The 72,089-nt window shown below is 36.9% G+C and overlaps 1 protein-coding gene across 1 annotated transcript; it reads left to right on the plus strand.

Moving 5' to 3' along the window:
- Nucleotides 1–21,561: 21,561 nt before the first annotated feature.
- On the plus strand, nucleotides 21,562–23,453 carry LOC131678240 (fork head domain transcription factor slp2-like). The gene has a single exon (XM_058958237.1). It carries the CDS (start codon nucleotides 21,840–21,842, stop codon nucleotides 22,965–22,967), a length of 1,128 nt encoding a protein of 375 aa, XP_058814220.1. The 5' UTR covers nucleotides 21,562–21,839; the 3' UTR covers nucleotides 22,968–23,453.
- Nucleotides 23,454–72,089: the final 48,636 nt, after the last annotated feature.

Here is a 72,089-nt window from a genome sequence, read left to right on the forward strand (position 1 = left end):
GGGTTTTCGGGGGGAGGCAAGCCATCATTTGCATATTGTTCCCTTCTGCAAGGGTTCACCTACACAGGTTGGTTAGCAAAAGGCCGGCAGAGGTAGCTCTAAATCCAATTTATTGCCCATGGAAACCTCAGGAATAAATTTCCAGCTAAGTCGCACAGACATGGGTTCATTTTAAGGCCATAAAGTCATCTCGCTTGCAATTTGTTTGCGGTTTCGGGCAATGATCTGATCGGATGATTTGCAAGCTTGAGTTGAATTGAACGTGAAAAATTGGCTGTCACGTAATTGTTAATTTGTATGGGTGTTCTGGAAACTGAGAATGATACGATTATTACAAGAAATTTGCAATATTGTATAAATTGAATCATTGAATACACAAAACTCAAGTAACAAGAAACAAGAAACAAGTAACAAGTAACAAGTAACAAGTAACAAGTAACAAGTAACAAGTAACAAGTAACAAGTAACAAGTAACAAGTAACAAGTAACAAGTAACAAGTAACAAGTAACAAGTAACAAGTAACAAGTAACAAGTAACAAGTAACAAGTAACAAGTAACAAGTAACAAGTAACAAGTAACAAGTAACAAGTAACAAGTAACAAGTAACAAGTAACAAGTAACAAGTAACAAGTAACAAGTAACAAGTAACAAGTAACAAGTAACAAGTAACAAGTAACAAGTAACAAGTAACAAGTAACAAGTAACAAGTAACAAGTAACAAGTAACAAGTAACAAGTAACAAGTAACAAGTAACAAGTAACAAGTAACAAGTAACAAGTAACAAGTAACAAGTAACAAGTAACAAGTAACAAGTAACAAGTAACAAGTAACAAGTAACAAGTAACAAGTAACAAGTAACAAGTAACAAGTAACAAGTAACAAGTAACAAGTAACAAGTAACAAGTAACAAGTAACAAGTAACAAGTAACAAGTAACAAGTAACAAGTAACAAGTAACAAGTAACAAGTAACAAGTAACAAGTAACAAGTAACAAGTAACAAGTAACAAGTAACAAGTAACAAGTAACAAGTAACAAGTAACAAGTAACAAGTAACAAGTAACAAGTAACAAGTAACAAGTAACAAGTAACAAGTAACAAGTAACAAGTAACAAGTAACAAGTAACAAGTAACAAGTAACAAGTAACAAGTAACAAGTAACAAGTAACAAGTAACAAGTAACAAGTAACAAGTAACAAGTAACAAGTAACAAGTAACAAGTAACAAGTAACAAGTAACAAGTAACAAGTAACAAGTAACAAGTAACAAGTAACAAGTAACAAGTAACAAGTAACAAGTAACAAGTAACAAGTAACAAGTAACAAGTAACAAGTAACAAGTAACAAGTAACAAGTAACAAGTAACAAGTAACAAGTAACAAGTAACAAGTAACAAGTAACAAGTAACAAGTAACAAGTAACAAGTAACAAGTAACAAGTAACAAGTAACAAGTAACAAGTAACAAGTAACAAGTAACAAGTAACAAGTAACAAGTAACAAGTAACAAGTAACAAGTAACAAGTAACAAGTAACAAGTAACAAGTAACAAGTAACAAGTAACAAGTAACAAGTAACAAGTAACAAGTAACAAGTAACAAGTAACAAGTAACAAGTAACAAGTAACAAGTAACAAGTAACAAGTAACAAGTAACAAGTAACAAGTAACAAGTAACAAGTAACAAGTAACAAGTAACAAGTAACAAGTAACAAGTAACAAGTAACAAGTAACAAGTAACAAGTAACAAGTAACAAGTAACAAGTAACAAGTAACAAGTAACAAGTAACAAGTAACAAGTAACAAGTAACAAGTAACAAGTAACAAGTAACAAGTAACAAGTAACAAGTAACAAGTAACAAGTAACAAGTAACAAGTAACAAGTAACAAGTAACAAGTAACAAGTAACAAGTAACAAGTAACAAGTAACAAGTAACAAGTAACAAGTAACAAGTAACAAGTAACAAGTAACAAGTAACAAGTAACAAGTAACAAGTAACAAGTAACAAGTAACAAGTAACAAGTAACAAGTAACAAGTAACAAGTAACAAGTAACAAGTAACAAGTAACAAGTAACAAGTAACAAGTAACAAGTAACAAGTAACAAGTAACAAGTAACAAGTAACAAGTAACAAGTAACAAGTAACAAGTAACAAGTAACAAGTAACAAGTAACAAGTAACAAGTAACAAGTAACAAGTAACAAGTAACAAGTAACAAGTAACAAGTAACAAGTAACAAGTAACAAGTAACAAGTAACAAGTAACAAGTAACAAGTAACAAGTAACAAGTAACAAGTAACAAGTAACAAGTAACAAGTAACAAGTAACAAGTAACAAGTAACAAGTAACAAGTAACAAGTAACAAGTAACAAGTAACAAGTAACAAGTAACAAGTAACAAGTAACAAGTAACAAGTAACAAGTAACAAGTAACAAGTAACAAGTAACAAGTAACAAGTAACAAGTAACAAGTAACAAGTAACAAGTAGCAGGTAATATACGTAGCAAAACCGATAATTTTTTTCTACGAACACAATGCTGCTGACCATCTGCCGAGGGTCCAATGCCCACAGCTTTAGCGGTGGGCGATGATTTGTAGTTTGCTATTATTTATTGTATATTCGGTTACGTTTCTTTTCCTCCCCCGGGTAGCAAGATGATTTTTGTCTATTTAGGTCTACAAGGGCGATGCTTTGTACGTTTCCATTATGTGGATTCTGCAGCCATTTTTTTACTTCATACGAAAGTCATCGTTTAGTAATTAATCATGTAGATAAAAACATGTTTCGACACTCAGGCCTGACTGAATCGACGACGCTGCTGCTTGCCTTGAACGGAGTAGGAGAAGCAATTCTCATATTTACAGATAAATTAATTGGGATGTTCGTTTCAATAAAACAAACATGAATCAGACATTTTAGGGTAGGGAAGCAGCTGAATGTTATACTTTTGAAATAATTAATTAATTGACAACTCCCACCCGGGGAATCGGTCCTGTTCGTTCTTGTTTTCTGATGTTTCATAACATTTTGAATTTATTCCACACGAGTATCTTCCTAGATATTTTAGCACGTCTTTATCCCATTCAAGACACATATCAGAAAAAGGTGCTCTGACATTTCTTATTCAAAGAAACCCTAGTTTGTTCCACTCCGTAAGTGGTCTACACCAGCCTAAGCTTCCACTACCGACAAGAAAGACATTTCATCAATTATCGCAAATTACTACCCAAGTAGGAACCCATCAGCACCATTTCACCCACCCAGCAGCCCGTCTTCTTTTTGTGGACAATGATCCAGTCAGTAGTCAGTAAATTGATTCGTCCAAATCTGACTTCGGGACAGATTCTTTTAAGCCGCAGGAAAAAAAATCCTGAGGAAACAAAATACCAACTATTCACCATTCCTACCCTCGATTGTCGTTCTTTTTTGTTCGATGCTGTGATAATATTGTCATAAAACCTAATTAGACACGGTGTCCTTTTTTCCTCTCCTCCATTTCGGATCACATCGTTTCCTTGCAGGGATCATTGTTGCCTCCATCTTCGACTCGGTGCAAGGATTTGTAGTGATTAAAATGAAAATGTTTTCCGTACGGAATCACACGATGTTGACATTGTTCAAAATATTCTCAAACCGTAAGTTTCGCTGAGTTTCACCAGTGTGGTGAAGTAAAAAACAAATTACAAAAAGAAACTTCGTTGAAACTCACCTATTCCATTTCGTCAGTACCTAGTAGCCTACCACTGAAAAAATGGCACCCAAACAGCCACCATACTCCGAAGCATCCAGCGAAGACCGTCTACTCCAAGGGAAGACATATTTTCACAAAAATTGAAATGTTTTAATAAAATAAAGTCAAAAAATCAATCCCAATAATCAGCATGTCGAAACGGTTTGGCGGAGTCCCTTCATGTAGACTTACGTATTGAGCGGTCTTCCTTTTTTTCGGGATTGATTTTTGCTCTACCCCGTGTCGACCGGGGCATTTGCCGTCTGTTTCTCTGAAGCGCTTTGTTCGATGATCCTTTGCTGGCCCGATCCGGAACATAATCACCGCAAACGTTCGTCTGCTTTGATGTTAAATATTTGTATCGAATTGAGGGTTGTTTACCGGCTGACAGAGCCGTCTCGGAAACGCAAAGGGCGATCACCGACCGGCAGCGATTGAGCGAGAGGATTCGTTCGATTTGTTCGGATCTGTGGAGTTAATTGATTTGTTTGGTAGTTTTGTCTCACACGGCTAGAACGGGCGGACTTGCACAGGATCAATACGAGAGTAAAGAGTGGAACTAACGTGAAAAGGATCGTCAAACGGCAAGAGACTGGGAAAGGACAGAGATAAAATAGTTTCTGGCACCTATCCCGGAGGTCCTTCGGTGGTCGGGAGCCTGACTGTCGAATATGGGGAAGGGATTTTTTTGTGCTTGGAAATTTTCTACGGTTATGAGTGACAATTATTGCATTCATTACAGGGATTGAAACACTCTTGGTGTGTGGGTGGTAACTGTGAAGACTGCAGATGGAACAATTAGGTAGCCATTGAACGAATTATTGACAGTTCCCTTGTAACAACGTTTCAATTTTGTTGTAGATGGTATCTGATATAATACACTGAAGACAAATGTCTTAATTTTAATTCCCAAAAAGTCCCAATCTTCAAAATTACAGTTATTAAAATTAACGGTAAACAGTTCTACTCATTTTTATTGCTGCAATATTGTACGCAGGCAAAGAACCACAATTCCTATTCCTGCTGTGGAAATCATATGCAACGAAATCAAAATCAAACAAAATCTTGCTTTGGAGTAACATCGTGGCGAATTGCTGTGATTGACGAGCCTATTTATCGATTCGTAAGGCGGAACATTTATTAAAGATGAAAATGGAACTTAGTCATATGTTCCCATTTTCCAAGGTATTTAGTGATCGTTTGAAAGTAAGGCCAAGATGGCATGCGCACTATGCGTATCCTGGACGCGTCTCTGAATATAGAGATATTAGGATTAAGATCCTACATGTCCGATATCAAAATCGAAGTATTACTACCCGTTCTATCACCAGATATAAAAGCGGAGTCTATTAAACGTTGCGTGGCCCCTATAAAATCTTCCCACCGGTATTCTAGTGGTTGTAGGGCAGTGTATTTGACCTATCCTTTCCAACCTAACCTAATGAGCTCAAATACAAAGTATTAGCGTTGTACGGACCGCATATAGTATCAATGGCAGATCACCATATGCTAATACTACCCAGCAAACCACAAATCGTATAGCAATGTGGAAAAAGACTCGTAATGATGCCTACAAAGAGTCAAAATCGTTACGACAGTCGAATTTAGCCTGCAGAAATTGATTTGTAATGGCATATTACTAGAAACATGTTTTAAATACGACATTTGGTTCAGAATCGCATTGACATACTAATTAAATCGTGTTCGATCGGAGTTGTGGGTAGAACGCTGACAAGCTATATACAGGGTGTTTGGTTCATGGTTAAGAAGGGTGATTGCCTGTCATATTTGGAGAAAAAAACCTGCTTTTATCCACCTTGTGGTGCAATTGTGCCTTTCTCATTTATCGTAGCTATGATTTAATAGCTGGGTACGTTCAATGTAACATTGTGGAACTGTCTATTACATTATTATTAAACTTGGTAGGTATATATAAGTGCATGTATGCCACGAGCCTGATTAGCAACATGTCGACGCTGACACACTTCAAACAAACAAAAATATAATATTTAATTAGCTTAATCAGTGTGAGTTCAATGTGGTCTTCATGTTAACATATTTTGAAATGCGGGGTGCTAAGAAAGTGGGGGATAATTAGTCTGAGGGGGAGGATACGGCGGGAACAACCTAACGTATTTTGGTATATAGGTCGATGAAGCGAATGCGGGTGTGAGGTTGGTCTGAGTGGGAGGGATGAAAGAGTTGGAGAGGGGTGTGAGAGGAATTGGGTGCAACACCTAACTTTATATTATACCTTCCATTAGAGACTAGGTTAGTGATAATTGATTCAGTCATCACAGAAGTGGCTTTAGTTCTGGAATATGCCCGGAACCCAGGAATGGACAATATATTCCAAGAATCTTTAATTCACCACCAGTGGCCTAGGCTAGTTTGTAAAAATCGGTAAAGAGTTCGGTGGAAAATAGGACAGTAACTTAGGAATTTGTCGAGTTCCCGGGTGCCAATGTGGTCAAAGCTACTTTGATTGGTCATTAATGATCTAGACCCGGTAATTCAAGTAATGTTGAATCCATTTATATATGTTTTACATCATTCGGACACCATGGTGTTACCAGCTTATATGGGTATTTGCTATGTGACCGTACCTTTCAACCCGTAGCTCCGAATCCAGAAGTCGGATCAACTAAAAAATCAATAGCAGCTTATGGGAGCGGTATACCTACCATTTGAAACTGTGCAAAGCGGTTCAGCAATCTCTGAGAAAATTGAGCGACATTATTTGACACACGTATGCGCACACACATACATACATACACACACACATTTTGCGATCTCGACGACGTGAATCGAATAATATAAGCGAATCGGCCTTGCGGGCCTCGATTAAGTCAAGTCGAAATTTCGACCAATTGCACAACCTTTTCAAAAAGTCCCAAAAAATTTTCTCAAATTATTTTTTCGAGATAACATAAAATCTCGACGTTTCATGCATTTAAAAGAAATTTGGCATCAAAAATACGAATTCGATTTCTGCATTTTCATGTTTTGAAAGTTTTAGTCCCGGCTTATATGAGGATTTCTTATATGACCGGACGAAAGGGTTCAAAGGGTATGATCCGTTTCAAGGTTCAAAACAATTCGCAGATTAAATAAATAATTTGATTGCCGTATAATTTTTAATCATCTTCATTTTGTACGCTGCACAGTTGGCCTGGCTGGTTTAATGAATGTATCACATACCACATGTGCCACAAACATTAATATTGACAAGAAGATTTGTAGGCGAACGTTTGCAATTTTCCAAGGCCTCTACATGTATTGTCTGTGTAGGTGTTGACTAGTCTAGACTAGACAACCCGAAAGAAATTTTGTTTTACAATTTCGAAAGTAAGGCTACAATGAACCTCTTGTGTAATGTAAGGGTTTATTTATACATTCAGTATATACGAAAAAAGAATTTTTCAGTCACTCAGAACCACACATGCGAGCGTGCCAAGAGTTAAACAATTTCCACGTCGAAGAGCGCCACGGCGGACATGAAAACTCTTGATACAATTGTCTGAAATAGGAAATTCAGTAAGATTTTTAAAGTTTAGACTTGTAGTTACTCGATGAACCAAAAAAAATAGAAAAAAGTCTGAATTTCGGAAAATGACTTCATAAAAACCGAAAAATCTCATATCTTAGTGTAGAATTCGCTCCCAATAAAGGGGAGAAATTTTTTTTATTCTGTTTTCCGTGGTTCATCGGTTGGCTACACATATTTAGCAGTTGTTAAAAAATCAAGTCAATCAAGTTGAATAGTTATTGAGTAATCGTGTCCGACAATTTATGTTTTTTAATGTTGCCGATAGATTGAATTCTGCATGTACGCGCGAGGAACGCATGGTCGTTTGAAACAAAGGTTCAGTGTGGCAACAGAGATTGAGGAAGACATATTCTAGAGGTTCAATACTAACAATTAAGCGAATAAAAAAGAAGTTTCCTTACCCTCAACACCAGACGCCGCCCCTAATTTTGAAAGATGGTCTCTTTTCCCGGGCACGTCTATGGTGTGGCAACACGACTTCGATGGAGCGTCAGTAACCTAGAACTACAAATGCAAAATTTTTGGCTCCCATTTTAGCAGAAAAAATCTTTTTTATGTTCATCGCGGTATCGGTTTGAATAGGAGTTTTCTATGTGACCACACTCCACAACCCTTAATTCCGCAGCCGGAAGTCGGATCGAAATGGCCTTTAATAACAGTTTTTGGGAACGCAACACCGTTCATTTGAGACTGATTTTGGTCAAATCGGTCCAGTCATTACTGAGAAATCGATATAACTGTTATTCTGAATTTGAATACTTTCACCGGGGCTTCCGGAACCGTCGATGGTGGCCAATGTGACCAAAGAGACTGAATGACTATAAATAACCTAGAACTACAAATCCAAGCAGTTGTGTTCAATTTTCGAAAAAAAATCACTTTTTTACATTCATGGCAATATACGTTGAAATCGAGATTTGTTGTGTGTTCGTATTCATCTCCGGAACCGGAAGTAGGATCAATTATAAATTAAATATCATTGTATTGCATCATTTGGACATCATGGTGGTACCAGTTCAGATGGGAATTTGCTGTGTGATGGAACTCTTCAACCTGTAACTCCGGAACCAGAAGTCCGATCAATAAAAAAAAATCAATAGCGACCTAAGGGAAGGTTGTACCTTTCATTTAAGACTAGGTTTGTGCAAGTCGGTCCAGTTATCTCTGAGAAAAATCGGTGAGATTTCTTGACACATACATACATACATACACACACACATACACACACATACAGACTTTTTCCGATCTCGACGAACTGAGTCGAACAATATAAGAAATTCGGCCCTGCGGGCCTCGGTAAAAATGTCGAAATTTTGACCGATTACATAACCTTTCTAGATGAGAAAGGCAAAATTATTATTTGTCTTAAAATACCTCCAACTCAAACATTTCACATTGAGTGATGCCCTCACGTGTTTCAACTAATGAGTGTAAGTGACTTTTTTACAGTAATTTATTTAAAATTTAACAATTTTGATCGGTTTTTCGTTAATTTCTCGAAAATCTTAATAGTTAGCATCATCAATTTAATATTTCAGATTGTTAGTCTTAAAGAGCTGCATAATTTATTCTTTGACGTGATACACTTATCTTTTTTTGTTTTTTGTTTTCATGTGTTTGGGTTATTGAATCGGGATATTTTTATCTCATTTTCACTAATACTAGCTCTAATTGAAAAAGTATGGCACTCATTGTACTTTTTTTCTTTTCATTCGAAAGCCAAGAAAATTTTACGGAGAAAAATGAATTAATACCTTTCAGTTAAGTGCAAATAGTATTATTTTATAAGTAAATTCGTTTAAGGTTAGTGTTATTAGTAGCATTTTCTAAAAATAGTAAATAATAAACATCACCATTATTATTATGAAAATAGTGCATCTCAGCAAGTTCTACAATTCTTTCTTTGACGTCATTCAATTATCTCTTTTCGTTTCTCTGGCAAAATCATTTCTATCACATCGTTTCATATGCAAAAACAATGATTTCAAACTCACTACATTTGTGATGAGGTCATGCTGTGTTAACTATTAAATAGCAGTAAAAGTAAAGAGATGGAAAAAAAGTCAAACAACAAGTAATAGAGAATGTTATGGGGCATCAAAAAAACAATTTTAACAATAAATTTTGCTAATTGTGAGCTAATTTACTAGTAAAAAGTCATTTAATAGCCTTAACTAAGAGATATTTGTACATAAACCGATAGAAAATTTTCTCAGATTTCCAATGAAACCTTGGAAATAACGATATAAAGCATATTATTTAGATTAGAGTCTTTTAAGCACTTGACAGTCGATAACAGGAAAAGTTTAGTAACGAAATTACAAAGGTACAAGGAAAGACAGAAATATGATGTGGAAGAACAAATTATGGATCGTCCTAACATCCAACTTTTGGATAATAGATATTGCTATAATCATAATTCATTATTTTGAGAAAATTAACAAAAAAAGGTAATTAATACTAACTAACTGAAAGATGGGAGAACACCATTCGATAGGAAATTTTCTTACCTTTCGAATGAAATTAAACTATTTAAAATACAATGTGTTCTTTTTGAGTTAGAGGTATTTTAAGACAAATAAGTTTTTTAAACAAAAAGCTCAATAACTTTTTATCGGTTGAAATTTGATGGTATGTGTAGAACATTTTTTTTATCCTCTTCTTGACAGTCAATCACCCTTTGAGAGATTCTTAACTATGAATCAAACACCCTATACATATAGCTATAAATATTTAAATTATTAAAAATCTATTTTTGTTCACATTTGATCGTATTTTACTTCGATCAATGTCGGATTTACAACTTCATAAAGTCATTGTAGTCGTTCCAATGTGTGAGAATAGCCAGTTAGCAACATAAACATATGTACGATATCGATATACATCACAATGACTTCAAAAAGTTGGATACGACTTGATATATCACAACATATAAAACAAACGATATCGCGAATTTACTTACGACTTATCTCATAACTCTGAAATGAAAATATGATGAATGTTTACCGGAATAGAGTTGCTCTACTTGAAGATGAGATATGATTACGAAATATTGTCACCCTTATAATAGTTAAAATGGTTCTGTGTAGTAAGTCCTGCTCTACAAGTTCGAATCCCATTTAAAATGAGAGATCTCTCTATGAGTTGAGTTTTTGGCAATCAGTTCACAATCCAACATGCGTTTTTTCTCCCCAAATCCCGCTGTTTACGTATGTTGTTATACAGGAGATGATTGATGTGCCCGATTACTGTTAATTTGATCTTCGAATGAGAGTTAATCGTATATAGTTTCCTGGATCGTGTACTAGTTATGTATATCGTATATAATCTCAGATTGTTTCGCATATCCAATCGTAAATACATTCTCTAGAATCGCTTTCACACCAGAAATTATCGCGCTTAACGTGTATATTGTTGTCAGAAATCGTCAATTTCAATAGCTATGCACGTATATCGCCTCCAGTTTGGTACGCATAAGCCGATTTTGTGAATTTTGTGCGACTTTTTTAGTGGGATATAAACACGTATTATTCAGTTGCAACTTGGATATATTATAAAAAAAGGCTGGCTGCGTATAAACAGACAGAACTCCATGGAAAGCTCTGCACATCTGTTTGGACGGCTAGTTTCTATTTGCACTCGGTTTCCAAAGATTTTTTTATTTGGTTTCCGGAGGAGATCGTGCCCATCGGGCCATATAGCTGGGTACGTCCTTGATTAAATCAACATAACTTAACAAAAAATCTTCCTTTCCATATTATTCCTGATACTATGAGTCTAATTTCAAACAAATAGCTGGTTAATTTTAAAACAACAAGAGAATCATTATTTGCTCATATCTTATCAAGAGTAGTAAAAGCTATTCTCGACGTGACCCAAACCCCTTCATTCGCTGCCAAAATGAGCCAAAGTTTAAAACCTATAGTTTTGTTTTTTTCTTTCATTGCAGAAATGCTTTCAGGAATATCTCGGGTAATTTAATAGTGTGTACCACCACAACCCTTTTCCAAGGAGTAAAAATTCTCCTTCTGATTACTAATTTAGCCCGCATCACAAAAGCTACGGATCAATGCAGCATTTGTCCCCGAAGTCGTAAATATTTCCTCGCTCCATAATGACTTCTTCGGCCCCAAAAGGCGTGGCCAGCATTGGCTTAAGAAAGTGTAAAAGCGAACCTTTTTCCCTCCCAGAAGAACGGGTGAGTGTGTGCATGTTTCTTTCGTGACAATTCGACTTCGACAATAAGCAGTCATTAGCTAGACAGCTGATGACAGGCTTTGTTGCGGTACAAGCGAAATAAGCGAACACCGATTTGCGCCCGGGCCGGACGACGAGGGCAAATCTAGGGCGGTTTTATGGCCTTTCTGTTCTGCCCGGTTTGGCTTGGGGTTTTCGGGTGATCGGTTCGTTTCGACTTTTACCGTTGTGGATGGATGGAAATTTTGGGCTCCGAGAAACGGTACCCTAATTTGGGCGGACGAAGAAGAATCAGCTAGCGATTGTGTGAAGGGACGGAGTACAATGGTTGGAAATTAGCGGCGAATTATTGATGTCAACCCACAAAACGGTGATGGTGTGATTTGAGATGCATTGTTTTTTATTTAACTTCACATGTTTGTCTTACCTGATTGTTTGTCAGCCACGGCTACACAAATAACCACTGACAAAGGCAATTAAATATTGGAAATGATAGAGTAACGTGATTACAATGTATTACCAATAAATTTATCAAAAAATAATAGACGATTGAATTGCGATACCCAATCTTCTCAAATAAAACGTACGTGCACGTTATCTACAATTTACTTCAAAGTAATTTACCAAAGCAATTTACAAAACGAGCCCCTAATATTATACTGTACTGAAGCAAGCTCACATACTCCATAACAGTCAGGTACATCTCGTTAGAGCGCGTTAATTAACATCCTCTGAGGGGGTGGAACTTTGGTAGGATTATTGCCTTCGGAGTGAGCAGAGGCTATAAAACTAATAAACTTTTTCTATTGAACCCAAATGAACCCCAATAAACGCTTCAAAAAGAGTCATGCCACATCGGACCGTCCCCCACGAGGTTAGTGTGTATGAGTGTTCCTTTTCTGAAATGTAGTTAGTACTGATAGCCTGCCTGCGTGGTCGTGGCTAAAAATAGTCAGGCGATTCTTTTTTTTCCGCAATTATCTATTATATTCATGTGAAAACTACATTGGGACATAATTATGAGTATTGCCTTACATACTCAATAAAATTGATTAGTTTCGTCAAGCTTGATTTTGTAGGGTAAACTTAAGCATGGGCCTCGATTTCCCGTCCACTTCCTTTTTTAGCTGCAAGGTCGATTTTACATCGAAATTTGCGGGTGCGCGATGTTTGGCATAATTACGTTAGGAATAAGTACGTTAGGCATATATATGTTAGGCATAAGTACGATAGGCATAATAGGCGTTAGGCATAATGGACGATTGGCATAATGTACGTTGGGCATAATGGATGATTGGCATAATGTACGTTGGATATAATTCACAAAAATATAAAAATAATCGCAAAACTTTCGTTATTACAGAGATTTAAACTTTACGCTTGTTTTTTTCGGGTTAGAAAAAAGAGAGACTCCAAAATGAAAAATACCATTTGAGATAGTTATCCCTTGCAAGTGTAGAGTTTTTTTTCTATTTTTCCGTGGACGAAATGAAGAAAGTATCCCTTCATTTAAGTGAACAGTTTTGGTACAAGCACATTTCAAGCCTCTTATGACCGATTTCTTCACTCTCGCTTGACGCTTAAGCCAGGTTTACTGGTACTGGTGATACTGGTTTAACAGTTAAGTGAGGGTGAAGAAACCGGCCCTTAGATGTATTACCAATCCAGTTGTATCTGAATATTTATAAAAGAAAATTAATGAACAAACATTATGTTTTGAAATCAATGAAAATTGCAGCGTTATGAATAACATCAGCATTAGGGTATAGATTTTATGTTTGTGACGATACCTTTTTCGTCACAGTACACGAAAAACTCTCCCTCATAGTATTCAGTCTCCGTAGTTCCATTTTTGATGACCTCGATAATCAATATAGCAGCAGCAATATTCATATACTCGTTAAATAAATAATAAAATGCATTATTCTTTCTTTCATGACTTGTTCATCAAGGTTATATATTTTTTTCTTGGACAATTACACCATGCGTGCATGTAAGATCTAATCTAACTTAATCCATTCATTTCCAACTTGTTTCTAGCGTTCATAGGGTTCAAGAAACATCAAAAACCCGTTTTGATAGACACTTCTTTCGAAGTGCTGGAAGCTGCTCATTATTTACCTTCCGATGCTCAATACAATTCTTCTAGAAAATTTTCAATATACTATATGCTAGGAAAAGATAGTCGAAGACGGTCAAAATTGATACGTTTTAGCAGTTTTCAATAACAATGAAAAATAACGAAGATATATCCAAATTTCATTTATCAACGCTAACTAAAAATATCTCTGGTAGCACTGCTCCAGCGGAAAATTTCATCGAGATTCATAAACATTTTCAAAAGTTATCAAAAGTGGAACGCAAAAGACGTGAATAATTTTGGTCGTTCATATTGAAAACCAACGAGGTCAACAGAAGAGATCGCAACAGGTTCAAAAAGCGATTGCGAATACCACGGTTAAACGTTACCGGGTCTATGACGTTTGATCATGCAAAGCAAAACAAATCTAGAGGTGGTATATATGACTGGATTCCACGAGCGAACATCAGTAGTGATTTGGCTAAAAATCTCACTTTGGCGTACACTCCAGCTTGGCGAATTTGTTTGTGAGAAGGTTGTCAGTCGTAGTATGTCAGCAAGCATGACAACAAAACGTGGTTGCTCAAAACTATACCAGGAAGCAGTACAAGCATGTGCTGACCAAGTGTAACGCATGCATTTAAATGGAAGCTTCATCGTAATACTGAACTTTGGACAAATCCTCGGTCTAACAATTTAAATAAAACTAAGACTCTTAGTTAGTGAGTACTTGTTTTCGTATTTTTGTCATATACATTCTTAGTTACTACAATTTGCATGCAAACTTGTTGTCAATTTTTTTTTCAATGTATTTGGATTATGGAGAAGCTTTAAATAAAAAAAAATCTTAACAACAACTTTTGACTTATTTTTATAAATCATACAATTTGCAATCAAAAATACAATTTTATTTTTGAATATGATTCTAAACGCCATTTTAAATCAATTTTATTTATTTATTTATTTACTGGTCTTCGAGTTACTCGTACAGACAGTTTCTTAATTAATATTTATTCTATGTTTAAAGGTAGTCTTAGTAATGCTAAAATCATATTTGTCACCTACATTATTAAAATTACGACAGTATACATTGAACGGATTGTTTTGAGAAAAAAGAATACGATACATTGGTAACCGAAAGAAATCAGTTCGTCTGGTGGGTCTAGGCGGTACGTTGAATCGGAGCTGGTTCAGCAACTCCGGACTATTTATATTGTTTCCCAGAAGATCAAACACGAAGAGCCGTTGCAGCATTATCCTCCGACTTGCAAGAGTCGGCAAACGTAGAAGATTGCATCGATGATCATAGGGCGGTAAATAAAAATTTTCTGAAATTATGTAGTTTCCGAGATATTTTAAATTTTGTTTTAACAACAAAATTGTTTTGTTTTGTTATGACCTTTTCATACGTTATTCGCTTTTCTCCATTAACAACAATAGGTTTTTCAAAAGGTCTATTGTAATTGATGGAGAAAAACGAATAGCTTATGAAAAGGTCATGTTAAAACAAAATAATTGTGCTGTTGAAACAAAATTTAATTTGTTATGAGCATTTTGATTTGAAACGGCGTTTAGAATCATATTCAAAAATAAAATTGTATTTTTAATTGCAGATAGCATGAATTATAAAAATATTTCAAAAGTTTTTGTTAGCAAAATATTTTTTTTTATTTCGATTATAGAGGTTTAAACCTTAAGGTCATTCGCCTCTTCGGGTTAGAAAAATCTCTTATGAGAAATTTCTAACCCTATGTGCGGGGTCGAGACTCGAAAACATTTTTATTGAAAGCTTCTCAATAGTCCAAATACACTGAAGTTTCTTTTACGTCTTTAGAACAATAAATATTAGATTGTTGCCATGTTATGATGGGATACAGTTAAAAAGGGTCAAATTATGCGAATTAATTGTTTTTGTTGGAGCAAAATTCCAAACATCTCGAAAACTATCGCATTTTGGAAGATTTATGCGTTTTGATTTAAAATTATACTTCGAATTATATTCTATAATAAAATTATAGTTTTGTATGTCAATTTGTATGAAATTTAAAAACATGTGTAAAGTTATTGTTAGAAAACCTTTTATACCGATAAGTTCTCCATCATGTAAGGGAACATGAGGAGACAAGGTTTTCAGCTAAACCTGCATAAATCTCTAAAAAAGCATTCAATCCCTCAAAAATCATTGTGATATAATGTGCAATGTTAAAGTTATTGTGCGTGTTTATGATTTTTTGCAAAATTTTTAATTTAATTTTTCAAAAGTTATAAAAGTTTTTCTGCGATCATTTTTTTGGTCAAGTCTCCCACTGCGGGGAGACTGGACTAAGGCCTGGGGAGACTTGACCAAGAAAATTTCGAAAAATCAAAAGAAAAAATAATTACATAAAACATACTGTAATTCTTTTTTCCATATTGTCGAGATTCTTAGGTAGCAGTAAAAAATATAGAAGGGATGCATTTCATAAATTTCTATTGTAATGTAATTGATTGTAATTGTAATGCATTTCTTTTCAAGGATTAAATGTACTACTTACATTGCATGTTCACACGTTAAGAAATCAGTCATATTACTGCTAGCTTTGTTGACTAATACTAAAATATATAGACTGATGTTTGAGGTGGGATTTTTTGTGGACTCATTAACATTAACAGCAGATACCATTAACAGTAGAATCTTGGTCAAGTCTCCTCAACGTTAGTTATTGCATTCAATGTCGTGAAAATTTTAGTAACACTATTCCAATGTTCCGATTTATGTTAAATTATTTCATTGCTCCATAAGGCATAAGATGACATATGAGTACTTTAATGGTAATTAGTAGTCGAGTAGGTATGTCCAAACAACGTTTGATAAAAAATTACATCATTTAATTCAAATTTATTAGTTGCGGAATATTTTCTATAAGGAAAGGATTTTTCATTCCAAACTTTTAAAATTACCTTAAGGGATCGAAACAAGTATAAAAATATTTTTGAAATAATTTAATGAACTGAATAGAAGGCGTCTTAGCTAGAAATAGAATCTTGCACTTGGTCAAGTCTCCCCATGTATCCCCAATCACATTCAAAATGTTTCTTAATTCTCTTTAGGTTTTTGATGACGACATACAGGGTGTTTGGTTCATGAGTAAGAATCTCTCGAGGGGTGATTTACTGTCATATTTGGAGCAAAAAATCGTTCTACACATACCATCAAATCTCAATCGTTACAGAGTTATTGAACTTTTTGTGTTAAAAACTTAGTTGTCTTAAAATAGCTCTAACTCGAAAAATATACTTTGTATTTCAAATCTTTTAGATCCATTGGATAGGTGAGAAAATTTTCCACTGAAAAATGTCCTCAAATGTGTCAGCTAATGAGATTAAGTAATCTTCTCACAGTAATTTATTTAAAATTTAACAATTTAGATCGATTTTTCGGTCACTTTGCGAAAATCTTTATAGTTAACATTACTATTTTAATAATTCAAATTGTTAGTCTTGAAAAGTTGTATAATTTATTCTTTGACATGATACACTTATCTTGTCTTTTTTCATGTTTTAGGGTTATTGAACTTGGATATTTTTATCTCATATTCACTAATACTAGCTCTTATTGAAAAAGTATGGCACTTATTGTACCTTTTCTTATTTTTATTCGAAAGCCAGCAAAATTTCGAAGAGAAAAATGTATTAATACGTTTCAGTTAAGTGAATTTAGTATTCTTTTAGAAGTTAATTAATTTAAAGTTGGTGTTATTATTTGCATTTTCGTTATTTTCTTAAAATAGTGAATAATAAACTTCACTATTATTATGATGGAATTAATGCATCTCAGCAAGTTCTACAATCCTTCTTTTGACTCCATTCAATTACCTCTTTTAGATTCGAAGCGAAATCATTTTTATCTTCTCGTTTCATATGCAAAAACAACGATTTCGAACCCACTGCATTTGTGATGAGGCCATGCTGTGTTAACTATTAAATTGCAGTGAAATGAAAAGCCATAGGAATAAAGTGTCAAATAACAAGTTGTAGAGAATATTAAGGGGCACCAAATGAACAATAGTGACGATAAATTTAGTTGAATAATAATTAGAATAATTACAAAAATCACCAAAAAACGCAAATTTTAAGTTATTTTACTAGTAAAAAGTCATGTAGTACACTTAACTAAAAGATATCTGTACATACAACGAAAGGAAATTTTCTCAGCTTTCCAATGAATTCCTGATAATAGCGATATAAAGCATAGTTTTTTAGATTAGAGCCTTTTAAAAACTTGCAAGTCAATTACAGTAAAAATTTAGAAGTGAAATTACAAGGAAACGAGAAGAGATAGGAATATTATGTTGAAGAACAAATTATGAATCGTTCTCAAACTCAACTTTTGGATAATAGATATTGCTATAATCATAATTCATTATTTTGAGAAAATTAACAAAAACCTCATCAAAAACACTAACTTTTAACTACTTTACAACTGAAAGGTAATTAATTATCTGAAAGATGTGAGAACATTATTCAATAGAAAATTTTCTCACCTTTCCAATGCCACTAAAACATTTAAAATACGAGGTACGCTTTTTGAGTTAGAGGTGTTTTAAGATAAACAAATTTTTTACACATAAAGTTCAATAACTCTGTAACGGTTGAGATTTGATGGTATGTGTAGAACGATTTTTTGCTCTAAATATGACAGTGAACCAAACACCCTGTATAAAAAAATCAAAAAAAAAAGTTTGTTGCAATTTCAATTTTTAACATAAGTTTTTGTTTTTGTAAGTTTTTTTCAGTGTATATTTTTTTCGTATAGCAGTATTCATTCCCTGTAACTCGTTTTCAGATAGTTTTTCTGTATAAAATAGATAGTACTCGACCAAATTTTTTTTTGGAAAATTATGCATCTAGAAATCTCTACGCCCTTTTGAAAAATTGCTCTTGAATCAAAATATTGCAATTCAATATCAATTCTTCAAATGGGCTAAAAAAAATTTGTAAACAAACTTGTTTTGCTCATTATTCCGTGGCCGAATGAAATCTCATGAACAATGCACATTAATCAACATCTTAACCCTTTGCAGAAGCAATTTCAAATGTTTTCTGTGTTGAAATTAAAACAAATTAAGCAAAACATTAGCAAAACAAAAATTTGTTTACAAATCTTACTAACCCTTTTCAAAAGCTAATATGGGATTGCCAGAAAAAAAAATCATGGAGATCCATAAACCGAACCAACTGCAAAGTTTTGTTCGAATCGACGATGGTCATATTTTGCGGTCGACCGGATTCTCATGGAATCCCTCAAGATGCGTCTTTTTAGTTATACGGACATATATTTAACAATTGGCAGCATACAGTTGTTTTTTTTTTTTAAAAAAGTTTATATAAGCACACGATCAAGTCCATACATTTCAAAAGTTTTGTTTTTCTGAATACTAAATACATATTATTAATTCAGATTTTTTTTTTTTGATTTCCAAATTGTGTTACTAAATCCCGAAATATAAATGAAAACCTTAACTGATTGAAGCTTAGTTTTTGAAATTAATTCCAAATTTTATTTTTACCATTCTAATTGATCATGGTTTCGAAATATTTTGATTTTATTTCAAATATCGCTGTTCACGATGCTACATGTCAATAGCAATGTGGTAATTTAAACGGTACTACAACAGTAAAATCTGTCTCAGCTTAACTCTCAAAAAGGCAAGGCGAATTTATACATTTGGTGCACTTATATTTAAGTCAGGTTTTTCGTTTTTCGGATTCCCCTCATCAGTAAAAAACAGCTAACTGATGAATACTATTTTCAAAAAAAAAGAAACGCAACTTACGTTTACGGTTGAAACAACTGGTCAGGACTAATGTGTGGTGGTACAGAAGTTCTGATTTTTTTACTTGCAACGATCAGAGTGACATCAACAATTTACTTCATCTAACTTATCCATGAGACATAAGTTTATCACCTAAATACAAGATTTTTATAAAAAGTCGTCAACTTTCACAATAAATTTTTGAATCTTTAATTTTAATATGCAAAACATCGGGTATAAGGAACCAGGGGCGGATCCAGAAAAAAATTTCGGGAGGGGTCCGAAATTTCGATTTCAAAATAAAGATTGTGCAATTCGCAATACATAATAATCCTATGCAATGAATGTCAGTTTTGTTGGTCAAATTTGGTTTGGAATAATTTTGAGTTTGAAACTAATATAAAATTGAAACTCATTTAAAATTTCTCAACAAGTAAAATAATTTCGGAGGGGGTCCGGACCCCCAGGACCCTCCCCCTGGATCCGCCACTGTAAGGAACGGTTTAGTCATCCCTCTGGTGTGACATTCATACGAATGTGATTATTCTAAGGCTATGTCCACCACTGTACATTTTAATTTATCGTTTCATTCGTCTAAACGCAGGTAGCATAGTCAAGAGCCACATTCCACCTCCGATCCGATAACAAATTTCGAATAAAGATCAGTTTATTTCCTACCCAGGTTTACTAAGAAATTATGGTTCACTGAAAGAACTTTTGCCTGTCGGGTAGTTCATTCATTCCAAGCTCAAACTGGTCTCCGGCATTCATTCAAAGTCGACGACGCATTTTTATTGAGTCCATATTCAAATAAGTGTAACAATCCAGATCTTCTGCACAGCTTCAGAGCTTCATTTCTTATTATTAAAATACCTCAATTCTGTTTCTTTTCTCACAATTGTGTGAATGCACAGTAAAAATGCTGTCAACATGCATCTTCAATCTACCTCTACATTGTCTACAATCTAGACCAACCTCGAATTAGTGTTAAAATTCAACAAAAAATAGTCACGAAAATTTAATCCCTGCAAAAGCGAATCCCTCGACACTGCATCCAGATCCCATCAGGTCCGGCTGTTTCCCATACAAAAGCAAATTTAGCATAACCTCAAAACCATTTATTACAGCACTATTAATCACCAAATATAATGACACCCAGCAGTCATAATTCCCGGTAAAGATTGCAGCTGTCGCCCATCGAAACCGCACCCATCCATGGTGCAAAAACTGCACCACGTTTAATAAGTTAAACAAACGTTTCGTAAAATCACTCTCCCAAACGGTCCTCAACGGTGGTGACAGCAGTTGACGACGACGAAAAAAAAATAACATCTCACACTCGACCGGCCGCGATTAAACAGGGGCGCGAGCTCACTCGGCTCTAGAATGATGCCGCGCAGCATCCACACCGTAATTCAATCAAAATTTATTTACAAAATATTTATTTCCTCTCATTCATTCCGATTCAGCACCGGAGGAAAAAAATTCGCCTTCAAACTCTACCAATAATTCCGACTATCTCAAGAACCCTTCGATGCAGCACCAACACTACCGAACACACCCATCATGATTCGCCATTCTTTGAAAACCAGCGCGCATCAACCAACATCCACAACCGACACCAACACTGCTCCAGCCAGGAAGGGAGGAAAAGCATTTATTTATTTATATTGAAATTTCTTGTTTGAATCAAAACGTGTAAACAAATTGTACATCTTAACCCCCGACGTTTACAAACTGTACGACGCTTATTTGGCCAACAGCCAGCGGAAAAACCGGCCCGATTGGTATGTTTCGAGGGCGTGGTTTATCGAACTGCATCCATGCGATGAGACCAACACAACACAACACAGCACAGCACAAACAATCACATTAGCGGCTGAAACCAGAAACTGCGCAAACGAGCGAGCTTCTCTTCACACAGAAACCGCCTGCAGGCAGACTCTCCCTCCCTGTTCATGAATGGTGCTCTCCGGGGTCGAACTCGCTCACGAGCGAATTGTTACCCCAGCGAGAGTGTATGCGTATGCCGGCCGTAAAGTGCAGTGTGTGAAACGAGAACGGGAATTCCGAAACGGTGATTGGTCCAAAGCAGGGGTTGCATTGTACGGTGATTGGCTTTTGCGGTTGTTTGCTGTTGACTTTGTCGACTACATCGCCGGCCGTATAAAAGCTGTCGGGAGGGGAAGTGCATAATCAGTCACGAACTTGTAGCCATTCAAGAAGCATCGTTTCGATTTGTGCGAGAGTGAATTAGTCGTTCTTGGAGATCAATGAGAAAACCAGTTTCAGACATTTCGGACACGATTTCGGATAGTCAGTTACAGTCGGTGCTGAACCGGTGCGAGTGACAGACAAGGATTTAAGCTGTTTTTAAATCAGTTGAAGAAAATAAAAAAAAAACATCCACCACATGAGTGGTTCGATCAAGTGATATTCGCTATTAGAGACAACAAACATTGAAAATCGTACAGCAAGTGTGGAGTGAATTATGGTTAAGATAGAATCAGCAACCATGAACGGACAAACAGTGTTTAGTGTGGCCAGAGCGCCTCTAAAATCAAGCTTTTCGATCAACTCGATCCTGCCTGAGACGGCCATGCAGACATCTCCTGCACAAACGCCGTCGCCTTCGCCACATTCGTGCCATTCGCCAATTGGGTCAGAGGAACAGGATCACGATTTCACCGATACTGAGTCGGATTTGGACGTTACCGGAACTCCACCGCCAATGGATTGTAGTAATAAGGAAAAGTCCGACGATACCGAAGAAGGTGCCTCGAGTCCCAAGGAAGGCGAGAAGAAAGGTAACGAAAAGCCACCGTACAGTTACAACGCGTTGATCATGATGGCCATTCGTCAAAGTGCTGAGAAGCGACTAACGCTGAATGGAATCTACGAGTACATCATGCGCAATTTCCCCTACTATCGTGATAACAAACAAGGCTGGCAAAACTCGATCCGTCACAATTTGAGTTTGAACAAGTGCTTTGTGAAAGTGCCTCGTCACTACGATGATCCCGGCAAGGGCAACTACTGGATGCTGGATGCGTCGGCCGAAGATGTTTTTATTGGTGGATCAACTGGAAAACTTCGGCGACGTTCAACTGCTGCAACTCGGAGTCGTCTGGCCGCCTTCAAGCGATCTCTAGTGGGCCCAATGTTCCCCCCACTTGGTTATCCTCAGTTCAATCAGTTTATGTACCCATCACCTGCCCACGCCCAAACTGCTCTGCTGGCACAAATGTACTCCCGGTACTCGCCGTACGCTCCAAGCATAGCACCGAAACCTGCACTACAGCTTCCACTGCCACTGTCCGTCGGTGGACCAGGATTCGGAATGGATCGGTTATTAGCCGCCGGAGTTGCTCCACAGTTGCAGCACCAGCATCAGCAGGCTCAGGCCGAGCTGTACCAAAGACTTCAGTATCAGCAACTCCTCCAACATCATGCTGCTCAGGCTCAAGCGCAAGCCGCCCATCTGCAGCAGCTGAGTCCCACCGAAAGACACCAGCAGCATTCGCCAACTCTGCCCAGCCAACCAGCCGGTATTCCTGCACCGCCTCAAGGTTCCCCGACGGGACCAACCATCTTCAAACCTATCCCGAGGCACAGCTGAGAAACGCCAAATGCCGCCTCCGCAACCACCACCATCACCACCGCCATCGTCGACGAGGATACCTTCTAGTGCAAATATTTATTTTTATAATTGTTAAAGTCGAGTCTACTTAGAGTTCTGCTACAGACAAATGATGGCAAACGCCACACCAGTGATATCTAGAGGAGAGAGGAATAAGTTTCGATTAATGCTGCTTTCGGCTTCATCGTTCGAAGGAAGCCCGGAACGTGCTCTCATATATAATGACTTAATTAGTCTCAAACGAATAAAGTTTTTTTCCGTGAAAAACAATTGTTAAGTAACTGTAACTTCTACTGTAACTGTTAACGAAATGATCTTTGTTGCAATTGTAAGATATGCATTCGAAAGCGTTGTAAATAATTGTAAATTCATCCTAAACAGAAAGTATTAGCAATTTTTAGCAGTTAAGGTCAATCAACTATATAAATTATATTTTTTCAAAAAAGAAAATCAAATCAAAGTATAAAATATAAAAAAGATATTCAAATGAAAAATTAAAACACCATCTTCTCACTCCACACACATAAAGAAACAATCGTCCGCCACAACAAATTGTCTGCGCAAACTCAACGTTGGAAGCAATCGGGTGAGTCTGTCTACTACTTATTCCGCTAAAATTGTGCTGATTTTTCACCTCTTCTCCCCTGGGAAATATGCAACATTCAACTGGTGGTTGTTATGGTTATGACTACGCTCTTCCGAAAGATTAAACTCGACTTATTCATTATCTGTTGCTGTGTTCGGGGGGAAATGGGCAAACTTTCCACACCCCAAAGCAAGGGGGAATCACAGTCTTGCTTCGGAATCGTGGGAAAAGACTCCCCCTTTTGCAGATAAAATATCCGTTTAGCATGAACCTTCCTCTTTCGGAACGGAGGAAGGACGATTTGTTTTGGCAAATAAAACAATAAAATCCGACTGCTCAACAACTAGAAAGCAGCAGCGGCGACGACCAGTCGAGAACTTGCTTTTTAGGGGTTTCCTGTGGGATCCCGTTGCTGCTGCTGCTGCTTCTGCTACTGGCGACGGCGGCAGCGCGAGGAAATGAGGGGGACATGAGCGTTGTTATGCTTCGCTGATGCAAGGATCCGATGTGTCGGTACCGGATGGTGAAAAATGACGCGTTTTATTTTGACAGCAAGCACTCACATTAATTATAATGCTTCTTCACCCGCGCTCAACGGCGACGAGTTTCACGATTTGCGAGGGGAGGAAGGAAATGAAAATCGGTAAACAAAAGGGTTTTTGTTTCGATGCTTAATTTGCGATTGCAAGGTTTTACGGGATGCTGGGTATTTTGGGTTCGCAGGATAATGTGACATCTGTTTTTGCAGATTTACTAGTTCGACAAGATCATAGTATTAGTTGTTTGATTTTAAAGTAAACTAAAGTAAAGTAAAGTAAAGCCTTGGTATTACCCTTTGTAAAGTTTTCGTTACTGTTTCGGCAGGCTTCGCAATCGATTACATTAGTAAATTTCGTTGATTATGCCGTCATTTTTATGAACGTTTGGTAGAAAGTACCAACTGCTTGGTAATTGAATTTTTGGTAATCTGTCAAAACTATCGCATAGTTCGGTAAACTAAGCTTTTGAATAGAAATCGAAATTTGGTTTTTCGGATTTGTTCTTCAAAAATTATTCGCGATATTTATTCTCAAAACTCAAGGAAACTGGTCAAATTTATTTTAAAAATGTACAAATGTTCTTGTCCAAACGCATCATAATAAGAACCTTAAAATTTTATTTTCTGCAAATAAAAGGACATTTTAATAAAGCGCTGCTTCGGTAGTTGTTATATTTACTCTATACGGGGTACAGGTATACGTCGACAGTACGTACATCTTCGCTTCGTTTAGCGTACCTATTATCGAATCAGAAGAAAAAAAAATCAAAATGTTACTTTTTATGATTAATATTGAATGAAACTCTACAAAAATAATATTTATCGCTAATTTAATCGCCCCATTAGCGATACCTTTTCAAAAGGCTATGGTTTCCATCAACTAGAATGGTTGAAAATTGCGTGTCAACATTTCCTCGGTTTCTTGCAGTTCCTTGATTTTTCGAAAATTCTTAGAAAATCTATGAAATTTGGAAAAAACCGAAAGCAATAAGACTTCTCTGAATATTGTAGTATCTCAGTGAATTTCTGATAAATCGGATGTTGTAGCATTTCCTTGAGCAATTCCCCAAAATTATTAAGATTTTTGGATGGTTTTGCTGAATTTCGTAGGATTTCTTTGAAGTTTTATAGCTATTCCAAATTTCTGAAATTCGTTTACTAGATGGTTGTGGTCTCATTTTGCAGGCGACCTGCAACTAATCCATTTGTAAATTCAGAAGTTCCTATCATGCTAATTTTATTGAAACTGTTGCTGCTCGTTATAACTAGGTGCCGTCTTTACCTACATACCATGATGGATTTGTTCTGCAATTCTTGTGTCAGGTATTCAACATAGATTGTTTGTTTTCAAAATGCTACAAATGTGAATGATTATAAATGAAACGACTCCAAGAATCTATTTATGACCTTTTACTAAACACTCCAGTGTCATGGATGGTTTGGCGAAAAAGTGATACTAGAAACAGGATAGAAAAATTTAAGGAATCCGATAACACACTGCCATAATTACTTTTGCACTTATTAGCGCTATCACAACAATATCTGCGTCACAGCTACATCAATCAAACTCGTGCAGTTTGATTCTTGAGCTTTTGTGACCCCTGGCTGCTACTCCATTATCGATCTGGACTAGCTGAAGTTGCACCGGGAATCAGTAGATAAATATGCTTGGGAGTAGCGAAACAATTATGTGCACCTCTTGGTAATCCTAAACTGTTTATTGAATAATACCAGCGCCGGCCAGGCCCGAACGTAGATCGTGGAAGGAAAGGGAAGGAGTGTTAATCCGATACTTCAATATTAATTCGTCAAAAGGGCGAAAGTGTTTTTTGTAAACAAACTTGTTTCGTTCATTAGACTGCTGCAGAGTGGAATTTCATGAAAAATATGCCTTAATGTAAATTTTTACCCTTCGTAGAAGTAATTTCAATTGTTTTCTGCTTTAAAATTATAGTAAATTAAGAGAAACCATCGAAATAAAAGTTTGTTTACAAATCTTTTTCTCCCTTTTGCAAATTTAATATGGACTTGCTTTTGCTTGAGGCCGTATATAATACTGCGCATTCCACAAGTATCACGGGAGAAGGATATTTGTTAGTAAGTATAGAGAAGTTGGATTCTACTTCTTCATTACCGACGCCATAAAGGTGATTCTACTATCGATCCATCAAACTTATGGACCGGAGACCAACGGCATTACTTTCCTTCCGAAGGAAGACGTGATCACATATTTTTTCACCACAAAAAAATCTCAACGACCTCGGCTGGGATTGAACCCAGACCAACTGGAATGAGTGGCGGTCAAATATAAGTCAAATACGAGCGCCCGAGAGCATCAAGCGATAAAGTTCAATGAAGTTCGAAGTGGAATAAAAAACAGCTAACGTTGTCTACTACTGCCATATATCACAACGAAAATTTTTAATCGAAACCTTTGTGTTTAATAACACAAAAGAAACCATTTTACCCTAAACATACTCTATTGCTAACAGGACAAAACACACAGAAAATATTGAAAATTTGAAGCGACGGGCTATCTTTGCAATTCAAAATTAAATTCTACTTCTATTTGAAAGCAAATTTGGTACGTAAAAAGAGTAACTGGAACCATTTTGCTACTTCACACGGGAAAGCTTGCATTAATGGCATAGGTGTTGTAGAATGTCGAACCGGAAGCTGTTGGACCTCTTCGAGCAAATATGTTCTATCTTCATTAAGGTTCAAGAAAAGTTTTTCAAAAACTGAGTGAAATTCTCTTTTGCACAGCAATCAATATTCGCTGAACATCACAATTGGGCAACTTCTTTGACATAATACGCCTTCAGTCCATTGGCCTGCTTCACTTTTTGTACATGCGATTTCGGTGCGAGCAGCCATTGCATTTATCGCTCATATGAGTAAATGCGCCCGGATAGTTTGCTACTGTGACAATAAAAACTCACATTTTCACACGAAAAGTTATTGGCACTCACACAACTTCTCCGGATAAATACAACGTGTTATTTCTCCGGATAAATAAAACAGCCGGAGAATGAGTGAATGAGTTTTTCACGGTATCCTCTTTGCGTTCGCTGCTTTGCTGCCGTTATTCCAAAACACGAAAAAACAAGTTTATCATACTTCTTTGCCGCTTTTCTTTATAATTAAATGTATTTTTTGAAGTTTTAATTGATTTCCACGTTTTCGTTTCTAAGAAGCAGTAACATAAAAAGTCTGGTTTGGAAAATGTCAAATACTCGCGTTTGAGCGGAACATAAAGTCGAGTACAACGCACCCTTATTCATCCTACCATTTGAGCTACTGCGTTAAATAGAGATAGCAGGCACTGCTCTAACTAATGTATTCAAATACAGGAGCTCAGATGAATTAGGGTACAGTAACTCTATTTCCACTTTATCCGAATCCATTTTTAAAAAATGAACAAGACTGTAAACATGTCACGATATAAAGTGAAGAGCTTGCGCTGGCAAGTAATAAAAACATTTCAGCGATTCGGGAAATATTTTTAGAGCTACACTTAAAGTAAAGTATACGAAATGTAAGCACGGTGTCTCTGGTAGAACAATATATATACAAAAAATCAGTATCGCTGAAGTACTCACTAATCGAAAGCTTGGATACTTCTCTTTCATCTGAGACTAAATTTGAATTGTTCTATCGGGGGGTCTAGAACAAATTTTTTTTTGACCATTTTGATGATAATTTTTGGAGACTGCATTTCAATGAATAGCTCTCAAAAGATATTTCACTCTTAGGCGATGAATCTTTAGACATTCAGTATCAGAAAGAAGGACTTGATACGTTAATAAATACCTGCGAAGACACCAATAACCGATATTTAGGCAATTTCGTGTTAATTCAAATTATTGATTTGAATAATATTTTTACTCGGTATATTTTTTGTCTGAACAATAATACCACAAACAAATCAATATCACTGATGCACTCACTCTAGAATCTTTCCATTTTGGAAAATAAATATCTATGCTTAATTATTTTTATTATTATTATTATCTATTATTTACATATACATATGTCATTGTTTGTATGTATGTAACTCCCAAACGACTTAACCGATTCCCGTAAAAATGTATACATAGTTTGGCATTTGTTATGGAGCATGTTTGTGTACTATTAGTTGGAGATTATCTGTCCGCCAGATGGCGCGTCGGAATAAACTGTGTTTACCTCCTATTTCGTTGAAAGTCGCAGTAATGCGCGATGGGTATTAGCTAGTGTTTATGTAAAATGGATACTATTACTCATTTGTACGTCTATCTAGGAAACTAACTTTTTTTAACCTTTACGAATAATTGGTATCAGAAAATAAATTGAAGGAAACATTTTGTTTTGCGAATCTCAAGATACCTAATTACTAACGCGAAACTAGCTAAATGATGTCTTCGAAGGTTTTCATTAACGTTACAAGTCCGTTCCTCTGGCAGTGTGTGTGTGTGTGTGTGTGTGTGTGTGTGTGTGTTCACTGATTAAGCCTCCTAAAGTGGAAATATTTGTTTTGAGCTACAAATTGAAAAATTAACTAAATGATTGAACATCCAAATGTTATAAAAAATATTCTATACCCCCCGATAGAACATTTGGTCGGTGTTAAGTCAGACCGAACTGACAATATATTGATTTCGAGAAAAAACGGGTTTAAAGTTTGAATCGCAGCATACTTTACGTTATAATTGTAATACTTGTGTTTTGTTACATATGTCAAATCTGGCAAAAGTCAAATGAAGCTGAAGAAATTCTTTTTCCAGCGCTATCATTATCTCATTTTTTGATGCGTCCATTCCCTCAAGACATTTCAAAAATGGATATTTTTTTGGAAGCGTGAAAAAAAACGCTTTTTTGCGATTTTTTTTTGAATTTAGAATAAAGCGAATTGACCAAAACTTTTGTGCATTATAATGTATCATTTCAATGACATTCTGTAATTTTTTCATGCAAAAATATCGACAAGCGACTCGGTGACGAATCTTTTTGTAGAATCTCACTGGAAAAAAACACGATTTACGGTGTTAACCTCTACGTTGAGTTTTTGAGATAATTGTTCAATTGTTGATAATTGTTGTTTTTTACTCATTTGAAATAAAAATTGCTATTTTTCACAAAGAATTTTTCCATTTTATGAGTGAAAAACTCAACTTATGGGTTAGGTATTTTAAACATAGAATGTGTATGCAAAGTTTAAAGTAAACCGGTTAAGTAGTCTTTGAATGGCACGTAACACCGCAAATCGTGTTTATTCCAGGGATGTTCTACAAAATGCTGCGTCACCGAGTCGCTTGTCGATATTTTTGAATGAAAAAAATACAGAATGCTTTCAAGCTAATTTTATTATCCAAAAGGAAATCGCCGCATTTTTTTCAAAAAAAAACTCTTCACCAATCTGACACTCTTCACTGTATCTCAAAAAAAAGTAATAAGAAGAGTTGCCAGAATCCTAACAAGTAGATTTCATTAGATCGGAACACTTCTCACTTCATATTTCTGCATTATGAACGAAACGAAAAGGTAGCAATATAGTTGCCACTGCCTTATAGAGGGTTAAATTGGCGTAGGGGATTACGAAAAAAACTAGTGAACCAAATTTCTTCGTATAGCATTTATTTTGAAAGGTATGAAAAATTGTTCTATGTGAAACGCACAGATATTAAAAATACTATTTTTAACCGCAAAAAAATCTAATTTTTTTCATTAAAGCAATGTTTTGGACTTTGATTTTATGGGCTAAATGTTTAACATTATTATTTTTTTTCGGTTCATCGACGATATACAACCCTCTCCGTTTTAATAATTGTTTCACACACAACAATTAATATTATCAAGAAAATGACAGGCGAACTCTGTTATTTTCCGGAGTCCTTCCATGTGTTGGCTAGGTATGTGAAGAGTAGAATTGCCTTCATTACCGCCAAGTTCTTCCAAATTCGTTTAATTTAATGAAAGCAATTACATTCTTTGGATTATTTTCCTAATCTCAACTAGTTCATCTCTAATTTCTTAAAATGAAACAAAATACAGAGTTGTAAAAACGTCCCTAAAAATGATTCATAAAATGATGACTGCCAAGAGCAGTAGTGATGCATTTTCAAGTGTTTATAAATCTCCAATTCAATAGTTTTTCAATAATCTAATAATTTTGTCTGTCTTAGGATAATGAGTTTGAAAAGGTTCCTTTGTAAAGTTTTACTTAGAAATATAATTTGAATAGTGAGCAAAATATCTCATTAAAAAATTGTTGGCAATTTTGTTTTGGACATCGTTTGATTTTTTTGAATAAATCATTCGTAGTTCTACGGAAACGTTTTTATTTTCATTACGAGTGTTTAGAACAAACTACTTAGGCTTATTACGAATCTGTTTCATTATTCAAACGAACGAATTTAGTCGTCAATCTGCTAAAACTAAGTTCATCCGCGTACCCGAGTATTTTCGTACATTGTAAATAGTAAAATCCTTTATTTCATGAACTATAAACACAGCGACTAGGTGAACGAAAATTTTCGTAATTTTAAACATTTAGTGGACATTGTACGAAATTCATCGTAGAAAACGAAACTATTTTTCGTGATTGATGCGAAATGATCCGTCATTTTACTGAATGTTTGTACATAGCACGAACATTTCGTTAGTTGCAAAATTTTACTTTCGTTCACCGAGCAAAATTTACTGATATTTTTTCATCCGATCTTTTGGAATCGATGTTAGACTATATCGATTTATTTTATATTAAAGAGATCGATCTCACAAGATCGATTGTTTTTAATGCTCGTGACAACGAAAGATGTTTGTAACAAATTATTGCTATTAACGAATTCGAATTTGTTTTGCGCTAACGAAAATGAAATCGCGCTACAGACAAACATTTATTTGAATGACGAAACATTTCGTTACAATCATGGAAAATAGTTTTGTTTTCTACGATGAGTTTCATGCAATGTGCACACTAAACATTTAAAATTACGAAAATGTTCATTCATTAAGACGCGAATGAATTCGTGCATTGTATAATTCGTTCTATTTACGAAATTATTTTATCAGTGTAATACATACGATACCAGATTTGCAGACACATCAGTATTTTACAGACTTTTAACCGTGTCTTACAAACATACTGCCAAATCCACACACGCACAGAATTTTAAAATAGCAATAGACTGTTTAGCAAAATTGCACTAGAATGCCTTTGTTCGAACGTAAGTCTTTTCTTTAAAATTTTATGTTGTTTTCAATTTGCAATGTTTTAAGTAAATAGGATTTACACTATAATCAACAGATTTCTACAGATATTTTAAATATTCGTTTATATATATTTTAGCAAAATATGCGTCGCCCGATTTTTTTTTTTAATTTTCGTGATTGTAATTGTATATTACTGCACAATGCTTACCGTATTTTCAACATATTTCGTACAAAATTAAATGAAACATAGTATATTTCGCCCCTTCTTGAATTACTGCTTGTTAAATTGCGTCTAGCTGGGAATTATGACACCAATAAATTCAATTTGTTTCGTGTGTAGGTGAAAAATTGCCAAATGGAAAATTACAAGATTTTTCGAGTCCAATAGCTATGCAGGAAAAATGTTTCTTTTACTCAATATGTCAATTGAGCCGTTAGCCAATATAGGAATCCCCGATTAAGTCGAACCGCCTCTATCGCGGGGATTCCCCAAAACAGAAACTCTACCGATTCGAATCTTCAATTTAAGTGGAAAATGAACGTAATAATGTCTTCTGTCTCGGACAATAGAAACTACATTAAACGCGTTTATCGTTTACCCGGTTCCCTCAATTGAACTATTCATAATTAAACACATTCCATAACGAGATGTACAGTGTGTGTGTGTGTGTATATCCTCCTCCGTGGACGCCCCCAAATTCTAACAGGCAAAAGCTACCTTAAATACCAAGTAAGAGAAAACTAGTGATTGACCGAAAATCGGGAAGTTTGCTTAGCTACCGCAAGCGGCCTTACCTGCGACCCTTACACCGCTGGGAATCACGTGTGCGTGGCAGGCTTCCAGGCAAGCAACTACAGAGACGATGAATGCAAATGAACCCACCGCACGCATTCGCATCGGGCAATACTCATCCTCATGCTAGTGCTGTGTGGAGAAATTCTCATCGGGCAATCCAGACAGTGGCTAGACGGTCGGCCGATGGACGGGTAGATTATTGCTTTATGTCACCTCTCGTTTCATCTGGCAATACTATTAGAAATGACTTTAGAGGTTGACTTTTCGATTCGTTTGACCATGCGGACTCGTGTTTGTGTTGTAAAATGCTTACGTTTGTATTGCTGAAAAAAATATGATATAGATAAAAAAAAGGCAAATTAGTGTTACCATATTCATTTGAATGAAGTGTTATACCATATTTACACTACTAGAACTAAAACACGTATTAACAATAAGCAGCAAGAAAGCGATAAAACACGTGTAAATGTAGTACATATAAACAGAATTGTAACACAAAAAATCACACATTGGATCGCCCATCGTTGGTCAATGGTTGATTATCGGAAAAAGTAAATTCTTTCCAGAAGAAAATATGTAGCAGTGATCATACTTTACAAGAAAAAATGTGGGGTGGCCTCAGGGAGTTTAAAAAAAGTATTATTTAAACTGACGACACCAAAATAAACCTTTGTGACTCTGATAAAAAATATTTCAATCGAAGAAGCCCCCTTTTTTAGAATCCTTAAGCCGTTGTAACATTTATTTTATGGCTACGGTTGCTACTTCATATTTTTTTCTGAATGGAAAGAACTTTAGTAAACTGGACTATTCGGATTGTGGCTACTTGGCAGTCTACCAGTTCCATTGAATTGCATTTAAACTTTTCAATGAACTTTTTAGCTGCTGTACACACTTCCAGAGTCAAACGATGGTTACGCCTACACCTTAAAAAAATCTCCAGTGATCCGTCATATTACACTACTACCTGGAATTAAGCTCAAGTGTTGCCCGATTCAAGGCAAGGCAAAGCGTTTGCTTGTTTGGTGTTACCTGATGGATGGAAGCAGCCAAAGCATCTGTGCCTCTTGCCAGATGTAAATTTTTTAAGGCTAGCCAAGGTCAAAGTTACTGCCACTGCAAAATGGAATGTAAAGAGAATAGAACACGCGCGTGCGGTGCGAGCTATTGTATTTAATTTATTTTTCTTAAGAGGATTCGACATTACATGGGTTGCCAGATGCGAACGAGCCGAAGCTATAAACGACTAAAGAAATGAACGCTTCAGTGAACTCATATGATACCACAAAAGTCGCATCAGGCAACCCCGAAACATCGTCATTTAAATACATATCGGGCAACACCTCGCTTAGTATTGTCGATACTCGTAGTTCATGTGGGATTTTTTACTTTTGTGTTTAATATTGGAAAAAGTTTCAAAAATTTCCTTTGTATTTTGTCAACCCGTAAATGTGCAAATTTGTTGGTCAACAACATTGCGAAAAACATCTTAAAGTAATACAGTGCTGATATTAGTTTAACCCAAAATTAAAAATGTAACATTGCGATTTTAAATGTATTCGCATTTCCGAAAAAAACTAAAATTTACATCTGATTCATAAGTGAATATTTGATAATAATATAACAACTTCACAGAAAAAATGATTGATTCTACCATATCCGAATATATTCAACCTTTGAAGCATTAGTAGGTAGCGCTGCGATTGATGCAGCCGGAACGCAACTGTCAAACAACGTGCAGCAAAAAGTTACGTAGACGTCAGTAGCAAGTCGTTGATTTTCAAAGCATATTGATTTGAAAATTTACACGTGTTTCTAAATAAATTTTATTCTAGACTATCTGTGCTCTTCCCCCTTTGAACTAAATGGCATCTGGCAATACCATTAAACCAGCTTTAGCTTGTCTCCCCCGGAAACACAAATCAGCAGGTAAATAACTGCTGGTGTGTTCATTTGACAATTTAAAAATAAATTGACCTTGACTATCCCATCACTCCCATAGGGCAACCCCAAAAGAGCAGTACGATGTGTCTGCAGTTCGCATCGGGCAACACTTGTACTTAATAACAGGTAGCCGAGAAACGGTATGCAGCAGCACAACATAGTTTTTCGATTATTTTTCGACGAAGGCGTTTTTGTCGTTTAACTTTCAAGGGTTCTAATGACTTTAACAAAAGATCGAAAATCAATAAAGAAAAAAAGTAGTTTTTTGACACCATGTGTTTGATGTTCATGAAAATCAATCAGCTTATGTAAAATATTGTTCCAGTACTGCTCCATTTTTACACTTCACTGGTACTCACCATACACAGACATATGTTACCGTCTATTCGGTTCGCTCAATCCACACCACAAAGAATACCATGCAAACAGTACTAGCGAACTGTCGAATAAATAAATACTCACGTCCAGTTATAGCATTTCCGCAAAGAATTCAATAGCGACGAGCTAGTGGTGAATTTAATTTATGTTATTAGTAGCAATTATAATAAAGGAATTTATTATACGCAGTAAACTACTTACAAACACGGCAATAGTACTTTTAAACACTTATTAATAAAAATGTTCAGTGCGGACCAAATTTGTATACATATCATCGGGTAATACTATTCATTTGCATTCACTCAAACCAAAAACGTCAAAACTTACTTACATCAGGCAACACTATAGTAACTATACTCATAGTTAGGCGGAGACACTGAGCGAAGCCAATCGAGCATTACGTCGTATAACATTTTCTCTTCGGATGTACATGGAGAAGGTATTGTGATCATAGTGCTAATTATTTTACTCTTTTTTGTGTTATCGAGCATAGAGAAACAAAACTAAATAATGTAGTACCGACAGGTATCTGCAAAAGAATAAAACCACATCATATCTTCGTAATCGTTTCGCTATGCGTACATGTAAAGTTCTTACTCATTACGTCAACAATGAAACTGTTAAGCTAGAGCTTGAACATTAGCATGGGATGCCAGTGTTTTCTTCCTGAAATAGGAGCTGCCAGCCCGCCTAACTATAAATATAGAAACTATAGGCAACACCTGGGACGGGACATGCGGATCGATGTTTTTTTCTTTTTCTTTTTTTTCTGTTCATTTCTCGACAACCATATGATTACGGCCTAAAAGCCAACTGTCAAAATCCACTTTGAATGGAAATTCCGGACAAACCGTTACTAGCCGAACACAGTTCACAACAGTTTATGAAAGAGAAAACTTTTCTCTTTCGTTTACTACCAACATCTGTGATTGGCGTGTAACAGTTTGTCCGGAATTTCCATTCAAAGTGGATTTTGACAGTTGGCTTTTAGGCCGTAATCATATGTTTGTCGAGATTTTATCTTTCGTCTTTCTGTATCACATATTTCAAATGGACTGGCTACATTTGACAGTACCCACTGGCTACATTTGACGTACGATTTTTTCCTATTCGCATGTTTCGTCTCAGGGCAACACCAGTTAGGTGTTTTGTTAGCATGCCGCGCACATCTCATCTGGTAACCCCACCCAGTTAAGCTCATCCGTAAATGAACCGGAATTCTGGCTGGTTCCAAACTATAATCGGTTGCGTCACTGGAGCCGGAATACGAACTGGAACCAGCCAGAATTCCAGTTCATTTCCGGCTGAACTTTACTGGGCATTAGAATTATTCGCTTTAGAAATCATGAATACGAAACTGCCCAGTTAAACTCATTTCGGAACCGTGTCGGATTTCTGAATGGAGTCAGTATGGGTTCCAACTCAAATGCAACAACCGATTCCGACTCAATCGGTTTCAGAAACGGTTGTTGCATTTGAGTTAGAATCCATTCTGACTGCATTCAGGATTCCGAATCAAATTCCGAATGGTTTGAACGGGTGAGTTTGACAGCTTGTTTAGCAGTTCAGGTAAATGAGAGGACTATGACTAACTACACCCAATAGTCAAAAATGACATATGGCTGTTTCAAAAACTAGTTAAAATTATGATTGTTTTTACAATATTTGTGTAATAGCAAGCACTAATGGTAATATTGTACACTTTAACAGAATGATTTTTTAGATAAATTAATGAAGTGTATTACTTCGGTTTCATTTATTAATTTAAGCGTTAACATTCGCCGAACAAAATTCCTAGTCTGTATAATTCTTCTCTCCGACAGAACATGCAAGTCTCCGGTTATTAATAATAAACTCAAATGGCTAAGAATTTTCGTCGGTCTCTGGAGGGATATACAACCATAAACATTCAGAAACTCATTCTTAGTACCAAAATTCATTTTTTTTCATTCCAATCATAAACGGTAGGTAAGTAGTAAAAAATTTCTTCCATTTGATTAGTCAATTTCTAAAAAATCAAAGTAAATACTCTGAAATGGTCATTGTCGTGAAAAAAATTAACGCATAACTATTCATTCATTCATTCAATGACATTCTGGTTTCAATAAAATGGGAGACTGAGAAGTAAATTCACCAGAAAAATTATAAATTTTTAAAAACTCCAACGGCGTACCCTTGAGTCGATTTCTAGTCCCACTAGGAGTACTTACAGCAAATTTGAAGCAAATCGGACAATCATATTATTACTGTAAGTAAAAATAAGAATGATAATTTAATTGTCTACAACTTTTTCGAAGACTGCTAGTCAATCCGGCTTTGTTGCAAGATGTTATTAAACTTTTAGCGAAGGGAAGTCTGAGTCAGTTTTGCATGGGGTCTAAAAGTGCATGGTTGTGCATCAGTACTCGATTCCCACGAACTAGACATATTAGTGAAATAATGGTTAGATTTAGCTCAATAGTATGTGCAGAAGAATTATATTAAATAATACGAGTCATGTCTTGAATAGAACATTTTAGTTCCACATGAGGGCGCCAACACTAACTTTTCATAGAAGGGAAATACGATATAGAGATGTTCAGAAGAATTACTGCAAATGCCTGTTCTACAACTTTGCAGAAAAAACCTAATTTCTATCTCTCGGTTGTTGTTATGGTTGAGTAACGTCAAATGTAGGATGCATGTTTGCTACTTATACTGTAGTAGACAATTACATTTAAGTTACAATTACATTTAAGTTTCTGAAGCGTTCGTTTTCGACGAATAATTTTTGTTATTTTCTGGCAACTATTACTTCAATTGTTATGGTGTGAATATTGTTATGTTCAGTGAAGTGTCTGAATCATGGCAAAGGGTATCAAATCTCAACGAATTCGAAAGCATCAAGTGAACCCATAGCATTTGTTTCTGTAAACTTCAGTAAAAATATAGTTAAACCAAAAATTAGCTCAATCATAACGTGTTCATATAATTGAGATCCTCTTGTAATTCTGTACGTAAAGGTATAATAAGTAGTGAGTGATTTTTGCAATTTTATAAAATTTATAAAATAAATCTTCTTTAGTTCCTCTCAGATTTCTTTGAATCGGTGAAAAATTTGGTACAAATCATTAATTTCTTTTTTTTTGCATTAAAGATAAATTTATGTTTAGATAAAACTACGCAACTTTCTAGTATATTCGATTCGTGTTTTCTTATCCGCCTTTGAATTACGTTGAAGGGATCAAGTCTCCTCGGGAATCAAGTCTCCTCAGTCTCCCCTGCGCATGCGGTACCTACCCCAATTGACGGGGTGAGATGTTGCACAACGACATTTTACTCTAAAATTATTGATGACCGTGTTTGCGATAACAATGCCACGTGAAAGGTCCTAATTATTCAACTGATAGGGTAAAGTGCCTATTTTCACCATACTTAGCAGGGTGTCCCACTAATTAATTAATTTTTTGGCCTACAATGAATGGAATGCCTAAAATTGACATCAACAGCTTTGCTTCGTTGTTAAGAACCAAGATAATAACATAAATGCGCTGAAAACAGTGAAATTCTCGTATTTTAGCGCAACGAAAACTCGAATCGACTGCCCCTAGTGTTGCGCTACCATTTTACTCAATGCGTTGAACAAAGATAGCAGACACTGCTCTAACCAACAGCTTCAAATGTGTAGTGTGGTATTAGAAACATAGTGCAAATGGGCTCGTCACCCTACATGATTTACCAAAAAAATCATTCAATTAAAAAAAACAAATTTTCACGTGGTGCTAAATTTTTCCGAACTCGATGCACATAATCATTAGTAATTATCAATTATATAATTTGTATTTTGACATTTGTCAAAAATCATTTTAAAACCATTAAATTACATACCATACGCTACCAAAATAACTAACAATTGTTGTCAGCGAATGTTTGTGTGTTATATTACGTGATGATGATTAAAAATGACAAAATACACCCTTTGTAACATGTTTCCCCTAACTCATTTCAACTAATGCATCTGTAAACTAGCGAATGTAGCTCATATCATCTGGCAATACTATTCATTTCATTTCGCCCATGTCCAAAGGGTTCATCAGAACTCTCATCAGGCAACACCAGCTGCACTAACAGGTAGATACCCACTTGAGACGTCCAAAAAATTGTTTCAAAATCGTTCAACACGGGTCAAACGATGGACGTTCGTTGAACGGTTATTTGGACGTTGTCCAAATTGGTCCAACGAACCTCCTTCATTGGACGATTTTGAAACCAACCGTTCTTAGAGGGTAGTTATCCTCATACCCGCTCGGACGTCTCTGGCAGAATTTCGCCCATTGCCTTGTACGTAGCTCCCCGAGCAGAGTCTGACAACAAATTGAAAACTAAACTTGATGTTGTGATGTTCGGCAAATAATTACTCAGGTTGTTGTCGTTTTGGTCGATTTAACGGTTAAAAGATCAAAATGGAGAACAGAAAAATTGTCCTATGACATCAAACAGAAAACTAATTCTGCTATCAGTGAGAGTAAATTGAAAGCTCATTGAGATGAATTTTTTTTTTGATATCAAAATATGTATTCACTTTGATGTTTCACCAAGGAAATATAAACATAGAAAATTCTTCTAAGAAACAAGGATAGCAAAATGAGATCAAAATTTGATGTCATATTTAAAAAATCTAAAACTGATGGCAAAATAAGATTTCAATTTGATGCTATTATCAAAATATGATTTCTACTTGTTGTAATTTTGATGTTTGACTTTGCTCGGGTCACCTGGGTTCGAGTTCCAATCCCGCACATAGGGTTAGAGATTTTTCCAAAAACAGATTTCTCTAAGCCGAAAAGAAGTGAATGAATTTCTTGGCCTACAATCAATGGAATGCCTAAAATTGACATCAACAGCTTTGCTTCGTTGTTAAGAACCAAGATAATAACACAAATGCGCTGAAAACACTGAAATTCTCGTGTTTTAGCGCAACGCAAACTCGAATCGACTGCCCCTAGTGTTGCGTTAAAGGTTAAAATCACTACAATTAAAATAAAACAAAAAAAAATCGCCCAGATAGCGGCAGTGAAATAAAATGTCTGACAGAATTTCTGGGGGTCTGCCGGCTCAAATGCAAGAACCGTTTCTGGCAGAATTATTCGCGTTACGGTTATTAGCGGTTTTACTGCCGGATTTCTGCCAAGCACGCTCCGACAGGACCGGTTTTGTACCGCTTCGAGTTTTCTTGTATTTGTCTCATTCATTTAAATTTTAAATATATTTATAATCAATAAAAACATGTCTTTGGTAATTGGAGACATGAAATCCATATTACTACCGTATTTGAAACAAAATCTTTATTTCTCCTTATTTTTTCATCTGCCAAAACTTTGATATTATAAATGTAAATATGGCGAAAATAAAATAAAAATTAACAAAAAAGAACCGGTGAAGCGAATCTGTCAGGAGTACAACTCTCGACAAACATATGATTACGGCCTAAAAACCAACTGTCAAAATCCACTTTGCATGAAAATTCCGGACAAACCTTTACTAGTCGAACACAGTTCACAAGCGTTTATGAAATAGAAAACTTTTCTCTTTCGTTTATTACCAACAATTGTGATTGGCGTGTAACGGTTTGTCCGGAATTTCCAATCAAAGTGGATTTTGATAGTTGACTTTTAGGCCGTAATCATATGTTTGTCGAGAACTGAGTTCTAGCAGCGCCGTTTTGATAATTTTGACAGCTACCGAAATCCTTACGGATTTTTGCTGCCTGCCCGATTTCTTTTCAAGTGGCTAAAAGTGATTAGTTACACGCATACAAAAAACTACCCAAAATTGAGTTCTTTTTACTAAATCTCGGGATATCGTGAAATAAGGTAAAATTAGGTTAATCATGTTGAAGGTAGTTTCTCTTTAAGCACGGCAAAAATCACAACTCATTGATGGTTTTTTATACTCAACCTTGAGTTCAATATACTTAAATTTAAGTTAAATTTACCTAATTTTGAGTATACCCCAAATAACACAAAAGTACCTTATTTCACCGAAAACCTCGACTGAGTCGAATCACTCGTTTTGTTTTTGACAACACTATTAAGTGTGAAAGCGACGAACAAACTCAAAAGTAAATTGAAACAACTTATTCTCTGGGTTGTTTCGTTTTTTCGTGTATGGCAAACAGAAAGTTAGCAAAAGTTGAGCAAAGCGAAATTGATGCTGGCAGAGTTTCTGCGAGCATTTTGTGCGATTTGTACGAGAATTCTGGCAACGAATTCGCTCAAATGCAACAACCGCTTCTGACAGAAGCGGTTAAACCAACCGATGCTGCTCACTTTTATCCAGAATCGAGCCAGAAATGTACGGCCAAGATCTCTGCACGCTTCCTGCCACATCTTTGTCAGATGTTTTGCTCGATTCGAGCTAAATTCTACCAGGTAGGAATTGCCAGGATCTTTGCACAGTTTATGTCCGAGTTATGCCGTGGTTTAGCTCGGTTCCTGTCAAAATTTGCCAGAAAACGCGAGCGAAACCGAATTCGTCCTAGCTCAACTAACCCGACAGGATACGCGCAGAAATCTGACAGGGCTGCCAAACCAAGACTTACAGAAATCTAGCAGAGCGGTCATAGCCAGAAAATTTGCTCCCTGGGTACCTGTTGATATTAGAGCACTCTAGCCCAGTTAAGCTCAGCCGGAAATGAACTGGAATTCTGGCTGGTTCCAGCCCGTATTCCGGCTCCAGTGACACAACCGATTCTGGTTAGAATCGGTTGTGTCACTGGAGCCGGAATACGAGTTGGAACCAGCCAGAATTCCAGTTCATTTCCGGCTGAACATGTAACATGAATAAAATGGAGTGGGAGGTGGAGTGTGGACAAGACGAATTTGACGTATCCAAACGAGCGAAAATTTATGTATAGAGTACTTTACAATCTATAACTGTATTAGTGTGTTCGACGATTTGTTTTCCTCCACCTGTCATAGGTGGAGTAAAACAAATTGAAAATAACTTTTCAGTCAGATTATTTTCATGATGGAACTTGACCAACCGACAATGTACGTCTTCGAAATGACTTTTACAGCGACAAATAGCATTTCAGCACCATTATAAATACTTTATGCGAGCTATTTCAAATTATTAAATTAGCTGACTGTTTTACATATGAAAGCTGGAGGAAAACAAACCACTCATGTCGTGTGTGTAAAATGGTTTGCCTAGAACTCTATTCACACGAGCAGCGTATTGTGATCTTGGTAAATTACGTTTGAAATTTTTGCGAGCATTTTTGATCTTTAAACTGAATAAAATTCTGATTCAAAAAGGAAATAATTGTTAAGTATTTTAAAATAAAAGTATGATTAGGTGCCACGCATAAATGACGTAGCATTTTTGGTGGGGAGGGGAGATATACCAAATTTATAACGAAGTGTGACGAGGGGAAGGGTACATTCAGAAGTTCTGCGACGTAGCATTAAGTTTAATTGTTTTTGACGGGCTTCAATACCCATTGATTAGAGAAAACAGTTTAATGTTACTTAATTTTTTTATTTCCTATGAATAGTTTTTACATTTTAGAGCAAAGCCACTTGCGGAAACAAACTTAATATTACATTCTACCCGAAAAAGAAAATATTTGTAGTCCTGTCAAAATTTGCAAAATATTGGCATTAGGAGAAAACTATAACTAATTTATGTTCAAACTCTGCTTTCCCCTGAAGATGAGGGTAGCCTCTTCGAAAAGTTGCACTAAGAAGAGTCATGTGACCAAAATTAACATCAACTCCAATTTAACTTAGCTTTATACTGAGCGTTTGTATATGCTACAATTAAGTACATTCTTAGGTATTTCAAACTGGACAATATGGTTGTTTGAATTTGAACCAGAGGAGAGTTGTAACAATGCCCATTTCTAGCAAATCATACCGTTAAAGATTTTGCAAAAATGCTTTTGTATGAAAGATGTAAAACAAAAGTACCGTAAACCGGGGTGACATTGATCACTTTTTGAAGTAATCATTACATATTTTTAAACGCAACGCATTTTTTCGAGTTTAATATTTTTAAACCATGTACTGATGTATGGAGAACAAGATTGGATGGTTTTACCTAAAATTGTCCGTGTACAGCTATTTTTTGAAAAATGATTTCAAGGTGAAGTCCGTTTTCGTGTTCCGGGGTGACTTTGATAACCTGCATGTTCACCCACATTAAGTTATTGATGTCAATGCTTTTCATTCAAATGTTTGTTTAAACTAATTCTGGAAAGATACTCATTGTCAAATAGATGTTAATTAGTATTATACAAAATATTTCAATGTACTGTAAAATTCGAGTAACCAAAATTCGTATAATTTGTGTCCAACTAGAATAAAAAAAAACTGAAAACTTTTAAAACTGCTAAAATTGTTTTTTTTTCAGTGTTTTATCAATGTACAAAAAGTTTCATCCATTCTAACACGTTGGAATATTGAACAATAAAAAAATATTGCGAATTTTAGCTTAAAATAATTTGAAATTATTGCCAACTAGTTTCACAAAAAATGTATTAAAAATAAACAAACTCTTAAAACTAAATTTAGCATATCCCAATCTAAAGGAAAATAAAAACTCGCTTGTAATTTATTACTCTTGCTCAAATCTGAGATTTATTTGCTTCGTAAAAATCAGGTGAAGTCAAATTTCGGTTTTTTGTAGTTTTTGTACCCAAAAACCGAACAATATACTCAAAAAGTATAACAAATCAGTATTTTATAAGTTTAGAGTAAAAATCAATTCAAATTAAAATGATTCGGTAGACTATTCTGGTTTAATAAGCGATCTACGAAAAAAGTTTCGTGTGATCAAAGTCACCCCGGTTTACGGTACTTTGACCAGATATCTAACGGCATGGTTTCGCTAGCAATGGGTGTTATTGGTACTCTCCTTTGTTTCAACTCTCCTCGGTTTCCCCTACGAAATTAAGAGGATAAAATAAACTTTTAGTAATAATTAAAATTGGGCTTTTCTGTTGAAAGTACTCATAAATCAGAAATATTAACCTTTTCTACAGTCGATAAATTTTGTACGGATGAAACAATGCCAATAACATCTCATTTGATAAAACAAACAATGTTATTTTAAAGAAATTCTCGCACTTTCTGTTGATGCCAGTTGATTTCTTCAAAAAATGAACTCACTTTTCTATTTATCTTATCTGATTTCACCGATTCTTCATCCGTCCAAAGTCGTTATTAAATGTTCTCTTTATCTTTAGTTTTCGCTTCATTGTCACTTAAGATTTCTCAAATAGATGGAACTGATAACAATTTGGCGTACTCAGCTCTTTTGGGATGAACTAATTCTCGTTGTACCATTGTAAATTGTAATTGTCGTTGTACGCCATCCTTGCTATTATGGCAGATTGCTAAATATGGCTAAAACGTTACTGAATCGTCATAAGACTTAATGATGGGGAAAACTGTTTATTGAGGCACTTCTTTTCAAATGCTCCCGAGTGCTTCGTACGTCTCAAAACTCTGGTTTTCGTGCTACAGGAATAGATCTCTTGCCAAATCATAATTTGTTCGTGAGCTCGCGAAGCAAACTTCCTGGGAAATTACCGTGAGTAGAAGCCTTGTAGAATTTGAACACAAGGATTTGCTTAAGATTCTTATATATTTCATCGTCGATCAAGTCACATCCATCGAGTTTGGTCAGCACATGGTCGTATATCCTAATGTTTTCCTGAAAATAACGACTTCAACAGGGAAGCGGTGATAGTCTCGAGCTGGAATTTTCTTATTCTCTTAATTTGCATTTCATAAAATATGGAATTTAAAAGTGGCCTCGGACCGACCACCCGAAAAGCGTAATGAAAAATCTACTGATTGACGGCATATATTTGCACAAATGGTACCTGGTATCCGCTAATCTTTTCAGTTTAGCAAAAATACAGCAATCATACAAGAAATCAATATGGAACATCACTATACACGGTGTTTTTCGAATATTCGGTATGTATATGTGTGGTGTTGAGTGTAAACCAGTGAATGTTAATGAATTGAATCTATACCTTGTGGTCCACTTAAACGAAGATTGCTTCCGCCTGAAAGAGCTTCTGGTGTGGATTTGTGAAAGAGAAACTTCCGCTATAATAATACGAATGCAATATCATACAGCTTTTAAAAATTGATGCTGACACTGATGATGATGATGATAATGATAATTCAGGTTGTTATCCATTCCATAAAAATTTAAAATTCAAAATCAAGACGAGAGAAATTGTCCTTGGAATGGAACAGGAAACTGTTTCTGCACTCGGTGAAAGCAAATTGAAAATGCATCGAGATCGTGAAATTTCTTGTAATGTATTTAATTTGATGCTTTGCCAAAGAAATTTAAACAATAAAATCAGAACAAAATTCAAAATCTTATTTTACAATTAAAACCTAAAATCAAATTAAGATTTCATAAGATGACTTCAAAATGTTATGTCGTTTTCCTGTTATGATGATATATTAACACTACTGAAAATACTGTGTGGCACTATCAGACCTGCTATAGCGAAATCTCTCAGATCACCCATCGTATTTTGATCAGTTTCTTAAATTGGATTCGACTAACGGAATAAAGTGTAAAGTGAACGACAATTTGCAGCATTTCGATTTAATGTACAATTTTTCAATAACAAAGGTAACATACGAGTTTTAGAAATAGTGTTGCTTTGACCCAACACCACGGTCATTAACTTCAGATTTGTTTCTATTCGATTGAATCTTTGTATGTGGAGTATTTTCCGACGGTGACAATGGAGCTAAGGCTAATGGAAGTTGGCTATCTTCAGTATGTCGCCTACGCAGTGCAGGACTGATATTCCACAGGTTACGTCAAGCCGAAACATTTGTTTTTCAGAAACCTAAAACACGTAGTTGAAAGTGACAGCGTTGCAAAAGAGACTATCGTGTATATGGAAAATGACAATATGGAGGAAAGGCTACATGAGCTATGTATCCCTTGTGAGCCAATTGAAAAATACATTCCGCAAATCGGAGAAGTAGAAGCCGTTACTCCTGATACTAGGAGAAACTTTTTCCCTGGTATGCTTTTTGGTGAGTATCCGGGTCTAAAGACCCATACCCGCCTACTTCGCTATAGAACTCGAACTTCACGGAACTACTATTAAACAAACTAAGTTATGCACCCATAAAGAGCAGAATCCTAATCGTGAGAAGAATGCATCACGACCGATTGTCCACTCATCCACCACACCCTAAATTAAAACGCATGCTTTAATACCATTATCTGAACCACAAACTGTGGTCAACTTTGTGGTAGCTGTTCAGGCCACAAAGTAAACTGCAAACGCAGCATCAAGCACCCCAACTCCAACAGCAAGCACTATTAATAGGTAGGCGACTAAACAAATGCTTTTCTATTGCAAAAGAAGCAAAATCGAAAGCTACGTGCTCTAGATCCGACAGACACAATATATGTTGTTACATTTTAACGACATTCAAGTAGCTATAGATTACTGGGTAGAGAAAGTTATGAAAATTCACTTTATGTTTTTACTTATTTATATTTCTAGTCACATATTTTAAATATTATAAATATTTGCGATTCTGTTAAGTGATCGCAATAAGCCATGCTAATCAAACAAATTTAAAAAAAGTGATTGCATTCTAGGACGGTGCGATTGTCTTATTATCACCACTCTCTAAATATGAACCGTGCACGGAATTGGGTTTCCAAATTCGACGCTTCTAAATTTACTAATGATTTAAATCGTGTATAAGATATATTTTGCCAAAATGGCGTGCCCCCTTTTTGTCAGCCGTCTTGAGCCACCTGTGGTTTTGGGTGCGTGGATTTTTATTTTATAATGGTTTTATTTTATTTTATGAAGATCTGGTTAGTAGTCTTGGAGTAGGTACTCATAACCTCTACTGTTCATCAAACTTCCAAGGAGCTGTGGAGCCGGAGGCTTTTGCGAAATCCTGATAAAGTAGATGAAACAAGAATACTCCCCTCTTGTCGAATAAACGACAAATGCGTGTTTATTATCATTGCTGCTGACGAAGCTGAATATATAAAGCATTATTCGCTCTTCCACGAAATAGCAAAATAAATGGAATAAAACGCTCCGAGGCCGAGTGCTTCTGTCTTGAAAAAAAAATTTAGCAAATTCAGCACGCCCACGCAGAAGCTGTCAGGCAACAATAATTGCATAAAAGACAACAACGAAATCGAGTGCACGGCGTTGGCCATCGCGTCATCGTCGTGGTCGCCGTCGTCGTCGTCGTTGATCAAACCTAATTCATTCGCAGCAACGCTATCTCACATGACGATACTATATCTGCGTGCTTAGCTTCCGAGCAAGCGTCGCTTGGGACCGCGATGGTGGTTAATACAGCTGCATGGCCAGTTGGTCCACCTTACGGTTAGTTCCTACTCGTATGTCGCTGATGGTGTACGCAATGAGAAAATGCGTTCAATGGCCCTACAGGGGGAAACGTCTTTCATAATAATCACATCTTCAGTCGTCATCCTTATTAAGTTCCCGGCTCAGTCTGTTGCGTAGTTTGGACGGGAATTCTGATTAAATGAACTAAAGTGACTCAACTTTATAGGTTGAAGATGACGGACAGAGTCGGAACTGACCAAGCATAGAATTGGCTGACCGGGTAGTGCTACAGTAAATCTCGACTCTGGCTGTCCGCTGCAGTAGTCGCCACAGGGCATCGATTACGTTCCAGTTACTATCTTACGACATGTTTACGTTTGTCGTAAATAAGAAAATTGTAAAATAGATTAGACCTAAAATAGCTCTAAATTGAAGCTAACAAAAGATGTGGCAAAACAGTTCGCTTGAAGTACGGAAGCATACAGCATATCACACAGCGCATCATTCTCAATCTTTTCGTATAGCCGCGTATAGGAGTGACTTACTGACTGAGTGACTTGACACACGGCGCAAAACAGGCGAGTCACTAAATTGGATAATAAGCTGTTTTATTTACGTTTGTTTGCATACAAAACAAATTAAGCTGAATGTGTTTATAATAATAATCGGTAGTGCTCGGGCGTGACAAGCGCACGATTGAAATTCATCATATTTACGCGAAAAGCCCTCTCATTTATGCAGGGTTTTGATCCAATGAAATTTGTCAATGTTTTGCCGGTATGATTGGTTAGGAGTGTTGATTAAGTCTAATTCAGCAGTATATGAGATAAGCCGCAGATTTTATGTCAGTCGTCCTGTTTTCGATGAATTATCAGGGTCAGGGCCGTGGAATATAATTAAAGGGTTATACAAGGTACGAAATAAAACAAAGCAATAATCTATGTAACTCAATTTCTTTCTAGACTATTGCTGAAAATAATCATTTTTTCTGCCAAAAGCTTGTTTATTGACATGTCTTCATTACATTATTCGAAATGTTGGGCATTGTTTTCATCTACATTCACTATGTATGCATTTGTAATATAAGATTTCAAAGGATCGACATATGGGTGAATATACGTCCATATTAAATAATTGAGAAGATCCGTGTCTGAGCTACCGAATGTTATTATTAACACTTCTCAGGCCCGTAGCCAAGGTTTCGCTTCGGAGAGGGCTTAAATATTTTTGTGCACAATTTATTTACATATATTGAATTAGAGCTGACCAACGAAATAATCCCTGAAAACTGAATGACATTTTCAAAGGTTTTTGGTAAAGACTACTCCGAAAAACGACAACGGAAACTAAAAACTCCATAAATATGTTCCCAGATATTATATAGGCAATTATTTACGTTGAAATAATAATTTTGAATTTGTTTTTTGTTTATTTACAAGGAGTGCTACAACAACGGGTATTCACGTATTGAACCGCCAACCGGTAATTTCAATAGAGGATGTCAGTAAAACATCCAAAATGTTAGTCTAATTTATTTAGAAAACACAATGCGCCTGTAAACTTTACAGGCCAAATTATATTGCCAGGGCCGGCGGAACAGTCCTACCCACTCGAAAATTACCGAGGGTGGAATACACACTTCGAAAAAATCGTGTTAATTTACGTCTCCTGACCCTGACATATACGAGCATCAAAAATGACTGAGTTTTACGTTTAATTTTAATTTTACATGACGTTGAATTTCGTAAATCACGTAATTTTACTTCACATATAGCGTTTATCCTGAATGGCAGGAAGTGTAATTTTATGTCATTGAGCATGTAAATTATATGTTTCGTGTAGAATTGAACGGAACACGGTAATGCTCCGTCAATTCGTGAATTACAGTTCGTTAAATTGTGTCATGATTGCAATTACGTAAACGATAAAATTCATATTTTTTATATGTACCCACTCGAAAGTTTGGAACAAACCAAAACTTGAGATAACCCACGTATGTGCCTCGTGCACAAAATTCATGCGTCAGCAATTCTCGATATACAACAATTTCATATTTTTAGTTAGATGCAAATTTCTTTGCTTTATAATTAAAATTTCTTGAAAATATGGGATAATACTTAGGATACTTTTTTGTAATTTGAAATTATTTTTATATTAAAATATAATACATTTTGACACATCTTGACAAATCTTAAAACAAGGAATTCAGATCGAAAACCAAAAAAAGTATTAATGAAATACTTAGAAATACTTTTAAAAACTAGATGTACAATTTGTAATTTTGTAATTATTTGATTAAAAATTGAAACAAGGGGAAACACTATTAGACTTTCTATAAAGAAGGCAAAAGAGGGATTGATTCAAACAAGAGTAGCAGAGACCATAGGGGATATATAGGGGAGATCAAGGATCGCCAACACATCTCGGACTGAAACGAGGCCGGAGGGATTTTTTTAAGGGAACACTAGACGAACGACCATACAAGATATTTAATGTCGCAGTCTCCACAACCCAAATACGCTGGAGATGCGTGTTTAATGTTTAACGATTGGACATGTCCCGAAATATCACCCGAATGAAGTCACGACGAATACGAGTTCCAAGGTACACAAATTCATCTACAATTTCAAATATTTCACCATCTAGCACCACTACACTACAACTGCGACTACTGGGCACCTTGTTTACCAGCGACCAAGAACTTTTTTTCGGTAGTAATCATGACAGGGCATCATCCTGCTTCAATCCATTCAAGGTTACGAAGGATGTCGAAATTTCATTCGCTACCCTTACACTTGATTTCGATTCATCCAACGTTACACGAATCAGGTGTATTAGTTTCGTCGGAGAACCATGTTTTAGCATAATTTGCCATAGTTTATTTCGTTTCACTGAATCGTACGCTACCTTGAAATCTATGAACAGAGGATGTGTCTGGAAGTTGTACTCCCGGAATTTATCGAGGATTTGTCTTAGGGTAAACATTTGATCCGTCGTACATCAACCCTCACGAAAACCGGCTTGCTATTCGCCGACGAAGAACTCTTCAAGCGATCTCAATCTGTTGAACAGAATCCCGAACATGATTTTGTACACCGAATTAGGACGGGTTATTCCTTGGTAATTAGCGCACTCCAGTCTGTGCCCTTTCATAAAGAGGGGGCAAATGAGACCGTCTAGCAGGTATTTCTTTTTCCTCCCCTATTTTCGACATGATGTGGACTTCATACAGTTGCTCACTGCCGTGTTTAAGAAGTTCAGCCGGGAGCTGGTCCTTCCCCGCAACTTTGTTATTTTTCAGCGCCTTGATATTGTTTCTAATCCGACTAAAATAATAGCACATTTTGATCCGCAAAAACGCTCCTCCATAGTGTTTTCGCGGTCTTGATGAATAATATTAAAATACTAGAAGATCTATGTCGGAAGTTAACCAGGTTTTACACAATACAAATGAATTGTGTAAAACCTAGGAAAAGAATAGGACTGAAATAAAGACACTTGGAATTTTTAATGTCCCAAAAGGAACATCCGAGATCAGGGGCCACTTCTGTAATAGATACCATACCGTCATCTGCAAGCTGCCTTAGCGTGCAGGAAGTGACAAGAGATTCGTCAATGTCATTCACGTAAAAGTTGTAGAGAAGGAGGCTACTACAGAAACCCTGGGAATGATCCATGTAGCTAATTCGTGATGTCGATAGATCACCATGCGAACAATGCATATGTTTTTGAGACAACGAGTTTAAGAAAAAGTTGTTTAGAATCGGTTCTGGTGCAGCTTCCCTGCTCTTTGCTAGCATAGACCATTTGAATCTCTGTTCAGAGCAACACAAGGCAATCGTTCGTCCCTTACACATTGCGAAAGCCAAATTGTGTATCTGACAGTAAGTCATTTGCATCGAAACCAATTGTCGAGACGAAACAAGGTCATTTTCTTGAACAACTTTCGGATACAGGACAGCATTGCAATCGATCGATACAAGTTGTGGTCGGAGGCTGGTTTGTCTGTTTTTTGGATGGCGATGACCTTCACTTACCACTTAGTCATGAGGGACAATGTTACCCTCAAGAAACTTATTAAATAATTTCACCAAGCGTCTCTTTGCAGATACTGGCAGATACTTTAACAAGTTAAATTTGATTCTGTCTGGCCCTGGGACTTTATTGTTACATGACAAGAGAGCAAGTGAGAACTCCATTATCGAAAACGGTGTTTCGTTCGGGTTATTGTGAGGGGACGCGGCGCGGTAGATCTTCTGTGCCGGGGTGGAATCTGGACAAACCTTCTTGGCGAAATCGAATATCCACCAGTTTGAATATTCCACGCTCTCGTTAGTACTGTGCCCCAAAGAGTACTCATCGATGTTTCTCTCGCTAGCCCGTCATCGAATCGGCGCCACTAGCCACGTTTCTTGGCTTTCATCAAACTCTTCATCCTTATTTCTGTGGATAGCTAGTGGGTAGTCCGTCGTCCCGGAAGGTCTTCTACGCGGCGGCCTTTCTACACGTATACGTCTGTTTTGTGTGTTTAGTCTGAGCTTGAATCGTGGTATCGAGAATCAAGCCTCCGAAGGATGTTCTTGTGTGGACTCAACTTTTCCGGATATCGCGGACACGTAGCTCTTCCAATCAATATTTCGTGTGAGATCATACGAAACATTGATTGTATTTGGTGGCCCTGAACCGTTAACAATATGAATTACGATTGGCAGATGGTCAATACCGTGGGGATCAGAGACTACCTTCCACATGCAATCTAACCGCAGCGATGTTGAGCAGAGAGACAAGTCTAAGAGGCTTGGAAGCACAGGTGGGGCGGGAATCCGTGTCATTCCACCCGTGTTCAAAATGGTTATATTGAAGTTGTCGCAAAGCTCATGCAGTGAGGTAGATCGATTATCGTCATGAAGGCAACCCCACGACGTACCGTGGGAGTTAAAATCACCTTAGTCATCGGTAGCCAACTGAGGCTCTACAGGGAATGCAGGTGGAACAATGCAAAGATGTTTGCCTTCAGTTCTAGATCGGCAAGCGATGTCTTCAATGCCTAGTGTTGACGGGAGGTATATTCAATTGAAAGAACAGCATTCCTGAGTAAGAGTTTTCTCGATCCAAGCGAATAATAACAAAATCGTGAAACTTGAGTTCCATTTCTGAAGTTAGCCATGTTTTGAACAATGCACATGCATCGCACTCCGAGTTATGTATTAAAATTTCAATGGAATCGAATTTCGGGATAATGCTTCTGCAATTCCATTGTAGAACATTGATCAAATCCGTGACCTCGTTCGATGAATTAGCCATAGAAGTAAACAGTTGCTGAAAAGACGGGCCAGTTTTCAGTCAACTGCATCACGAATGTTTTACTGCGAGGAGAAAGCTTATTAAGGTGCATTTAAGAAGGTCAGAAATATTTAAAATTGTGAAAATACGATCCACAATATCAGAGATTTCATTAGACCTAAACGCTGATTTCTTTCTCTGACTGCGATATGGGAACATTTGGGGCTTTTGATATCCCAGGAAATACTGGGAACTCCTTTCCTGAGTTCAGGTTTCTGAGACCAGGATTGATTTACTTCAGTTTTGCACAAGTTTCTCAGAATGTTATTTTTGGAGGACCTTGAAAAGACACCTTCCGGCCTTTACAACCAAGCTTAGGAGAGGAAATAGTTCGCCATTTACTATTGCTTCTAGGCACATCAAAAGATGTTCCCTCTTCGAGTTCATCAGAGTCAACTTCGTCAGAAGAGAAGGTAATAGAGATAGTCGAAAAAACCGGTGGCTATCTTTAGCATTTCTGAAAAATTCCACTTAGAGCGTCTTAAGTATCTTAAGTATCTCCGTTGTTTGTACGCGGGACATGTCGGAAGATCATGCGGGTTTCCCCCACAGTAGAATCACTTTTCAACATCCCTTCCACAGGAATCATACACCTGATTCCCACTGCATTTCCCACAACGAACCTTATTGCTGCAATGGTTGTGTGTCCCAATGCTTTACAATTAGTGCAGTTCATGACCCACGACACAAAAAGGCGGCCAGTTAGACGAACCTTATCAAAGACGAGATAGTTAGGTGGAGCAGATCCGGCGAAGGTCGCTCGATAAGAATGCGAGATGAAATATGTCCTCCTCCCGTCAACTGCGACTGATGCTGAACGCAATCATTTGCTCTCAAGTATCATCGCTGGCTGGAGCATGGGGTCTTCAAAGCAACCAACTTCATGTGTCAGCTGATCCGCGCAAATCAAACTCGGATCAGAGATTACCCCGATACATTCAACTATATTTGATGGTACATATACCCTATACTCCTTCGTAAAAGGTTCAATATCATTTGCCTGGCTTAAGCTATTTACCACCACCCGAAGCTTATCAGGGCTTATGCTCGAAATTTCTGTCACGGCCGAATATTGCACCATCAGAAATCCTCAATAAATTCAAACACCATTTATCTTTGGCCCGGAAGAATATCACGTACGGTGGCCGAACACGAATAAACCTTGAGTCGTGGAGCCGATTTTGTTTCGACAACCATAATACCTTGAATGAACCACTGTCAGAGGAAGTCATTTTTGCACGGGCTTATTGCCCAGTGCAAACTGGTATTATAGACAAGAATGGGAAAAGTAGTATTATGACGTTGCTTAACTTGTGTAGATCCTGACGGCTTACTGCTCACTGGCTGGACAGCGGTAAATTCGCAGACACACTAAAGTAGTAAAAAATACTGAAACCTCGACGAGGCGGAGAATACGCGAGATAGCCTTAGCAGCGGATTAGCATTATTCTTTCTAACTTTTTCACATTTTAACGACATTCAATTAGCTAGAGATTACCGGGTAAGGAAAGTTATGAAAATTAGAGCCATAGTACTCAAGTGAGAGCAAGGATGTGAAGTAAATAGATCGGAAAACTAGAAGTGGCAGGGTCATTAGAACAGGCTTAATATCGTACGGGCTTAATCTTTGTCTTCTGCCAATGAGGGTCGAGCTTAGGAAGCATAACTACGAATCACCCAAGTTCACTAGCATGTGTCCTGATAAAGGTAGACGTGTCTATATTTACAGTGACAACCGACTTGTCACGGTAAAGATAGTGCCACTTCTAGTTTTCCGATCTGTTTACTTCACATCCTTGCTCTCACTTGAGTACTATGGCTCTAATTTTCATAACTTTCCCTACCCAGTAATTTCTAGCTAATTGAATGTCGTTAAAATGTAAAAAAGAAAATATGACTAACATAGTCGAAATAAAAAATTAAAAAGGAAAAAAATCTTTCTAACGATACACTGCACGGACTGGAAAGGTCGACCAATCTGTTCGAAAGTCACAGAACGAGTGGTGATGGGATTTTGTCCATCGTCGGTCAAAGAATGAATTAAGGTATCAAAACAATGTTTGGCGAAATTTGAGTAAAGCGATTGAGTTATGGGAAATGCATGTTTTTTCATACATTTTATAAGAAAATTGATAACATTTTTCAAAGTGATTAAAAAATTTCGAAATTTGATGAAGTTGGAGCACACTATGAATTGTTAAAAAATATTGCTTTACAAAAATGCTCTATTTTGGTTTTTCTCAAAAAAAAATCTTTATATCTTTTCAATCATATATATATATATATATATATATATATATATATATATATATATATATATATATATATATATATATATATATATATATATATATATATATATATATATATATATATATATATATATATATATATATATATATATATATATATATATATATATATATATATATATCAATCGTTTTAATGGTGTACTCAAATTCTACCATGTTTCAAAATTTATTTCGAATTTAATTAAATTCGAAAAAAAAGTTATGAATGTTCATATGAAAAATGGTGTGTTGAGATAATCCAATTTCGCTCAAATTTTGCCCAAAATTTTGATTTTGATGACTTTAGCACCAAGCTGGATATAATTGTTCTTTTGTATATGTTTCCATTTTTACTATGAATATTGCTGTTTTGTTTACATCGACTGATCTTGGTAAACCGGTACACAAAATAGATTCAAATGGCTGAAATATTGATTAAAAGTACCTAAAATCAAGGTGATAAATGTTTTGTATTTTTTTATAGCGCATACTGTACCTTTGAAGAACTCCAACCTTTCTACAATTTTCCCGCCCACAATCATATAAATGACTTCTTAAACAAACTATTCTACCAAAATCGGGGGTTAACAAAATCGGGTCTATGCTGGAATAACTTCATTTTGACCCATTCTCACTCGAAAATTTTCGTTAAAAATGGCAATCTCAATGAACTACCTGAAAAGTAAAATAATTTATTACGAATGAAATTCAACACAGTTTAATCAAATGCAACAACCCGTCATTAAATTGATAAGTGTGCTATCTCTTTCTTTCTCTCTATCATTATTTGATACACTTCAACAGGATGCGATCAGTGCCCCGTCCCTAATGGCAGGAAATGGTCCAGGAGGCCAAAACAGCATCCGAGAAAAGGAAGATAAAGTCATAACACTATTAGTGGGTGGCTGTACACAATGTAATTAACCGTAGGAGAATGATTTATTAGCTGAAATTGAATCATCCACATTATGGTATGAAATTAATCATATTGGTGTTTTTGTATTTTTCAACTAGATGTTTCTGTGTAATGAATTATCACAGCCTTTTTATAAACCATAACAGTCGATTTCTACGGTTCCTTGGTGAGTCAAAAATTCGATATAAAATAGAAATTAATTATCAGGGACGCAATAGCAGATAATAGAAACGGTGTAAGTCCAAAAATGTCAAAGAACAGATCTTTCAAAAATGGTAATTTTGGGACAAGGTTAGCAGGGGAAAAGTAAAAACACAATAATACTCAATGCAATGAACAGCACATACCACAACTTTTTTGATATATTTCATCGAAAAAAATGTTCTAATCAGTGATTCACAGTATCACAATATTTTCAAGTGACAAGTGCGAATGGTTCCAGATGAAATTTTAATGAAAGAAAAAGCTTAAGTATGATTCATTAGTTATGAAATTTGTGTCTAATCAGAATTACATATGTTGGTCTAGCTTATATTCTCGAAAACCGTCTGGGACAATACCGTTCGTAAAACAATATTTTCTGTACCACTCCAAAGCGGATTGTTTCCTTCACTTGATTGAGAAATTACTTTCACGCTTCGCAAGCACCGAAACTACATACTTACTTAGCAGTTATCATTCCATCTGATTATCGCCCTCTTCCGAAAAAATAACACAAAACAAACGCTCGTTAGTTCAATTCGCAGTTTGATGCGCGGCTGTGGAAGATAACAAGCTGCTTAGAAGAACTGCATCGTTTCGCTCGCGCTAAATATAATATAAATTGAGGCCAGCGTGCGATAATATTTTAGTATGAAAACAAACCAATGAATTTCAATTCCTCTAATGATGCTTATCGTATACATCACGCGGGGAAGATGCGGTTAGTCGGATGATTTGGCTTCAATTCTTTCGAGGTTATAATGCATTTTTTTTTGAAATTTGTTGAACGGAAAAAATTTATTCGAAAAAATGTTGAAAGAAATTGACATTAAACGATTTTTAGTTACATATTTTTAAAAACTTTCTGAATTTGTGGAAATGATTAGGTATTTAAGATGTTCTGGACTCATTCGAATGATGTTGACTGTTTGCACACATAGGCTACGATGAAACCACAACCCACCGCAGACAGGAAGTCGCTCAAATTCAGCGGCAAAACAAATTTTCCATAACACGCCGAACGCGACATTCGGATGCGCTTTAAATCTTTTAATCAGAAATATCCTCAATTTACAGTGATGTCCAACACACCAATTAATCCGGCTTTTCTTAATTTAAAACATTTATTCTTTTGCCTCTTCGTCTGGGTTGCGCTGCATCTCTACACAAAGACTGGCTGACCAAGCCGAAAGAGGACACCGTATAATCGAGCAGTGCTATTGTCGGACTTGTCTGAGCCCAGCAGATCTTTCATGCTCTTCAATTATTTATTTTGAAAGAAAGATCCATTTGCATAATTCACCACTTCCACCGCAAGACTCAATGCTTGCTTGTTTGCTTCGACTCAAATGAATACTTGACCTCGTACTTCCTTATTAGAATGAACTGTACGACCAAAGAATCAAACTTTAGGCCTCCATTTGGAGATGATGTGCTGTAATTGAGTAGTGTAGTAGTGAGTAGTTCCCTTCTAAACCTATCTATTTGATAGAAATTAACATTTATTCCGGACTAGGAATCAATATTCCGATGAAATTATAATCGGTAAAGCCGAACTTGACTGCACCACATCAACAAACCATCACGCAACTGCCTTTAGATTATTCCCTTTTCAATCGGCTTAGAACCCTCTTCATGCAGCGGGTACGCGATTCGAACGCGAAATCGCCGGCCGTTCCCATTCCAAAACTCGAGTGCACCAAGCACAACGTTTCACAACACAATCCCGATCCGATGGCATTCCAGACTGGTCTCCTGCCTTGCCATCCCTTATTGTTCGAGCCATCACAAGGATTACATTGGGTATAGGGATTTTGTGGAAACGATATCAAATCCGCATGTGGCATTCTCAAGTGGCTTTCTATAAGCCTACCGTGGCCGGGGTGACTTCGGGTAAGTGATACTTCACCACAGCCCGGGGGGTTCGCCAGCCTTCCCGGGGATTAGAACCACCAGCAGTTCGTTCGGAACGGAGAATTGTTCGGAGACTGCGCAAGTGACGTGAGAAACGTGGCCAAAATCGGTTCCCCAACCACTTCAGCCCGAGCCACCGAGGGCGATCTGAAGAACCTATTGTTTCGCTGATTTGTCGCACAATTAAACTCAATTAAGATTGACAAAATAAGCGAAAAAGTTCTAAACTAAACGCGACTCAATTAGCGAAGAGGCAGCTGCTTTTTTGGGTGCGAAAATTTTTTTGTTGCTTTTTAGTCGTTTCTAGATTATAATCTGATCCAACTCGATCTCGTGCCCTCAATAAAATTGCGCATTGCGAAGACTTCGCACATTTTTGGTGAGTGACCCACAAATTTGGCAGTATAGTAATTTCGCCGTTAAAGCATTCGGCGCTGGGCGATGTCGATGTGATATGTAGACCAATTTTGAGCGCAAATTGCAGTCGCTTTTAATTTAAGTCTCAACCGGGTCGCGGCATTACACACTCCCCGTATAAGGGCTTACGTTCGGCTGAGACGCGCGAAACCACGATCTGCAACTGCTCGGCTGAAAATCATTTTGCCCTGGCCATTATTCAATTGATGCAGTTTAGCACACTTTCAAAAGACGGATTAATTCTCGGGCTGCAATTTTATATCAAAAAGGGGGTAACCTTATCAACTAACCGCCGTCGACGGTCTGTTTTGCGGGTTATCAGCGTGGAATGTCCCACAGTATGTTGTGTACACCAGCCAGCCTCGGGAAGTACTTAGATTGTCATCAATATCGGTAATTTGACGTGACACTGTTGGATATACAAAGTGATTCACGTCGAATTCGGTCAAACTTTGCGCTTTATGTTGGTATCCTTTGATCGGAGGGTGGAAATATTTCCACTAGATACTGGTGACCGCAGCCGGTTTGACGGAAAATAAAAACAAAAGTTATCATTTTCAGGTAGAAATAGTAAAGGGTCGTCCTCACGGTAGGCGATTTCGATCAAAACGATAATTATCTGTAGTAGAACATGTAGAATATGATAATATATTAATTTTGACAAATTACACCCTTTGTCGTGGTTGTGTTTCGAGCGTGAAATTGCTGATTTCCTGATCGGTGGTCAGCAAGCTACCTTATGGAAATCAGGGTTGGCACCGGTGGATTTTTTGGTGCAATCTACTTTTTGGGGCGCCACTTTCAATAAATCGTTTATACCGTTGGGTAGGGTTCGTCACGGTGCGGATGTGGCCGGTAAATGGATTGTTCGCACCGCCGGCGCAAAAAAAAATAACCGCGACCGCACTGCGATAAAATTGATGTATTTACAGTATGTTAAAAAATAAAGACACCCGCTTATCGTTCCAGTATTTTTGTTCATAGGAAAGGTTTGTTGTATTGTACGATGAGGAAACTTTTTAAATTTTTGATTTACCGTTACAAATAAAAAACTTAATAAGTTTTTCGTCGTAATACAGTGTGGCAGTCGCGTAGTGGTAATGGGATTAAATAGAAAAGAACGAGGGTGTCAACACGGAAAAAATTGTTCCCAAAATCGTGAATAAAGTGCCATGAATTCTGGAACAATCACGTTTTTACGTTACGAAAACAGGACCATTAAAAACAATTATGGCTTTTATAATTATGTTCAATTTCTCTTCAGTAACGCCCGCATAACGCTTTCATTAGTGGAAATATTTGTTTTTGTTTTGTGAACTCTAGTCACGGATTCCGCCAAGTTATTTCTAATTCGATTCTCAATACGCGAGCTAGTTCACAACGTTATGAACATTATTCATAAAACCAAAGGTTGAATCATGATTTTGTTCATAGATATAGGAACATTAGTTCACAAAATCAAAATATTGTGGCTATTTTTTCGTGAACTATTTCACGAAAAAATAGCCACAAATTTTATTCATGAATCCATTCAATCCTTGTGAACTAATTCATGATCCCCAATGTATTAGTCACGATCCAATATCCGTGCTCGTGAAATAGTTCACGAAATCATGAAATATTATTCATGTATTTGTGAACCGGTTCATACAACCTGGTATAATAGTCACAACTTATCATTCGTTTTCGTGAAATGGTTCACGAAATCATAAAATATTATTCATGTATTCGTGAACTGGTTCATGATTCCTAACATATTAGTCACGATCCCATATCCGTGCTCGTAAATTAGTTCACGAAATCATGAAATATTATTCATGTATTCGTGAACTGGTTAATGATTCCTAACATATTAGTTACGATCCAATATCCGTGCTCGTGAAATAGTTCACGAAATCGTGAAGTATTATTCAAGTATTCGTGAACTGGTTCATGATACCTAGTATAACAGTCACAATTCTACATTCGTTTTCGTGAAAAAGTTCACGAAATCATAAAATATTATTCACGTGTTCGTCAACTGGATTATGATTCCTAGTACATGATTTACGATCTATCTAGTATCTATTTGCGTGCATGTGATATTTAGAAGATGTCCCCAATCATTCGCAATTTCATGCAACATGGCAATGAAATTTTTACGTGAACTCTTTCACAAAATTTGGAGTATTATTCGTGGACTCATTTTTGTTGCATGCACTTTTTCATAAAATACCCAGCTGCTAGCGACCAATAATAGGTACGAGCAGTAGATATAAATAAAACTATTAGGACCTCGACCATCGATATTCATTTGATAAGGTTCATTGTAATGTCTGGACAGAAAACGAAATCTGCACTGAGAACCCCAAATAGTGTGCATGATATAGTTCACAGAACCAGATATCGCGTATGAATCTTATTTTATCGATCCAATTCATATTGTTACGTTATTCCGAGTACAAAAACCGTTAGTAACCAAAAATAATAGTTCATGATAAGGCGAAGAGAATTTACGAATACCATGATAAAACTGCTGATACTATGAATAATAGTTACATTACTCTTTGAAAATAAGCTCTAGAATAAAATATCATAATAACATGAACAGAAATTATGAAAATCGTGACTAGGATCCTGAAATCATGAACACAAATCACACAACTAGTGACAAAAATATATAAAATCGTGACAAAGATCTTGAAATCTTGACCATGAATTGCTCTATTCATGACTAAAATATCACGATGACATGAACAGAAGTTACAAAAATTGCCACTAAGATCCCGAAATCATGAACACAAATCACACAACTCGTTACAAAAATATTTAAAATCGTGACAAACATCCTGAAATCATGAACATGAATCGCACTGCTCATGTCTAAAATATCACGATAACGTGAATAAAAATTATGAACATCGCGACTAAGATCTTGAAATCATGAACTTTGATCTCGCTAACGTCATGAGAATTCACAAGAATCGCGAATAAACTCTTGAAATCATGAACAACGTTTGACTGTCGACTGTGTATTCCCAAATCATGAACAATAATCACGACAAAAACTAAACGTGTCGTGATCGACATCGCTTGAAACCAGCGGTGGATTCGGCGGTCCGGACTATGCCGAAAATTTTCAACTTGTTAAGAAATTTTAAACTAGTTTTAATTTTAAAGTAGCAACCCCTCATTGCATACCCCTACCTAAACCTTTATAGGTCAAAAAAAATTTTGGCCGGGATTAGGTTGACGATTTTTAGAGTGATTGCATAACCTTTCTATATGAGAAAGGCAAAAATATAAGTCCAAAAAAGTCAATTTTCGTCAAAAATCTTTTTTTTTGAGATTTCATCAAATCTCAACGTTTCATGCATTTTAAAGTCATGTGGCATCAGAAATGCAAACTCGATTTTGAAATTATCCCTTACTCCCCCCTTTGAGAATTTTCCATTTCAGTTTATATGAGAATTTGCTGTGCGGTCGCACTCTTCAACCCGTAACTCCGGTACCGGAAGTCCAATCAATAAAAAAAAATCATAATAATAGCAACCGATGGGAAGGTTGTACCTTTCATTTGAGACATTTTTTCCACATACACACATACACACAAACATACATACACACACAGACATTTTCCGATCTCGACGAACTGAGTCGAATGGCATATGACACATGGCCCTCCGGGCCGGGATTAACTTGATGATTAACTTTCAAAAGGTTGATAAACTCGGGTCTTCACTGTATACTGCTCAACCGGAATACTCATATTGTTGGGGTTATCGAGAATATTTCTCAAACAACAAATTAAAATAAGAATGTGAAACGAACTTTTTTACGAACTAAATTCCAAATAACGAACGCTTTTTTTAAAGTTACAGTGTATGGTACTGAGCAATATTCTCGATAACCCCAACAATATGGGTATTCCGGTTGGTTATGGTGAGAGAAAATTTGCCTTGTACTAATAAGTTATTGAGCCTATTTTCACCCTATTGCTGTTATAACCTCACCTATTTGTTTTTATACTGATTCTTAGTACCGAAACAGAGATTTCATGAATTGAAACAAACGAAATAGTTTGGCACTAGGTTCATTATCTCATTTATAATTTGTATCCAAAGCAACCGCAATGCATCACAAATAAATTTTCTAATGTCAGCAAAAGATTAATCTACAACGACTGGGATTGAATCCAAACGCACTGTGGTGAGATGCAGTCACGTGAGTGCCCTTCATTAAATACGACTGAAAAGAATAAATCCTACTACAAAGTATTCAAATTTAACTAATACCTTATTACAAACAAAAAAATAATGTGTTCAATAGGGTGGGACAAAAAATAGAATCCAGCTCCGAGCAACTTTTTAAGTACCATTTGGGTCCTAGAACAACTGTGCAAATTCTTAGCTCGATCGGTGAAACTATATTTTTGCGCCCATTGTTTAAAGTTTACATGGGATTTTGTATGGGAAAGTTAACTTTTACAAAATAATTCCTCCAGGAGTCGCCCATTACTTCCTAAAAATAAGTCGTTATGTGTCTTGTATAGGAAATTTAACAAAGAAAAAAAGTCTCGAAAACCACGAAACGATCTGATGCTTGAGAAAAAAGTTATTAAGCAAAGACCGATTGATGCTCTGACGATTGATAAAATATTCATTTTTTCTAGCACCACTGCTGTTGGTTGTCCAATTATACCGAATTTTGTTTTAATCCTCTCTTAACGTATCTAAATCGTTTATCTATACTATTTGGTCACTTCGCAAGATTTTGAGGGATAAATTGAGGCTTCTTTTGTACATAATAAGAGAAAGTTAAAAAAATTTGTATATAATAAATCCGTCAGAAGCAGTGATGCTATGAAAAGTGAAATTTTCATCAATCTTCAGGGCATCAAACGGTTTTTGCTTAATAACTTTTTCCACAAGCACCATATCGTTTTGCAGTCTTCTAGACTTTGTTTCCTTGACAAATTTCCTATAAAAATCAGACGTCTATTTATTTTTAGGAGATAACGGGTGACTCTTGGAAGAATTATTTTGCAAAAGACAATTTTCCCATACGAAATTCCATGTAAACTTTAAACCGTGGGCGCAAAAATATAGTTTAACCGATAGAGCTAAAAATTTGCGGTGTTGTTCTGGGAGCTAAATGGGACCCAAAAAGTTACTCGGAGCCAAATTTTATTTTTTTCATATAACCATGTCCCACTCTAGTGTTCAACCCTGACAGAACAACCCATAATAGTTCATAAATTAGTCAACTTTGATTCATCAGCAACATGGGGAACAACATTAGGCTTTCGAATCGATATCGAATACATAATGCAAGCATATCGAACCGCCGAGTTTGATATTTTTCTTTATTTCTCTAGTTTTGTTGGCCCATACGGAGTGGAAGGTCCCGTTTATTTCACATGCAATGAAGTTCGTAATGATATGTTTTTTCATTTACCAGGCTCTAATTAGGGACTAGTAATTGGAGGTTTCGAAAAGGGAGAAGTTTTATCACAGTTACACAATATTGAGAGTGAGAAATCAATACCTTTCATGGGAATCCCATCCCAGGACACTTGCAGGGCTAGGACCAGGGTTGACCAATTACTTCCTGTGTACAAAATGCGATCGCAAAAGTGTGCTGCTCGAGTGTCCAAATTTCCAAACGAAACAAGCAAAAAACACCGATTTCACCGAGATCAAAAGGCGGCACTCGATTAAATGATAGTAATCGTTTCACTCCCGTATGATTGTGTCTTACTGATTGATATCTCTCTCCACAAATCTCGCGGTGTCCCGCGATCGATTACCGCAATTCTTCGTCGTCCGCGGCCATTATTGTATGCTTTGATCATGAACGCGCGCGCGGTCGATGCTTTCCAGGTCTCTTTCGGCTTCGCTGCCGTCGCCGTCGTCGTCGTCGCCGTCGTCATCGTCGGCATTCCATACTACAAAGGAGCTGTTTTCAAAAGTTTTATTCATGTTGCTATATGTATTCCCGCGATCGTGAAGATTAATTCCTCGTTCTCATCTTTTGATCCGATATCAATTAATCTAAACTGTAAGAAGAAATGCTTTCGATGGTTGTTGGTTTACATATATTGCCGAAGGGTACTACCGCGAAAGGTCGCTATGCGCTTAGCCGGTAGACGGTACGAGTCGCGGTTGGTGTATCACTGCAAACAAAAAAACGACCCGTCGGCTAAGTGCTCAAGTCCACAAATCTCAGCAGTATTCACAAAGTATTCGAAATACACGTCAAGTCATTCAGCTTTCCAAGCTTCTGACAGATGCTAATGTGGTCTGTTCATCGTTCAAACCGAGCAATCTCTCAAACATATCTTCGTAAATAAATCTGCCGCTCGCTCACATGTAGAGATAAACGCTAAACATTGCAACACGTCCGACAAGGAGCCAATATAAATAAAACATGTCGTGCAAATATCGTTGCAGTATTATCGAATCTAAAAATCTGAGGAATCAATTAACCGACCCTTGATTCCATCACAATTGGTACGGTCCAACGAACTTTTGTCCGTGAGAAATCTCCATTCATCATATTTTAACCGAAAGTAGACCTTTAACAAAGAATGGTATTTAAATTGTTTGTTTAAATCCCTAGCTCGGTTACCCGTCCCGTCCCTTCGATCGACGGTTCAAAGTCAATCCCGAACGCAATTTTCACACGGCCGTCGATGTGTTGAACCGAATCTGCAATTGACTTTTGCATTGTTTCATTCTGCAAAACTCTTCGTCGTCCCAGTTTAGGCTCGCTTCAAGTATCTATAGTCCAGCGTTTACTTCAAGAAGTTTCCCCTCCTGCAACTAACTACTTGCGTTCGCTTTGTTATGTTTGGCTGGGCTGGCGTGTGTACATGCAGGGCTGGTTGCTTGGGCAAGTTTTCCAACAAAACACGTCCACCCCAGTAAAACGGAGGTTCGGATAATAAAACTCGCGTGCTCACTTCTCGAGGGATGTATTGTTCTCATTGTTTCGAAAAATGAATTAAAAATCTATATTTTGTGTTGGAGCTAGTTTATGATTTTTTGTGACCGTTTTCGATTGAAAGAATGCGTCAGTTTTCAAAAAAAAAAACATGCATTGGCAGTTGGAAATCAGCCCTTTTAATGATATGATAAAGAAAACTTACGTATATATGCTGCCATTAAGGAAGGAGTATCACGAGTCAGAATACATTGGCCTAAAAGGCACGTTCACATTAGCCATAGCTACACTTTATCAAAATTATGGTCCTATGTTCGGCTCATAATTGTACAAATTAACTCATCAGACTTCTTCATAATCTATTGAAAAAATAAAAAATGCTGACAAAAATCTAAGATAGTTTAGTAGCACTTCAACAAGCATGATTTAAAACTTTACCCAAAATTGGTTCTTTTTTTAAATCTAAGGTTGCCACTAGGGTTTCTAGCACCAACCCTTTTTAGTATATCCCTCAGTACCGGTAGTACCAGTAAAATATCGGTACTTGCATGTTTCTTTCAAAAATACTAAAAAAACATCAGAGCGACTTGAAATGTTAAAAAATATACTTTTATTGATATGCTTTTTTATGCTTCAGTCTACCTTCTAATCTCGTCCAGAGCCGAAGCAAAAAATACGCTGTTGTAGCTATCAATAAACCAAGCAATCAATTTCTACTGCTTTGTTGCATATCCGCTGCACAAACAGTACACTATCGTTCCTCCAGCTGAGCAGTGAAATCAGAAACCCCACAAAAGTGAAACGTGTCTCTACTACGAGAATTACGATTGCGACTAATTTTAAACAAATTCTTGTTAGACCAGATGTACGCTTGGTGGAACAGTTCCCAAAGGTGATAACGGCGATAGTCCGCTACATCTTGGGCGTGATGCGGTACTGCCAACCTTTACAGAAGCTTAATCGAGGCTGGAAGCGTCATTGTGAAGAATTTCATGTAACATAAAATCGAATACAATAACGTTTGAACCAATATTCCCGTTTTCGTGGAATTTGATGAACATCCATTTCTAACATGGAGTTCGTTAACGGAATCATATCGAAAGAAGGAGAATTGAAATCTATTAGTTGAAGAAACATTTTCTTACGTATTTCCAACAGTTGATGTTGTGAAATGTTGATGGCAGAACGTATTCCTTCTTATATGGCTTTGGATACGAGTCACATAATCGAACAACGCTAATTGCAAACTCAGATCAGATCCCTACATGCCCTATTAGGATCGTTGTTATGTACTAAGTCGGCGTTCGTTCTTTTATGGATTAATATTTAACAGCAAAATGTATATAACCGTGACTTAGGCTCGAAAGTTATTATTTCGGCATACAGTGAATAATGGGAAACAATCCGAATGTCGCTTATGGGATTTCGAAAAAAATTGTTATTTTTTTCATGCTATTTTCACATATAAAACGATACAATGGTAATACCTGAGAGGTTAAATATCTATTGTAACGAGCATCAAATCATTTCGACTTGGAAGTCTAGAGCTCTGATGGGGAACCAAAGATTCGTTGAATATATTTTGTCTACTATCGACAATTCTGGATGACTCGGGTGCTAGGCATATTCCAGAATTAAAGTCCTATCGGTTCTTCAGTGATGAGTGAACCGATTTTTCACAAAGTAAATCTCAAATGGATATGCGGTTGGATGTGGCATATATCCACCCCCCACTCCAATTTCCCCCTAGACCGCTTTATCACACTCTCTGCCCCCCCCCCCCCATTGGACCACTCTAACACCCGCATGTCGTTACAACATATTGTTTAAAATGTGTCAGGGTCGATATTTTGTTCATCAGGTTCGTGGCAGTCACGCGCGGGTATATGGCGAATTCTTTTTCAAATGGCACCGATTTTGGGGAAAATGATAATTGGTATCTTCAAACGTCTTGAATCATTTTTTTATGTAATGATAGAATTAGTTTTATGGATACGTGTTCTTGGATTTTATTTTTTCGAAGATATCGATAATTTAATTTCTGATGCCCTGGTCATATCATTACAAGAGTTGTGTGCTTAGCTGGTAGTGCAGCCTGGGCACTAGAGTGACAGGAAAAAATGACCCCTATCGGCCCATGCCTGAGACGATTCTTAGTGCCACCAGAACGTCTTGCTCCAAATTTTAAGCAAGTCGGACAAGTCTAGCTACCGGACCAACGTGCCTGAAGTTTGTATGGGATTTTTCGACAATTTACATGGAGAAAACCTACTAACTTGCATTTTTGCCGCTAGGTGGCACTGTATGCATCTTATTATCACTGTAAGTGAAAATAAGAAAAATCATTTAATTGCCTACAACTTTGTCGAAGACTTCTAGTGAATCCGGCTTTGTTAAAAGAAAATAATTAAACTTTTAACGAAGTGATGTCTGAGCCAGTTTTGCATGTGGCCTAGCAGTGCATGGTTGTGTATCAGTACCGTAAACCGGGTGACATTGATCACTTTTCGAAGTTATGATTACATATTTTTATACGCAACACATTTTTTTCAAGTTTAGTATTTTTAAACCATGTACTGATGTAAGGAGAACAAGATTGGATGATTTTACCTAAAATTGTCCGCTTACTACTTAGCTATTTTTCCAAAAATGATTTAAGTTTAAGTCCGTTTTCGTATTCCGGGGTGACTTTGATAACCTGCGTGTTCACCCACATTAAGTTATTGATGTCAATATTTTTCATTCAAAGGTTTGTTTAAACTAATTCTGGTAAGATACTCATTGTTAAATGGATTTCAGTTGGTATTATACAACGTATTTTAATGTACTGTAAAATTCGAGTAACCAAAATTCGTAAAAAAGATTCTGAAAACCTTTAAAGCTGCTAAAATTGTTTATTTCAGTGCTTAGTTTCATCCATTTTAACACGTTGGAATATTGAACAATAAAAAATATTTCGAATTTTAGCATAAAATAATACGAAATAATTGCCAACAAGTTTCACAAAAAATTGTATTGAAAATAAACAAACTCCTAAAAGTAAATTTAGCACATCCCACTCTAAAGGAAAATAAAAACTCGCTTGTACTTTATTACTCTTGCTCAAATCCGAGATTTATTTGTTTTATAAAAAATGCATTTACAAAGCTTTGTAAAAATAAGATAAAGTCAAATTTCAGTTTTTTGTAGTTTTTGTACCCAAAACCGAACAATATATTCAAAAAGTATAACAAATCAGTATTTTATAAGTTTAGAGTAAAAATCATTTCAAATTAAAATGATTTGGTAGACTATTCTGGTTTAATAAGCGATCCACGAAAAAAGTTTCGAATGATCAAAGTCACCCCGGTTTACGGTACTTGATTCACACGAACCAAACATTTTTGTGAGATAATGGTTAGGTTTAGGTCAATAGTATGTTCAGAAGATTTATAGTAAATTTTAGAAAATTTTAGATCCACATTTCACCACATAGAGGGCGCCAATACTAACTTTTCAAAGGAAAGAGATAGGGATTAGGTGTCTTCCACAAAGTTGTACAAAAAGCATTTTTAAATAATTCTTCCAAACATCTTGGAATTCTATCTAGCTTCTATGAAAAGTTAGTGTTGGTGCCCTCTATGCGGTCACAGGTGGAACTAAAATTTTCTAACCAAAACATAACTCGTATTATGTACTACAATTCTCCTGAACATACTATTCAGATAAAATCTAACCAACTTATCACAAAAATGTATAGTTGGTGGGAATCGAGTGCCGATACACAACCATGCACTGTTAGGCCCCATGCAAAACTGACTCAGACATCCCAAGTAACAATTGAGGTTTTATGGCACTCTTGAAGCCCTTCTTAAAACATAGAAGACACTTGTAGTGTGCTATAAAACTAGAAATGCTACTTGGAATCACTTCGTTAAAAGTTTAATATCTTCTTTTAACTAAGCCGGATTCACTAGCAGTCGTCAACAAACTTGTAGGCAATTAAATGATCTTTCTTATTTTCGCTTACAGTGATAATACGATGCATACAGTGCCACCTAGCGGCAAAAATGCAAGTTAGTAGGTTTTCTCAATGTAAATTGTCGAAAAATCCCATATAAACTTAAGGCACGTTGGTCCGGTAGCTAGACTTGTCCGATTGGCTTCAAATTTGGAGCGAGTACTCCTGGTGGGACTAGAAATCGACTCAGGGGTGGGCCGATAGCGTTTTCAAAAATTCATCATTTTTCTGGGCACTCTACCGAGCACTGTTGTCCTTCTGACTTCAGCTAGATTGAGAAGGTACGTCCCGAGCGTCTGTTCATCAAGGAGGTGCGGTTCAAACAGCGTCTGTTCTGGCATCCAGCGGCTGAGTATGAAATGCTGTATCGCGTCAGCTATACCTAAGGTGGCAGCCCCACCAGCGCGATATAGGTAGCGCGACCCCGGTAAGGTAGCCTACCGAACCCTCCCACTTACCACGAAAAGTGAAGAAGAAAAGAAAAACGAACGATACTTTCGGCAACCGACCCGGCTACGAAATAAGGACAATGATTGAAAACTCGGAACATGGAATGTCAGGACTTTGAATGAACCCGGACGAGTGGATCTTTTGGCTCGCGAACTGCAGACGGTTGGATTGAGCGTGGCTGCGATTCAGGAGGTGCGGTGGCCTAGAACTGGAGAACGTGAATTCAGGGCGATGAATCCCATCGCCAACACTTCCTTCAAATACAACATCTACTATAGCGGCAGCGAAAAGGCAGAACATGGAGTCGGTTTCATAGTGATCGGCAAGCAGATGAAGCGTGTTATAAGGTGGAAACCGGTTAGCGAGCGAATCTGTGTATTGAGGGTACGGGTCAAATTCTTCAACTACAGCTTGATCAACATCTATGCACCGACAAACGATAAACCCGATGACGTGATGGACGCGTTTTACGAATATCTCGACAAAACCTTGGAGAGTGCCCAAAGCGTGAAAATTGTTATCGGGGACGCCTACGCTCAGGTCGGTAGAGAGGACTTTTTCCGTCCAATTATTGGTAAGGAGAGCCTTCACTCTGTAACCAATTACAATGGCCTGAGACTAGTGACCTTCGCTGCAGCTAGAGGGATGGCCATCAGCAACACTTACTTTGCACGCAAAGACATCCGTAAGCACACCTGGATGCACCCGAATGGCGAAACTTGCAATCAAATAGACCATGTCCTGGTAGACGGCAGACACTTCTCGGATTTTATAGATGTGAGGACCTTCAGAGGACCAAACATCGACTCTGATCACTATCTCAGGGTCAGTAAGATTCGAGCACGATTATGAACCGTAGCGAACTCAAGAACTCAGCGACCGTTGCGTTTCAATATCCAGCGCTTCTCAGCAGAAGGTGTGACGGACGAGTACCGCTAGAAGCTTGATGAGCGTAGACGACAACCTCAACAATCTGTAGGAGTCAATCCACGGAGCGGTGAGCACAGCAGAGCGAGAAGTAATAGGTACTGCTCAGAGACGACCCAGAAACGGTTGGTTCGATGAGGAGTGCCAGAGAGTGACGGATGAGAAAAATGCTGCCAGAAGCCGGATGTCAGTGTGTGGTACCCGGCAGAACAGAGAGCGGTACAAGGAAGCAAGAGGAGCCGAAAAAAGAATTCACCTCAGAAAGAAAAAGCAGTATGAGGAGAACGTCATTACTGAGGCACAAAACAGTATGGAACAAAATGTTATGCGGAAATGTTATGAAACTGTCAATGGTGTACGGAGAAAAACAGCGCCATCTCCGGTCATGTGCAATGACCGTGAAGTTAACTTGCTGACAGATAAAACGATGGTAACAGCCAGGTGCAGAAAGCACTTTGAGACATTGTTGAATGGAGAGAATGTTAGCGCGTCAACGAACAAAATAACGATAAGTGACGTTGGACAAGCTGTGGAGCCTCCGACGCTAGAAGAGGTGAAAAAGGCAATCAAAGAGCTGAAAAACTGTAAGGCTGGTGGAAAGGATGAGCTCCCGGCCGAACTTTTCAAACACGGTAGTGAGCAGCTGCACGAAATACTTCACCGTACTCTTTTGAAGGTATGGGAAGAAGAAGAACTACCTGTTGGCTGGTTAGAAGGCCTCATTTGTCCCTTATACAAAAAGGTACACAGACTGAAGTGCGCCAATTATCGAGGAATATCGCTCCTCAATTCGGCGTGCAAAATTATGTCACGTATTTTGTTCAACAGATTGAGGCCATTGGAGGAGTCTTTCGTCGACGAATAGCAAGTTGATTTTCGTGAAGGCCGATCAACAACGGATCAGATCCTAGATAAATTCCGGGAATACAACTTTCAGACACACCATCTGTTTATTGATTTCAAAGCGGCGTACGATTCAGTGAAAAGCAACGAGTTTTGGCAGATAATGGTAGAACATGGTTTTCCGACGAAACTGGTTAGGCTGATTCGTGCAACGCTGGATGGATCGAAATCAAGTGTTCGGGTTGCGGATGAGATTTCGACGTCCTTAGTAACCTTAGACGGATTGAAGCAGGATGATGCGCTGTCAAACTTGCTGTTCGACATTGCATTTGAAGGTGCCATCAGTAGAGCAGGCGTGCAAAGGAACGGTACCATCGACACTCGGTCGCATATGCTGCTAGGATTTGCGGACGAAATTGATATCATTGGAATCGACCGCCGAGCCGTGGAAGAGGCATTCGTGCCTTTTAAAAGGGAGACAGCAAGAATTAGTCTCACGATCAACACCAGCAAGACGATGTACATGATAGCTGGAAGAATACGTGGGTCCAATAGTGATGTTGGCAGTGAAGTAGTGTTAGGTGGTGATAAATTTGAAGTAGTGGAAGAATTTGGCGAAAAGCCGTCTTGCAGCTGCAAATGGGGCATTTTACGGACTTCGTAGCCAGCTGAAGTCCCGTAGTTTGCAGACGAAGACAAAATTCGCGTTGTACAAGACATTGATAGTTCCGGTTGCCTTGTACGGCCATGCGGTGGGCTGGTCATGTAGCACGAATGCCGGAAGAACGACAGGCGAAGATAATATACAGTAGAGAAACGGGAAGAGGCCGACGACTCCGTGGCAGGCCACGTGCACGATGACTGTTTGCAGTGGAAGAGGACCTAAAAGCACTCAATGTCCAGGGTGACTGGAAGAGATTGGCCCAGCACCGGGTCCAGTGGAGGAGAATTCTTCACTCGGCGTAGATTCAACGAAGCGAATTGTTGCCCATCAAGTGTCAAGTAAGTAATTGCCGTCTAATTTTGAAACATCTTCAAACCCAACTCCGCACACAACATTCTTTTCAAACCTCTGAAATCT

The sequence above is a fragment of the Topomyia yanbarensis genome, chromosome 2 (genome assembly GCF_030247195.1).
Source record: "Topomyia yanbarensis strain Yona2022 chromosome 2, ASM3024719v1, whole genome shotgun sequence".
In the NCBI taxonomy this organism is placed as follows: domain Eukaryota; kingdom Metazoa; phylum Arthropoda; class Insecta; order Diptera; family Culicidae; genus Topomyia; species Topomyia yanbarensis.

Excerpts from the sequence above, each read along its gene's own strand:
- LOC131678240 (XM_058958237.1), top strand. The coding sequence starts at position 21,840 with ATGGTTAAGATAGAATCAGCAACCATGAACGGACAAACAGTGTTTAGT.